This window comes from Esox lucius, chromosome 2 (genome assembly GCF_011004845.1).
Source record: "Esox lucius isolate fEsoLuc1 chromosome 2, fEsoLuc1.pri, whole genome shotgun sequence".
Lineage (NCBI taxonomy): Eukaryota > Metazoa > Chordata > Actinopteri > Esociformes > Esocidae > Esox > Esox lucius.
Window position 1 is genome coordinate 33,369,589 of NC_047570.1, and position 71,541 is coordinate 33,441,129.

General features: G+C 41.6%; 4 protein-coding genes across 10 annotated transcripts; 3 read left to right on the top strand and 1 right to left on the bottom strand.

The window, feature by feature from the left end:
• Positions 1–4,841: 4,841 nt before the first annotated feature.
• On the top strand, positions 4,842–12,820 carry si:ch211-102l7.3 (inactive serine protease PAMR1). The gene is made up of 11 exons (XM_010895951.3): positions 4,842–4,998; positions 5,856–6,035; positions 6,308–6,433; positions 6,608–6,722; positions 6,969–7,186; positions 7,485–7,685; positions 7,890–8,117; positions 8,235–8,295; positions 8,524–8,750; positions 9,475–9,791; positions 11,164–12,820. The coding sequence occupies exons 1-11, from the start codon at positions 4,872–4,874 to the stop codon at positions 11,722–11,724; spliced, it is 2,361 nt and encodes a 786-aa protein (XP_010894253.3). The 5' UTR covers positions 4,842–4,871; the 3' UTR covers positions 11,725–12,820.
• Positions 12,821–13,065: 245 nt separating this feature from the next.
• LOC105025304 (excitatory amino acid transporter 2-like) lies at positions 13,066–29,221 on the top strand. 6 transcript variants are annotated; one of them, XM_034287308.1, is made up of 12 exons: positions 17,407–17,836; positions 18,187–18,283; positions 18,598–18,716; positions 19,652–19,791; positions 20,760–20,912; positions 21,364–21,723; positions 22,152–22,278; positions 22,487–22,720; positions 23,196–23,390; positions 23,497–23,631; positions 24,899–25,127; positions 26,115–29,221. In XM_034287308.1, exons 4-12 carry the CDS (start codon positions 19,662–19,664, stop codon positions 26,205–26,207), a joined length of 1,656 nt encoding a protein of 551 aa, XP_034143199.1. In that variant the 5' UTR covers positions 17,407–17,836; positions 18,187–18,283; positions 18,598–18,716; positions 19,652–19,661; the 3' UTR covers positions 26,208–29,221. The 6 variants fall into 6 exon arrangements, with proteins under 6 accessions (XP_010894202.1, XP_034143199.1, XP_034143204.1 ...); XM_034287313.1 differs by lacking the exon at positions 18,598–18,716; XM_034287312.1 differs by lacking the exon at positions 18,187–18,283.
• A 2,047-nt stretch (positions 29,222–31,268) lies between these two features.
• LOC105025305 lies at positions 31,269–36,266 on the bottom strand. Its single transcript, XM_010895902.4, has 5 exons — positions 36,094–36,266; positions 33,145–33,756; positions 32,784–32,846; positions 32,541–32,619; positions 31,269–32,434 (listed from the first exon to the last, which is right to left on the bottom strand). Exons 1-5 carry the CDS (start codon positions 36,158–36,160, stop codon positions 32,263–32,265), a joined length of 993 nt encoding a protein of 330 aa, XP_010894204.2. The 5' UTR covers positions 36,161–36,266; the 3' UTR covers positions 31,269–32,262.
• Positions 36,267–40,070: 3,804 nt separating this feature from the next.
• On the top strand, positions 40,071–48,455 carry apip (APAF1 interacting protein). Of its 2 annotated transcripts, none has more exons than XM_034287831.1 (9): positions 40,071–40,210; positions 40,695–40,799; positions 41,185–41,781; positions 42,191–42,291; positions 42,708–42,756; positions 42,847–42,964; positions 46,889–47,024; positions 47,348–47,515; positions 47,665–48,455. In XM_034287831.1, the coding sequence occupies exons 3-9, from the start codon at positions 41,266–41,268 to the stop codon at positions 47,777–47,779; spliced, it is 1,203 nt and encodes a 400-aa protein (XP_034143722.1). In that variant the 5' UTR covers positions 40,071–40,210; positions 40,695–40,799; positions 41,185–41,265; the 3' UTR covers positions 47,780–48,455. The 2 variants fall into 2 exon arrangements, with proteins under 2 accessions (XP_034143722.1, XP_034143723.1); XM_034287832.1 differs by having other exon boundaries at positions 40,071–40,206.
• The last annotated feature ends 23,086 nt before the right edge of the window (positions 48,456–71,541 follow it).

Below are 71,541 nucleotides of genomic sequence, written 5' to 3' on the forward strand. Positions count from 1 at the left end.
GGAGTAGAAGATCTAACCCTACTCCCCAGCACAATAATATTGCTGTGTAAGACTTTGGGGCTGAGACAGGGGGGTCCGGTGACACTTTGGGAGAGGCCCCGGACAGGGCCCAACAGGCAGGAAATCAATCCACCCAAATTGCCAAGCATTAAATAAAGGGACACCCACCAACCGCAACCACCCTGAATAATGGCCCAGTATTGCCAGCAGAGTACAGACAACAACAAGCCAGTGACTCCGCCCCCGAAAAGCATTGGACGGAGGGCATCCCAAGACCGCAAGGGTGGACCGTATCAAGCCTTTCTGGTCACCTTCACGCCCCCGGGCCAGGCTACACTTAATCATAGACCGTGCTGTAGAGATGAGGCTTTAGTAGTCACTTGAAAGTTTGCACTGAGTTTGCATTTCTAACCTTAATTGGCAAATCATTCCACAGTTGTGGAGCTCTGAGAAAACCTCATGCCTCTGGCAGTTTGTTTAGAAATTCTAGGTACAATTAAAAGGCCTGCATCATGGGATCTAAGGTTACGTGTAGGTATGTATGGCTTGATCATTTCAGCAAGGGAAGTAGGAGCAAGTCCATGTATTGATTTATAGGTTAATAAAACCTTAAAATCAGCCGTAACTCTAACAGGCAGCAAGTGTAAAGAGGCTAGTACCGGAGTAATGTGTTCACATTTTTTTTGTTCTAGTTAGCATTCTAGCTGCAGTGTGCAACACTAATTTAAGTTTATGTGGCATCAGGGGGCATTTGGCTGGTGTGTGAGGCTTGGTCAGGGGTTCCCAAACTTTAGACTCACAGAATTGTTCCACGATGCCTCAGAAGGCTTTGATGCTTGACATATGTATACTTTTTTTTGTATTGAAGTTTGACTTGTTACATTTTTGTCATGAAATCTAAGCAATTGAGTCATAAATAAACTGGCAACTTTCAGTTTCTGGTTGTCCCACAAAAAAAACCGGTGATGTTCTCACCCATGCTTCTTGAGGACAAAAGTTCAGGGAACACCTGATTAGGGGCATATAACCGTTCTCCTGTATGTTTTTTTTTTTATTATTTATTTTTGTTTAAACCTCCCATCTTGCTAATACTTTTCCCGGTTCTCCCAAATATTTTCAGAATTTGAGTGGCAAATATTGGACTGGCTTGAATAGATTACGGAAGCCATGTCAAAAGGAACTAGACTCTTTCTGTATCCTTTTTTCCCTTTAGCGTTTCATTGGTTCTCTGATAGTACTAAAACAACATTCCAGACCCATATGGTTAAGTGGCATTAATTCATGATGTTTATGTGGCTAGTTATCACATTTGGCAGGTTTGACTTCAAAGTAAAAGCCAAAGTTTAACTGGGGAGTAGTGGAGCATTGCATTGTCCAGTGCTGATCTCTTGGTAAGCCTGTGTATGATGGACAAGCGTATTCAACTCTCCTCTTTTGATATTGATAAATTAGTGTGATTTTATGACCGTTGCGCAAATCGGTGAACGGTCATTTTCAAGCTTTAGTGGTCTTCCTCCCTGACACAAGTATGTGACAGACCAGACTGAACAAACTGCTTTCCACAAATCATATTGACAAACCTGAAACGGGCTCTTTAACATTGAAAGGAATAGCTACAACTTCTTAAACACACATTTTAAACTGTTTGAATTTTTAATCAGTTCATTATGTTTATTTATAACATGTTTGGCTTATTGTTTTCTGTTTGAGTGGCAGCTTTTGAATGTGCACATTTGCGCTGGAGAAAGTGAATGTGTGTATGCAGCGGTGGATCTGGATTGACACTGCTGTGATGTCTCACCCTAGAAATCACATTTTATTTCAGACCTTTTTGTACTTCAGTGACATTGACAGTGGTGCTAGACAATTGGGATATTTTTAATGACCGTGTGTGGGCAAAAATGGGCTTGGGCGGGTCGGTATAAAGATAGGGTTGTACAGAAAAGGGTACGTTTGGGCTGTTTTTGATGTTGTTGAGTCAGCGGGATTTCGTCTGTGATTGACTGCGTACGGCCCTATGAAATATGGCAGCCCTGTAAGTTGAGCATGCCAAATTCAATACATCTGTCTTTTGGAGAAATCCTGCTGCAAGGAAGAAAATAACAGTACAAAATTACAAATGAATTGGAACAATTAAAACTGCCATGTCCACATTAAAATGAGGGTGAACTATCACTAAGTATGCACACAGGACTATTTAATGAACAGAGAAAACCTAGCTGGTATAAATGCCTGTATGACGAGATGATTTGCACCAGACCTCGACAGGAATTATTAGTACGCAAATACCGTTTTCACACACTGGCTCACCCCTTACAAACTCTACTGAATTATATTTTGAACACAGTTCTAAGAGATGTGGTGGATTTGAGCACAGCCATCTCGAGCACAGCCGTCTCGCACTTGGTTCATTTTGGCACATTTTATAACCTGTTTAAATGAAAGCATGTTAGAGTGCTCTTATTCCCTTTCGGATATAGGGACAATAGACACTTGAACTTGGATCCAGGCCCATCAGAATCAATGCCATATATACCTCTGCTCGAATACAAGCTATATCCGTCAGTTTTGTACCAGCTACAACACTGAACATCAATTAATTATAACGTAACATTCTTTGACAAAGGTAAAAAAAAAAATCAAGTGTGATTCATAAAGATGCACCAGGTACAAAGAACATAAATGATTGCATCTACATTTGTATAGAGTTTAGTTTCACCATGAAACACGTTCAGTGTGTTGTTATTCAGTAGAAACCTGACATTTTACCCATGTCCTTCACCTTACAGTGGCGATGTTGGTTTTGTAAAAATGAATGTAATCTAAATCATATTTAGTTTTTACTTCATTTGTAAAAGTGTAAAATAATGTTTGTTTCCTAATTAAATCCTGCTTCTTCATATATACCCACTGACTGGTCTCGTCTTTCAACTGTTTGACGCTAAAATCAAAGGAAATCCTATACCTTGTTGCTTAAAACAATATAGAGAACTCAAAAGACAATACAAATGTTCCAATGAACCTGCACTAGTCGATTCCTCCAAGACAAGCTTTGGATATGCTTTTTTGCTTACTGAGGCATTTGATTAGCCTGTATTCCTCAGATGTTTTAACTATGGGATGATTACAGCACATAATTAGCTACAGGCTTTTCCTTTCTATCAGAATCATGTAACGTTCTACTAAACCGGAAAATCCAGCCGAATCAACTTTTCTCCCCCTTACATGCACTCACATATCAGAATGAACGCGAGGATCAGGCATCGAGAATTGAACCTTGACCTTGATTCGTGGAGCTTGGACGCTGCCATTGGACGTCACGCAACTTGAATAGTATTAGCAACTGTCATTTATATCAGAGGTGAACCTGAGTGGCTGATGACAACCATGTACGATAGGTGGCTAGTTTAGCTGTAGAGGCTCTGGTTTTTAAATTAGAGTCAATGTTCCTAGTGTATGATGACCAGAGTTACTTGCTTACTCAATACACAAACACTAGATCCTTCTAATACCTCACGCCCACTCCTGCTAGTTGATTTGGAAAGGATTTGTTTGCTCCGTGGACCTTCTGGTGTTCCCCTAGGCTTGGTTCTAGGCGTTCTCTCTATAGATCAAGTCACTTGTCTTTGGCATTATTCTCACATGGCCTCTTCGATCATTGCTATGTGGATGACACTCCACTACTACTATCTCTGCTTGGATTTCAGACCACCACCTCAAGCTTGGTGCTGAGGAGACAGAGTAACACTTCCACAGAGAAGGCCAGTCTATTCCAAGACCTGTCCATCGTGGTTGATGAACCTTTATGGTTCTCTTTCCCAGTGTGCAAAGAAACCCTGCATAACCTAGGACAGCCAGGCGGTAACTTGCTCCAGCAGGTTTGTGTTGTTCTCCCACCTTCTCTTCTTAAAACCTACCAGTAAGTCGCCCAGAACTGCAATGTTTCCTAAATGCCCTAAAGGTAAAAATGAACAGTGTGTATCGGAGAGGGTGATTTTGTTCATACATATGGTGGGTTCTTGTAAACCTTGTCATAAAGTAGGCGAATGGGCGCATAATCTGAAGTGCTCAGTCCCTGTGGTCGGATTAAAAACTAAACTCACGAGTTCCATCTGGACGCAATTTCTATTAGAAGGAGAAAAGGAACATGGACGACGTGTCCAAGCCACGTAATGGAACTCAAACTGTATTTGCAATTAGCTGTGAAGCGCCTGTCCACCCCTTTGCCTGCGGCCACTTGGTAGAGAATACACTGTCATTATGATGTACGCCTTGCCCCAGTCAAGCCCCACTGGTGTAGCCTTGTGAACAGGAATATAATGAATGTCATTAGAGCTGCTTTTACTACACTTTTTTGTGGGCAGTTCCTCCCATAGGATCTTGCAGGTCAGAACATGAGGTGACAGTAAACCGCTACCTGATCCAAGATTCCACTGAATGCAATTTCCATAAACACAGACGGAAAAACAGCTGTCTTTGGCATTGTATGTCTCAGAACCTTCATCTGTTTACTGCATTAAACAGCGTGTCTGCTGAGAGTGTCTGCTGAGAGTGTCTGCTGACAGACAAACCTGTCCAGTTACAGAATTCATGTCAGAGTTGTCGGTGGAGACCAATACTGAAGGGACTAGGTACATCGCAAGTATTCGTTGATGCTTGGACATGAGAAAAGAAAATGGGCAGGATGCCAGATAGACTGATGGTGAAAGAAAGGGTTAAAATATTTTCCTCATGTGCGGTGAATGTTTCCTCAATGGCTGCGTCACACTCTTCGGAGAAACAAGTGGAAAAGTGGGGTAGATGTGGACGGTTCAAACCAGGAGGCAACAGGAGATCAGAACTCTTGTCACTCCTCAGCGACATCTGTGGCTATGGTAAGCCAGTGGGCACTGGCGACAGTTAAGACACCGGCGATGCCCTCTCATCTGGGACCCAGACACCTCCTCCCACTTCTCCCCATCTTTCTTTCATGCCTCCAGGGAACGGCTTGGCCACATGGTAAGAGCTGAGGCAACGATTTCATCATACTGACTAATCCTGAGTACGCATTTAACTTTGATTCCCTACGTAGGGGGAAAGACTGCTGTAAGTAGTGTTTGTCTCCCTATTCTGAAGTGTTTCCGGAACGTTCATTGTCAAAGTCATAGACTCGTCCTCACAGTGAGTAAATAATTGCTCCTCTGAGTCATATGGTCGTATTGCCACAGTGTCCGTCTGGGTTTTAAATTACCGTGAGAAAGCAGAGAGATTGTCTCTACACTGCCATGCTCATTTTGACAGAACAAGGAGAAGTATGTATGAATGTCAAAAACTACTTATGGTTGAATTGGCTCAATTCAGAGTCGATTTTTCAGGGGTTGGAAGATGTTTATGCTATGGCGGGGACCCCTGGGTGAATAAGATGTGAACTGCAACGATGAGCCTACAAGTTAAGCACATTTTTATTCCAGCTGTAGCTAAGAATCAATATTTTGTTGGATACATGTCATTGATCTAAATGTGGGTTCTTGTAAACTACAGAGTATGGTATGTGATTTATTTTTTGAAAACAGTAATTATTTTAAGAACATGACTCAATGTTTTTTTTCCCGCCATTCCATTCCCTTTATTGGTGAGACTTGAGTTCTCTTTTTGCAGTGGTAACTGAGTAACCCAAATCTAAACTGACGCTTACCCCAAACCTAAAACATTACCTTAAACCCAGGAGTTCATTTCAAACATCCCTGGCATGAGAAGGGGTTATTGTGAGTCATAGTGACACCACTGGGCCCCTTTCAGTCCAGCCTTCTGAAATGAAATTCCGATTCACGAGTCCGTCCAAGTTTTTTGGTCTCTCCCATGTGACCTTGCTTCAGATTCCGGACGTGCTGCGGATGACAAGTGTCCCAGCGCTGAGTGGAACCACATGTGTCGGGGCTGTTGTGAGTACCACCTGATACAGTGTAGATGTCCCTCTCGGGGGGCACTGGTGGGCTATTCAGTTCCCTGCTGCCGCAACGAACTGGATCAGTGTGACCCCTGCATCATCCACCCTGGTAAACAGCCTATCAAACCTCTACCGCTTACCTGGTGCTCCCATTATTCTGTTATTCATTTGCCCAATACAACTGTTTCTGCGCCAAACTGTTTTTCCATGTTGTTTCCATGCTGTTCATGCTCCACCACTGAAATATACCTTTAAGGATTTGTTCAGGTTACGCGTAGTTCATTCACCGCTGTTTCTGGGTGCGTTACACACGTTTATGAATCTGAACGGGGAGAACATATGTTCTCCCAAGCATCGGACTTACGTGAGGCCTCTTCCTAGGATGCAGTCTGTTTGAGAACTGTAAGACCTGCCACAATGGCACCTGGGAAGCTCAGGACGATTTCTTCCTCCGAGGGAGATTCTGTACGGACTGTCGTCAGGGCTGGGCAGGTGGTGACTGCAGAAGTGAGTCAGTGTTTCAGTGCTAGTCTGAGTTGTGTGTGTGTGTGTGTGTGTGGGGGGGGGGGGGGTCACAATGGCTTTGTTCAATGCCTATTTTCTCTCCTGTTTTGACATGGTGGTATGTGGTAATGCCGTGCTGCATCATGGGAGCTCAGAGCGTTGCGTTCTTGTCCCTAGCATGTGGAGGGGTGATTCACAGAGCCCAGGGTCACGTGACGCTGGATAGTTACCCCATCAATGCCCGCTGTGAGTGGAGACTGCAGGTGGAGGGAGGCCAGAACGTAGAGCTCAGGTGGGTCACACGGCTTTGATGGCCATGTCTTCTAAACTCTCACTGATCTCCATCAAGTTCAATGGTAGGCCTGACTTATATAACTGTCCATCAAAAGCCAGTTGCAGCTCTATTATTGATTTATAGTGTCAAACGGGTGAGTCAGAAACTGTCATAATATAGACGCCCGTTAGATTCATATCTCACTCCTATCTTACTGCTCTTACCACATGATAATAAATGAGACCTGCTTTTTGGTTCTCCCAGGTTCTCCATGCTCGATCTAGAGCCGGACCACAACTGTCGCTACGACTACGTGGAGCTGCGCGACGGGGACCACCTGAGCTCCCCTGTCATTGGACGGTTTTGTGGGAATGAACTGCCTCCACCAATTACAACATCTGGAAGCAAGCTACACGTCCTATTTGTCTCAGACGGCTACAACAACTTCGATGGCTTCTTTGCAACTTTTCAGGAGAGCTCAGGTAGCTACAGGCAAGTTCCGTTACCATTATGACCACTAGAATTTGTGGCTGAAGTTAGTGGTGTTTAACTTAGGAATGTATCCGGGCGCTCTGGGTTGCACCATGCATAAGAACAGCCCATTGCCATGGTATATCAACTATGTACTACACACCCTCATACCATTACCTAAATAGCCAGTCTGTCGTTTGGCCAGTCTGTCTATTTAATAGTTATTTTTAACTCACATTGTTAGCACCCTGCTTGGCAGCCTGTAACACTTCTACCCAGGACAGTAGGTACGCTCTCTCTGCCTTCCAGTTGCCAAGACTCAGAAGTGTGTGTTGCCGGCGAGGCCCATGAACGGGAACCTCCTCCCGAAATATGGGACGGAGGGGGAGCTCCTGGCCGTCCAGTACCTGTGCCACCCCCCCTACTCACTAATTGGCTCCCTGCAGAGGACCTGCCTCCCCAACGCCACCTGGAGTGGCACCGCGCCAGCCTGTGGAACGGCAGGCCGAGGTAGAGTTGAATGCATCCACTTTATTGATCCCAGACAGAGACGGGAGCAGACGGGATGGCTGGTGGAAAAGGTCGATCACATCTGACGCCCCAGACGAGTGTCAATAAAATGCAAAGTGAGAAAAAGGGGGAAGGTGTAAAGGCACGGCAGACCGACCATTGAGCGCCCAAGACTTCACCTCACCTGCCCTTTCCCGTCCCTAGGACCTGTCGGAACCGGTCAGAGGGGTGCTGGGTCAGACCCGGTCAGCAGGGCGTGCCCACCCCCACCCAGGCTTCACCACGGCTACGTCCGTCTAGCCGTGGGTTCTGGTGGAGGTCCGGACACTGTGGAGTACTTCTGTGACACCTCCTATGTCCTGAGGGGAGGCTCCAGGAGCACGTGTCTCCTGAACGGCTCATGGAGTGGCCCACGCCCGCTTTGCGTGAGAGGTAAACCCGTCGCAACACAAGGCCTGCGCGTAACATCAGGCTTTACATTGCCTAAAGTGCCCTTCTTCAGGTTTCTGGATAACAATGTGGTATTGGCTCTTCTGTGCGTCTCCACAGCCTGTCGAGAGCCTAAGGTATCTGAGCTGGTGAGACAAAAGGTTGTGAAAGCCCCAGCCAGGTAGGAACCGCCCTGACAACAACCTCTACTACCAGCGGTCAAATTTCAACCGTTTCATGTTAGTCTGTACCTTGCCGGGCACATTTGGTTAATTTCTTCTTATTTTTAAGTGTGCATCTTTAGGCAAAACCTAGTCCAATACCAATGTATTCTACACATATTCCAAGTGTGTCCTTTGTTAAGTGGTCAAGGGTTTTCCGCTTGTGTACAGACTTGTTCTTCCTTCAGGCCCAAGGTCGACAACCCCATCAAGCCTGGCCTGGAACCATCACCCTCAGGGCCTCCGCCCAGCAGAGGAAACCCCGCCACGGGCGAATTGCCCCACGGTTTCCACCACCTTTCCACCACCATTGAGTATGAGTGTATCTCGCCCCTTTACCAGCACTATGGCAGCCCACGGCGCACCTGTCTAAAGACGGGCAAGTGGAGTGGGCGTCATGTCTCCTGCTCACCAGGTGAGGGCATCACGGACTGCAAAGTCAAGGAGGATTTACTCAAACGTGGTCAAACGGATCTTTTTAGGAAACAGATTTGTTTAGACTGTGAGTGATTAACTGATTGCGTATCATTTTGAACACAGGCATCTGGGTATGTTGCGCGGGAAGCTGAGCGCTGTGTTCTACTGGAGTGGTTTCTGTTGACTTAGTAAAGCATTGTACAGCAGAGGAGGCAACGTGTTGTATTCGAGGGCGCTGATAACAAATAAGGAAGTCATGGGTTGTAAATGAAGAGATTGGAGGCTCAAGGAGGCGTACGTTCATGGCGATGGGGGTAATGGTGCGGTGTGGCGTACTGCCGCTGGGGGAGAACAAGGTGCTGCAGTCACGTTGGTGTGGCATGTTTGGTCATGCGTTCAGCCCGTCGTGGTGTCATGCTGTCGCCGTCCCTGTGACTGCATGATCCTGATATGTTTGGAAATCAAAGCGACGGCGCGCGCTGAATAAAACGCTATTGTGACCTGGACAGTCTGCGTAACGATGTGCTGAAAGATGCCAACACCATCTCACTGAAAAAGTCTCATCAGACAAACAAAATGTGAATACAGAATCTTGTTGAATGAATTCATTCCGTTTTTTATATTTTCTAGTAAGTCACATTTAAGGTTTCGTGTGGACTGAGTTCGGGCTGAAGACGATGGAGAGAGAAAAAAAATCCCCTCATCCTTTCTTTTGGTTACAGTGTGTGGTCGACTCCCAGCAGCCTTCAGCCCGGGGAACATCACTGACATCTTCTGGCCCTGGCACACAGCTGTCTACCTGCGCTCCACCAGCACCCGCCGTCCCGGCCCCGGCCTACAGGGGGCACCATCTGAGGCCCCTGCTCCCTGGCAGCTGATGTGCAGCGGAGCTCTTGTCACCCAGCTCCACGTGGTGGTGGCAGCACACTGCCTGCTGGCGTCAGAAGGTGGCGAGCCGCGACGCCTGGATCCGGCCGACATCAGAGTGGTGACGGGAGCGGCCAACTCGGGCCAAGTAAAGGCACTGCAGCGTCTGCGGGTATGAGTAATGCCGGGGGTGGGGGGGTGGTGGGGGGGTAGGAGCAGAGTGTGTGAGGGGCACGAAGGGAACGTGCTTGGCCGTGTTCCAGAACCGGGACTGCAGGGGGTCAAAACCATTCGTTTGACACTTGTGAGCAAAGTCATTTTACTTTGTAGTTTTTACACTTGTGATCTGCACTTTAAGGAATGATTTTGACCCTGTGGTCCAAATTCAGGAACGCAGCCAATTTCTTTTACTTTGTACTTCTCTCACCTCTGGTTAGAGGTGTGGGCATAAAATATCTCGAAAATAGTCAGTGCTTTAACATTGTGAAGCCCACTGGAACCTTCCATGGTGATAGACAATACCTTAGTTTTAACGGAGTAGCCCAGGGGTTGATACATATCTCCTTGCAACAGAAACCGTTCATGAAACCAAATGGGTGCAATTCGATCTTATCGGGGACCTACCTGCATTTGTCCAATAGAAACTTGTCTTTGTTGCGAAAAGACGAAATGTTTTAAAACCGATTTGATTGAATGAATGCATTCCATATCCGATGTCCAAACCTTTCTGTTGTTTCTCTGACATTTTCACGGTGAAACTATAAAATGCCTATAAAATGCGCAACTATAAATTGTCCCTATGTCATCAGAATCATGATTTCTAAGATAATATGTAATATTTCTGTAACAACAGGAAGCGGAGACTCACACATGTTGGTCAGCCTGGTTATATACAGTAAATCTTCTTTCACTAGGCGTCTTCATATTTTTATTCAAATCCCAATCCAACACATTGGTATTCATTATGCTCTGGCATCTCACTAGCATCGTGTGTCAATAAATGCAGGGTTAGAAATGTTTTGAAAACTCTGTCGCTACTTCGTGGCTTCTTGATTGATCTGGCCTTTAATATGAGCTTTTAATACAGTTCAGATTGTTTCAATTATAAGGTGACCTGTCATTTTATGTTTAATGTATGTTCTGAATGTATGTTTATGTGTTTGTATGTCGGTGTTTGACAATCTCCCTGTGTTTTCAACATGAGATGAGCATGCATACTGACATATGTACATACATACATACATACATGCATACAGTGCATACGTGCATATTAACTAAGGTTAGGAGATTGTCCTAAACAATTACACATCCCTGCATTCTGAACACTTACTTCTTGTCACCTCCAGAGAACAGATTGTAAGACTGTTGTAGCCAACAGCCAAATCTCCCTGCACATGGCAAGTCAATAAGCTCTGCTAAGGCCCTGCCAAGATGCATGCTGGGGAACTTAGGTGTGTAGACCGAGCCAAGCAGGCTGCTGCTCCAACTTTCTACATGGCGTCCATTTTGGATCAACCTGTCTCGTGTTTCTTCTGATCCGACAGGTTTCCTCTGTCCTGGCCCATCCAGACTTTGATCCTGTGACACTGGATTCAGACCTGGCTGTTGTGAGGTTGCAGGACAAGGCCAAGATCAGCGAATGGGTGCTGCCCGTGTGTCTGCCCAGAATGCAAGGCGGCGAGCTGACCACTCTGCAAGGTTACACCACTGGCTGGCTCCTTGCACCAGACCCACCACCCAGATCCAAACCGGGCACAGATCCTGTGAGATCCTGGACCAGGATGCTCGATGTTGGGGACGTGATGCAGTGTGAGAGGCAGTTTGCTCAGAGCGGGGTCCACGTCACCCTTACTGATAATATGCTCTGTGCATTGCGCCACCCTCTCAATCCTGTCAGGCATTGTGCAGACATCGCAGTCGCCCAGTCTCCCGCCACTAAACCTTTGCCGGGTTCCGCGGGGGGACAGAGGGACAATGGAGTTGTCTGGGAGCTTCTGGGTTTAGCGAGTTTCGGCCGTGAGAAGTGGAACTGCGGGCCAGGGCATCACACGGTTCACACGCGGGTGGACAACTTCAGGGACTGGATCCAGGAGAACATCCGGTAGATCTCTGGAGACGTGGACTCGCGTTTCCCCCACTTGTCAGCCACCGTCATTGACAATCAGTTTCATCAACTCGCAACTCACTTGCCATGCAGGTTACCAAAAATAGATAACAAGGCTAAGTGCTTGGCAGCGTATTCAGCTGAGCCGATTTCAGTCTACCTAAGACGAGATGTGAGGAAGACATTTGTCATCCCTTGGTTGCTGGGTGTCTTGCAGAATATTTGTAGAATAATAACCAAGCACTATTGTAAATTAGTTTTTATCTACCACCCGTCCACGGGAAAAGTTGTGACCTCTACATTTCTTTTGTCATTTGTTAGGTAAACTTAAATAATATTTCACTCTGATTTTATTACTTAATTCAAACACGTCGTATTTCATTAGACACAGGGCCAGAATAATAATTACGCCCATGCCATAACCACGTCCTGGACTCATCTGGGCTCAAGTATCAGCTTTTTGTACGGTTTAACCATTTCAGTAACAGAACGATACATTTTGCTCTTCAATCTCATGTATGTATAGTATGTTTCCACGCATGCACCGCCATATGTGTCACACATGGAGCCCCTTGTAGGCAGTAGCCCCTGAAGAAGAATGGGTGTGGCCCTGATCGTCCGCGGTTCCGTGTGTGGGCCTGCGTGAGCCGCCGTGCAGGGTGTCAAACACATGCTGTCGGTCATTCAGAAACGCTTAGAGGATTTGCCGTCCTGATCCCCGGTTGCCTCAGAGCCAGACACCTCTGCTCGCCCCCGGCTTCTCGGGACAGCGCGCCCGAACAATACTGCGTTAAACCGTTGCAATTGTAATCCATTGGCTTTTCATGACCCCTCTCTCCTCGCCTCCTTCTCGAAACCCCAACGGAGGATGTTTGAAGGGTCCAACCTCTGTCTCATCCAATTGGTGTTCAGATGGAAGCGAGGGGCGATGCCGGGAACGAATTAAATTGAGATTCTTCCCGTGTATGTTACCCAGCAGCTTGTGGAGACGCCGCCATACCTACTGTGGATAGAAAGAAAACGTGTGGTTGAGACGATAGGTTTAACATGTGCATTATCAGTGATTCACATAATACAAAATAAATAAATAAAAATCCCAATGACGTGGTTTTATGTCTGGGTTGGTGGTGTTGTTTGTTGATATCTGGACGCAGCACTTGGGGAGACTGGGGAGAATGTCATGATACTGTAAATAGGAAAAGTGAAAGCCTGATCATCCGTTGCTTGGAGTACAACCTCACCTCATACCTATCACTCATAGTGCATACTGCATAATCACACCTGAATGTGTGTGTGTGTGTGTGTGTGTGTGTGTGCATGAGTCTGAGCTGGAGAGAGGGACATTCAAGGTTTTCACGCACCAGAGCAACAGTTGGAGATGTGGGGAAGGACCTGATTCCTGCCCATGAATGAATCTAATCACTTGCATCATTGAACACAGATTTGAGAGGATTTCATTTGTCTGAGAAGATTTATTGTCAAAGGACACTTTCTTTCCATTAGCGAGACAACTTGAAGCAACACGATTGACATTTCCACAGGTGAGTTGTATTGGATTATGTGCCTAATGTTATCGAAATTGAGAATACCATTAATATATTACCTACTACTACCAGTGGGTAGCAAAAAATCTGGTGTTTGGCTCTTGAAGAATTTTTATTGTTGAGAATTTTTTTTCAACTTTTGCAAATTCTGATTAACACACTTAAAGCTAGACTTAAAACCAGAGTGAAGTTTATTTATGATATTTATGATTGTAATTACTACACCTAATGTACTACATCATAGTTTAGTGTTTTTACTAAATGAGATGCTTGGGACAACCCTACTCTGACTTGACCTCTTTAAAGTTGACATTGAAAACTGTTAGGTAAGGTTATGATAAGGTTCAGATTAGGTTAATCTAAGGGATAGGTTTAGATAAGGTTAGGGTTGAAGTAAGGTTAAGGTTAGTGTTAGGTTTTGGTAAGCTTTGTTAGGGAAAGGATAAGATAAAGGTTAGGTTGGGGTCAGGGTTAGGTCTGGGTATGGTTAGGGAAATGGTTTGGATAAGGTTACAGGTAGGGTAAGGTTATGGTTATGTAAGGTTAGGGTCAGAGTTAGGCAAGGGTATGATTAAGGTTAGTGTAAGGTCAATGGTAGGGCCATGGTAATGTAGGGCTATGAAAGGTTAGGGTTAGGTAAGTCACCAATTGATGTAAGTGTGAGGTCAATCGTAGTGTCAGTGTAATAGTTAGTGTTGTTTAAGTTATAGGTTAGGGTCACGGTTAGCGCAAGGTCAATGGTAAGGTCAGTGTAAGGTTAGGGTATGATTAAGGTTAGTGTACGTTCAGTGGTAGGGTCAGGGTTTAAGGTCCTATAGACGTAATTTAGAATCACCCAAATAGCAACTAGTGGAACAATAAAAATAGCAGATGCTGTAAAGTATTTTGTTCCAGTCTATAAGATCATAGTGGCTCCTGTAGAGTCTTTGGACACTCTGTCACAGGGTAGTAAGCTGTATTCCTTTTACTCTGATCTGAAATACTTCCCATTGCCAGTGAACAACCTTGACCAATGGATAAACTTTCATTAGCAGACGTTTACCTTGTTAGCTTTGCAGCTTGCTCAGAGTAGCTCCAATGATAACCAGCGGGAGCATCATTTCAGTGGTGATGGTGGTGCACATGGTTGTTAATGCTCAGATATGAGCATTCCTCCTTGAGCAAGAGTTAACAATAACAGAGGAAAATAACAGAGGACATGAATGTCCTCTGCTTTGGCAAGGACATTGATGGAAAACTCAGAAATTTGGGATTGGTCTTTATCATTATGGATACGGTAGGGATTACGTTATTTATTTTAAATGTTAAAAGTTTCAGAAACATGCACCAAACCAAAAATAATTGTTATTAAGTATTATGAAAAAATACCTATCAAGGTGTTCTTGGACGAGCAAGCAGCAACTCCTAACCTACTCTTTTATTCTCTTTCGTATGTAGCCCCATTTTTTAAGCTAGCTTCAACTAGCTTCAGAATTCAACTGTTTAGTCAGTTGTTCTCTACATTTTTCATTCGGACACACTTGTTCCATTGCAGTTGTAATCAAGAGTTGAATTATCTAACCAACTGGAGTACAAATACAAAGGGGCATTTTCTACTTTTTGTATGTCCTGTCTCTGGCTCGACCCAATTTGTTCAATATAATTCATGCTAAGGGATGGCGAAGAAGTGGTCTCTGCTTGAACAAATTTAGCAACTTCGGTGTCCATGACAGTATGGGCAAGTAGGAGAGGCTCAACGTACAACAATGAAAAGACATACAAATGCATATTGGGAGTTGTATTTCCATTTGCACGCTATCATTCAAATTTCAACACTCAGGTGAATCATGAAAAACTTTCAGTCTTGGATTGTAATTTGTTTGTTCCAATTTCAAGACTAGGACAAAACGTATTAGATAAATCCATATACTAAACCTTTGCGTTGCTCCATGAGTGTTTATGTTTCTTTGTTGTCTTTACCTGTGTGTGTGTGTGTGTGTGCGTGTGTAAGATTAGGACAGCTCAGCACAGATTAGATAATTTTAGACTTGATGCCCTCTAACCATGGTGTGTGGTCAGGTGGAGTAACATGAGGAATGCGTACCTAAGGGTGTAGCTGAAGTCAGAGACGGGGGGACACCTTGAGGGTGTAGATGAAGTCAGAAACTGGGGATACACCCTGGGGATGTAGGTGAAGTCAGAGACGGGGGGACACCTTGAGGTTGTAGGTGAAGTCAGGTGTGGGGGGAGACCCTAAAGGTCTTGGGGAAGTCTGGAACTGGGGAGAAACCCTGAAGGTCTTGGGGAAGTCTGGAACTGGGGAGAAACCCTGAAGGTCTTGGGGAAGTCTGGAACTGGGTAGAAACCCTGAAGGTCTTGGGGAAGTCTGGAACTGGGGAGAAACCCTGAAGGTCTTGGGGAAGTCAGTTATGGGTAGAAACCCTGAAGGTCTTGGGGAAGTCTGGAACTGGGGGGGAGAAACCCTGAAGGTCTTGGGAAAGTCTGGAACTGGGGGGAGAAACCCTGAAGGTCTTGGGAAAGTCTGGAACTGGGGGAGAAAACCCTGAAGGTCTTGGGAAAGTCTGGAACTGGGGGAGAAAACCCTGAAGGTCTTGGGGAAGTCTGGAACTGGGGGAGAAACCCAGAGGGCGCACTGTAATCCTGTGTAGGATATTTTTGAATGTGGCTCAACTATGTGGTTCAAAATGTGAACACTGGCCATGTTTGGGGATTTACAACTCTCTATGAGCATGAGAGAACAGACTGAAGTGGTTTACTGGACCCATAAGTTCCAATTTCCACCACTTGACAAAACTGTTAATTCAGATCAGACCTAAAATAATCGGTCACCTGTGCCTGTAAAACATGAGTACCACTCTGCTTTAAAGAGTCTGAATTAAAACATTTATTCAAATAAGGCATACCATTAATCTCCTGAAGATACCGCTGAGCGGTAGATCTGCAGAGACGGAGATCTACTATCCTGTAGGTTTTCTCTCCAAGCCCAGTTGTGAGTACGCTGATTTAGCTTCAAATTCAGCTAAGCAGAACCAGCTTTGCACAGAGAACTTACAGTACAGCAGCTCTGAAGGAACAGAGAAGCCCTGATGTAGATACTATATACTGTAAGAGCACTTGGAGACACAGTCTTATTTTAATACACCCCACCAGGAACTGAACTCATAACCTTTGCCGTCAAACAGGGCATTATCAGTTTACTGAAGGGTGCCTATAAGGGACAATGGTTTTCATCTTTCTTGTTTTAGAACCTTTTCTCTGAGAGCGTCAGGTAACTTCTAATGTCGCCGGTCACTCTTGAGAGACGACATGTATGTTATTATCTTGTCCTAAGTTGCTCCATTTGTTTTTGATAACCTGGCGGCTGAGGCAAAACAAGTAGAAACACAGTACAGTGATCAGGATCTGAAGTGGCAGGATGTTAGTCATTTCCTTATAACTCACACAAAACATAAGCCGCTGTAGGTGTAGTTGATGTGAACATTGGTAAACCCACCTATGGAAGCCAAATCACACCAGAATAATGTGGTCAGAAGTGGGCCTAAATGTTTTGCTCTCTTTCAGTTAAATGAAATGCACTGCAACAAATTCCTGGAAACACTTTTTGGAGCTGTAGTTTTAAAAAAATGCATTGTTTTACAATGCACAATAGCAGTTGAAGGTCAGTTTCACTTCTTATCATTTTCGATCATTTTCATGTAGGTCCTAAAACGCCATGTGAAATGGTAAAATTCATCAAGGTATATCCATTTCAAAGCAGCTATACATGTTTGCTCAATACAAGCAAGTTTATTTATATAGTACAATTCTTACACAGAAGCAATTCAAACAGCAAATTAAGGGTGAGGAATAGCAAAGACTTCTGGAGAGTAAACAAATCATGTTGTCTGATTCATTACATCAGAAAGTTCCCTCTCCTCTTTGTATACATCTACGTTGGCCAAACAACACAGACGTCAGTCAAATGTAACCGGACAAATATTCCCACTCTTGAATATCCGACCTGCAGGCCTGCTTTGTTTGAGGATCCCGTGGGTGTTTATTCTGCCTCACATCTGAAGCATCTCTGGGTATTATTTTAGGATGGATTAGACAGGGAGAGAGAGAGCGAGAGAGAGAACAAAAAGGAGGTTGGCACCAAGGATTTCACTTGCATCTTACAATTAAGTTGAGCTCGCTGACTCCGCCCTTCTAACTCTGGGAGCCCAGATACCAGCCTTCATGTTGATTAGTTCAGGTCCACACACATGCTTGGATGAGTCGGCTTCAGTGACTGTGGATACCCTTTGTCCTACACGAGCATTGCTGGGGATTTGTTGTGCTTTGGATGCTGAGAAGGTGTGGTTGGGCTCCTTGTTGCGAACATCTCCTGACTAGCCTCCAGATCCAAATGCCCTTTGTTTGAGGGACAGGGCACCTTCTTACATTTGTGGATCTTCACTGAATCTCCAAGATGGATAGGCCGTGAATTTCCTGTACTTTCTTTAGCTACATTATTGCAGCTCATGACTGACTAAGTGGTAATTCTTTGCAACGTCATTTTCCATTCCAAATTACAGACAGCAAAAACAGGTAAGCACGATTTGAGGTTAAGGTTCATTCTTTTCTTCAAAATCCCCAAGAACGTGTACTCCCTATTAGAACTTTTAACAATAAATGTTTACTGCATATATAATTCTTATTGCATAACAATATTCAGGAGTTCTTTCAGTTGATCCCTTATCTGAGACCCAAACTCTAGATACAGACAGGTATATTGTGCACATTGTTGGTTTAAATATCTTTATTGGAGTGTTGTGCTACAGTAATGTGCTACAGTGTTAGGGTGGGTTTGTTTTGCAACTCAAGCATCAGTGCACTCAGGTATGGTGACAAACGCACAATCTCTCATCATTAATTTTTGCTTGACGTTTGGGAATCAGAGGTCATCCCATTGTCGACATAAGGCTGGAACACTCTGCCCTTTGACTTCCTGTGCATCGTCCAGGCAGCTCAAAGAGATGTAGCCTATGTTCTGAGGTACATAATGGCATTAGTGCATAATTAAATCAATTAAAATGTAATTGTGTTGGTTATATGCCTTGGATTCTGATTTGCGTGCTTCACCGTCACCACAGCCTGTCTCTAGTTGTCTGTATAATGTTCAGCTCGTGAGCATAAGCAGTGTGTTTTTTTGAACCGATGCATCGTGAAGCCGATATGCTCTGAGGATGGGTGAAGAGCTGTGAATCAAACAATAATCCTCTGCCCACCGATCGGTAATCAGGGCTTGACCCACCTTGCTAGGTAGCCCCTGTGAGGTTATGTAACTAAACTTCTGGTGTGCTTGACAGTCTAATTTCATCAGACTTAACTGGCTTAAGTCCTCGAGGGGCCACTATTTCAGACAGCCTCGGATGGGCATTGCAGTCACAACCTATTAACTGCCCTGTCGTCACATCTTCAGTTTTAGGTAGGTAAACACTGTGCAATGCAAACGCTGACTCCGACTCCAAATTCCATTTTAGATATAGGGAGTTTTTTCTCCTGTGCCCATTTAAAGCGATTTTTGAGGACAGTGCAGAACTCCATGAAACACGGGGGGTGCGCCAAGATGGTCTTCATATCGAAGACGGCTTAGACTGATGACCCTGTGACAGCGGGTGGGGGGTAGTTGCTTGACAGCACACACAGGTTATACTCCCCAGAGAACTTAAAGGACGCCAGAAGCGGGCAGGGGCGGAACCTTTAAGTCGAAGAGCTTTTAAAACACACAACAACAGGGCTAACAGACATGTGGCGGCGCTGACGTGATTGGTCGACTAGGTCGGAGGAGGGACAGGAGGACTGGCCCGCGTGCGAAGACTTCCATGTCAGCAGGACAAGATTATCAAAGAGCTCCTGCCAATGGAGAATCACTGTGTCCTCAGAGCAGCTTAGATCAGAGATCAAGGAGGTTAAGACAAAGTCAGCTGCCGACCGCAGACAGTACACGAGTGCACACAATGTACCTATTTACAAGTGATGGTGGGCCAAGATATCTAGTAGAAAGCATCGAGGTATTTAATATACAGTGAGGTTTTGAATTCACTTCGCGCATCATTAATCATTTGATCTGGCAGGGATCGCAGCCAGTTACAAAATACACAGTATGCATTTACACAGCACACATATACACACTACACATGCACACTACTAGTGCACACACCACATATAAACCATCCCTTTTTTCTCTCCCAGTCCCCGGGTGTGATCCTATCTGCACCCAGTCGCCCAGTGACCTCTCAACACTGCATAACAGAATTGTGAAAGCATTTTTACTAGACCCTTCAGTTGACCAGACGTTATTGAAAACGGGGAAATTAACAGACATCCCATCTCTCTGTCTTCACCTTGGTCCCCCTCCAGGGCCAACGCAATGCAAAAGCACGTGGAGGTCAGAATGCACGAAAGCCATTTGGAGCCGACTCTGGAAACTCCTCAGCCGATGTGCTGGGGAATATGTAGCAAGTTAAGGAATAACCTCGTTCTCTTCCTCACCATCCTTGGTAAGTGAGCCTCGGTGCCGACTGGACACCTAGCTTAACAGGCAAATGCCCAATGGGATGAGCCGCTATTTGTGGTGCCCGCTGGATTTGTATAAATGTGTGTTTTTCTTCATATTTTGTAATTGGAGGCCAGCGAGTACAGTGCTGTGCAGTGAGTGAAAGCATAATTCCCCCATGCCTAGAGCCTATGGGTTTCAGACTCCTTTCTAGAGCACCCGATTCCAATCCTGAGGACCCGGGTTCGAGTCCGAGTAGGACCTGTTACACTGGTGCCGTGACCCGGATGTGGGAGTAAGGTTTAGGGGGGGTGAGTGTAACGAAGGCCAGCAAGTGCTGTGCAATGAGTGAAAACCCCAATCCCCGACACCTTAAGAGGCGCTCTGGCGACAGACACTAGAGACCATGGGTTTTAGCCTCCTTGTTAGAGTGCCTGACTCCCACACTGAGGACCAGTGCTCAAGTCCGAGCACAACCAGTTACATATGCATAAATTGGTTTGATTAAAAATCAGCAGAATCCTATTATTATATCCTATTACTACTGTGTGCCCATCATTTCTGCTCCTATTCTTTCGCTGCACAGTTGTATAAGGGTACAATTATTACGTTTTTCTATATTTTTTTAGCATAAAATGTAGCTAATTATTGTGTCTTTGATACAGACCTTTTGCTCATCTATATCAAGGGTGTCAATGCTTTTTTTTAAATGTATGTAAGTCGTAGAAAGGATATCAAGAGATGAAGCTTGTTATGCTCAAGGACTGGCATTTGAATGATTAAAAACACTCCTTTTAAATTGAAGATTACAGCTGAAGTTCTCCATTTGTTCTCAGATTGAGAAATACAACCACTATGTGAAATAACTGAAGCATTTTAAATAGAGGAGAGGGCACCCCAAGAGCAAGCTTTGATTAATACATCAGAAATGTGAAGTCTAGTTGATGCAATGGCGGTGCTTTCGTTGTTCAGGTGTGATCGCCGGCTCAGTTACTGGGGTCCTACTGCGCCCAATGTCACCACTATCGCCCGATGTGGTCATGATCATCGCTTTCCCAGGAGACATTCTGATGAGGATGCTGAAGATGCTCATCTTGCCTCTCATAATTTCCAGTCTGATCACAGGTATACATGCACAACCCCATTACTGATTTCATACCACAACCCTCTCACTTGTGTTATACCACCCGGCCTGCCACTGGTGTTATACCACAGGCCTGTCACTGGTTATATACCATAACCCTGTTACTGGTGTTATACCACCCGGCTTGTCACTGGTGTTATACCACAGGCCTGTCACTGGTGTTATACCACAGGCCTGTCACTGGTGTCATACCACCGGCCTGTCACTGGTGTTATACCACAGGCCTGTCACTGGTGTCATACCACCGGCCGGTCACTGGTGTTATACCACAGGCCTGTCACTGGTGTTATACCACCGGCCTGTCACTGGTGTTATACCACAGGCCTGTCACAACACGTGCCGCCAGATGATGTGGACATCACTGCAGCGTTTTCTGAAGCTTTGCCTGACCAGCGGTCAAACCCCCCCTCTCTCACCTCCCTCCCACTACAGGACTGGCGGGGTTGGACGCCAAATCCAGCGGCCGCCTGGGAACCAGGGCAATGGTCTATTACATGTCCACAACCATCATCGCCGCGGTCCTCGGCGTCTTTCTGGTGCTGCTCATCCACCCGGGGAACCCGAAACTCAAGTCTAACCTTGGGCCAGGCAAGAAAAATGACGATGTCTCCAGTCTGGATGCCTTCTTCGACCTCATTCGGAACCTCTTCCCGGAAAACCTGGTCCAGGCCTGCTTCCAGCAGATCCAGACTACCGTCACCAAAGTGCCTGTGCCAACCAACAGAACAAGGGCACCACCGCAGTTCACCATCAAAAAGGGCCTCCAGTATAAAAGTGGCATGAACGTATTAGGTTAGTAGGGTCATTTTAAACCATGCTCAAATCAAGCTACCAGCACTTGTTATGTAGACTGATTATGAAATTTCTGATTCCCAAGAAAAGAAAAACAGCTAAAGTTCAGCTCATTGCTTAAATACAGACATCATCATGATGTGAATAATTTTGCGTTATGTCTCCAAAGAAACCGAGATTTAAATGAGGGTATTCTTTTTTAAACTACTGTAGGCAAATGTGACAGTTTTCGTTTGGTGTCAAAGGAATTGAATTGTTTAAGGGCATACAGACGATTTAAAGACTGTGTTAACTGAGAAAGTCCTAAGCATTGTAAAGAGTTGAATGGACTACAGAGGAGTTATGACCATGTGGTTTTCAGTACCAGCTTATTGTCTTACCAATCTAAATAACATATTGTCCACCTTGTGCCTCATTTGAATTTGTAGGTTTGATCGGCTTCTTTGTGGCTTTCGGGATAATCATGGGAAAGATGGGTGAAAAGGCCAAACTCATGCTGGAGTTTTTTAACGTTCTCAATGAGATTGTCATGAGGATAGTTGGCATGATTATGTGGTAAATATTCTCCCTTGAGTTATTCACCTCTTGAACACACACTAAAAAATATGTTTTATGGTAATCCATGGCAACCACTTTGTCCAAATGAGAAAAGTTCTATTTATTATAGTAAATATTCCTCCATCTTATTGTTTCCAAAATAGGCTTTTCCCTGTTGTTTATTTTTACCAAACTTCCAAACTAATCTCATTAAGGTCTCTTCCAGGTACTCCCCTTTTGGTATCGCCTGTCTCATCTGTGGGAAGATCATCTCAATCGATGATCTGGAAATGGTTGCCAGGCAACTAGGAATGTACATGGTGACGGTAATTGTGGGCCTCATTATCCATGGTGCAATATTTCTCCCGCTAATATACCTAGTCATCGTGAGGAAGAACCCGTATGTCTTCTTCATGGGTATCTTCCAGGCCTGGGTCACTGCTATTGGGACAGCATCCAGGTACAAAACAAAAAACAAATGTTTCCTTGTGTTACACTCACTTTCACTAGAAAAACATATAATTGTTTTCGCCAGAACACATTCTTTACCCAGCTTTTCTTTGTCTGCTTGCACTTTCCTCTGGCCTCCCTACACTGATTTGTATTGGGGCTCTGGCTCTGCATGTTTTCAACCAGACAGACAAAACAGCATGGCACCAGTTGTTTTTATCTTCAATCTACAGATACATTATACATTACAGATTGTACACAAGATACTATGTGATTCATGCCAAAGAGTGTTGAAAGTGTTGTTGGATTTCTTCACACACTATCAGGAGTGTTAATTCTCATAGACAAACTGCTTAACGTCAGACACTTTAAAAGTCACTATTCAAGGGAACATTATCCCTAATAAAAAACATATTATGTAAATGTGGTGTTTAATGAAGTTCCGAGTCTGGCCATGTCACGAACATTGTTCCCGTCTCTGTTAGTGCTGGCACCCTGCCTGTCACATTCCGCTGTCTGGAAGAGAACTTGGGCATCGACAAGCGAGTGACACGGTTCGTGCTCCCCGTGGGCGCCACTATCAACATGGATGGCACCGCACTTTACGAGGCCGTGGCGGCCATTTTTATCGCCCAGATGAACAACATCAACCTTGACTACAGCCAGATCGTCACTGTCAGGTAGACACTTTGGATTCCACTCGCAGAAAACTACAGTAGCTACAGTAAGGAGTTGATTTGAGAGGTTTTGAATATAATTTACTGAGCTATTTCGTCCCACCTGTAGCTTGACAGCAACCTTGGCAAGCGTGGGAGCGGCCAGCATCCCCAGTGCCGGGTTGGTGACCATGCTATTGATCCTGACCGCGGTTGGTCTACCCACACAAGACATCAGTCTGTTAGTGGCGGTTGATTGGCTGCTGTGAGTTGTCAATCCATTTTTTGTATCATCCATATACACACACATACACATTTGCTTATTGCGAAACCTTATATCCAACCTTGATCCTAACGCCTACCCTTACTCTAACCCTAATTTTAAAGAGATACTTCAGGATATTTTCCCATTCACACACAGGAACTGACAAAGACCATTTTTATGTCTCCACATGTAGTTTGAAGAAAGTTAAGGGTAGCATATCACTAACTTAGCACAATTGCCAGATGTCAATGATTAGGTAATAGCCAGCTCTTCTCAAAAGCAGGGACACCTAACTACACCAAAACTGACTGGTTAGTATTACAAAACCATACATGGTAAACTGCAAGATGAATAATGCTCACTGAGAATCAAAACAAATAGATTCAATCAGCCTCCTCATTTACAGCCTTTGGATTATGTTGGATGTTTGTGCTCTTTTCACATAACACTGGGTGTGGGTGTGTAAACATAACTACTGGGAAAGAATTTATTACTGCTAGGAAATCTTTGGGAAATCATTGTAGCATTTGGAAACCGTGGAATACGTCAGTGGTGGAGAGTCAAGTCTGAGGTGGAGGGAGTCAGTTCTGAGCTGGAGAGAGTCAGTTCTGAGGTGGTGTCAGTCCTGAGGTGGAGAGAGTCAGTTCTGAGGTGGAGTCAGTTCTGAGGTGGAGAGAGTCAGTTCTGAGGTGGAGTCAGTTCAGCAGTGGAGAGAGTCAGTTCTGAGGTGGAGTCAGTTCTGAGGTGGAGTCAGTCCTGAGGTGGAGTCAGTTCTGCAGTGGAGAGAGTCAGGTCTGATCTGGGCTGGTGGTGCAGCAGTAAGGGACTTGTAGTGCTATGGATTGAGGGGCTTTATATTTTGAGAAATAAAAGCAGAATTTCCCAGCTTTGGACAAGGGCTGGCTAGTATTTATTCACTGACATCTGGCAATTGCGCTAAGCTAACGAGATGCCAGCAACTTTCTTCAAACTGGACACAGCAACATACTAATGGTATCTATCCATTCATCTGACTCTAGGTAAGGGCATTTCCACAAATCACAAAATCCCGAAGTATCCATTTAACCCAACCCTAATCTTAACCTTAGCAACTTCAATGTCTATCCATAACGCCTCAACCTAACCTATGTGTACACATGTATACACACACCTGGATCACAAACACACATAAAATCTGTTTTTTTACCTCAAGGCGAAAGACTGTCCTAAAAATATAAATATATTTTTGTGTTTGTCTCTGTGTGTCTCTTTCTCCACGCTTATACAGGGACAGGTTCCGAACCTCTGTCAATGTGGTTGGGGATTCCTATGGGGCCGGTATCGTGTACCATCTATCCAAAGATGAGCTCGACGCATTCGATTTGAGCATAATGCGCTTGGCGTCGCAAAAAATCGACGCCTTCGAAATGACTAAATCCCAGTCCTACTACGAGAACAACGCCAACCAGAGTGTTTACGAAGCCCGTCACAGCACAGTCATGATAGATGACTGCAAGGTACACTTCATCTTTAAGGATATAGAGACGTGCATGTAGACTCCCATCGTAATCACAGCCATCTTGTTGACTTTTCTCTTGGTAGGTACACAAATATATTATACGGGATGAAAAATATTTTTTATACACATTTTTTTATTTGTATGAAAAAGCAGTTTTGTGATGCCTGTATATCTTTTTAACACTTGGAATATATTTGTAACAAAATCTCTCTTTGCTTTTCTTACTTTGTCTTTTATCATTATGTGACATGAGCAGTGTGTCTTTCTAAATATGGGCATGTATTTGTGGTAGCCCAGCTTACACAATCCTCCATAGTTTGAAGGCACATTTAAACCACAGCTAGTGGTATGCATGAAGACTGCTATTTCATTACATTTCATCTAGTGGCAGACTAATCATGGACCTGTTAAATTCTTTATTTGATTAGGGAACTGTAGGTATGGCAAAAAGTTGACAAAAGATCTGTGCCCTTTTTTTCCCAGAGCACTTTAATTATAAATTATTCATGAATCACAGTTCCATTGTGTTGCTTGCATGGGGCAACGACTGTTTGTCTGATTTACGCTGCTATCCGGTTGCTTTATACAATCAATTTATTCACCATTATTTTACTGGTATTTATGTTGGGCAGAGAATCCATAAAATACATGGCCACATTAGAGAAACAAAACTGACTCATAAATGTTTTGACATTCTCCTGTCAGTGAGAAAAAAAAAAAAACGAATTTGAATCTACCAAATGTATCTCCAGCATTCACAGAGTATACTTTGTGAATTTTTTTCCCTTTCTTACCATTTGGACCCAATTTGCGGGGGAGATTCTCAACCGATTCTACCCCAAAAAATTAAACCAATCAAACAAATTCAAGCAAATGGATGGCCTGCAAGTATTACCGTAGTGGTTTCTCTGCTCCAAAATGATTGACACCTTTAATGGCAGTGCCCTGGTCTTACAGTCAGATGTCCCCTGGTAACTGCTTGCAGGTATCCATGGGCAATGGAAACGGCCACCCCAACGGGCACACCAACACCGCCGATTTCTCCCTTGTTGAGGAGGAACCGTGGAAGCGCGAGTAGAACAGCATACAGATCCTGCTCCGCCTTCCCCTGGTTTCCAGAAGCTTCCCCCTTCTGCTGAAAAAAACAGAAAGTAACTAAATGTCAGAGCCACCAGAGCTCATGGTAGCTTTGTAATCTCTATCCTTGCTCTCTGCTGGTCTCATGTCGTGTGGTCTGACCATGGTAAATGCACTGACTATGGAATGAACATACCCCATCCCACAAAAAAAACAAACAATGTACAACTAACGTACAAGAAGTTACAAATGATACAAGACCTACATAGGTCTCAATTAGATCGCGACCTCCAAAAACCGATTACTAATGCTGAGCTGGTGCTTTCTGAGGCACAGTTTAGTGAGAAGGGCCCATTCTGGGTGCTGCGTTCTGAGCCTTACTGCATCCGGCCTGCTCTCTGATAAACACGACACAGAATGTTTGTCATGCTACATAAACTTTGGAGGTACATAAACTTTGGTCCTTTTGGTTTTTTTTTTGTAATCGAAATATGTAGGGGTTTTGTTAGCTTCAGAGGAAGCGCTGAGAATGTGTGCTCATGGGATGTGGCTTTGCCACTTGTGTACAACGTTCAGTTGAGCTGTATTATGGTGGAAGTTGGAAACCCTCTCTTTAGAAAACCATTTTGTCAGTCGTCACAATTGAATAATAATCACCAAGTTATTTAATTTTCATAAACACTTGAATGTCTTGTCTTTTTGGAGTGGTGGTCGATTCATTTTTACTAACTGGGGTTTCCAGAGTGTCTTTGACGCTTCCCAAAACCCGCTGCCTTCTGATACATAAGAATAAAATAACTTACACAGCCTTGGTGAATGACATCCCCCTTCCCACAAAATATAAATGCAAAAACCGCCAAGACAGACATCAAACTGAATAGCTTCTAGCAGGACCACTTTTTTCAAACTGTCAATGCAAAAAGAGTCCAAAAACAATTGGAAGTAGATTCACAATTATGCACGGCGCTGAAGGAGCTGCAGCACCTTTCACTGTTTTGACTTAGAGGATTTAACTCTGGCATCGGCACACATGATCAGCCCCTAAGCACTGGAGCTTACCTCTGGACTTAACATCACTAAATGCCTCCAAACTTGGCTGCTGGGTATTTATAGACAGCCAACAACGCAAATGGCCCATACGGACGGTGTTAGGAAGACATGTGCAGAAGCAGGCGGGTAGTGGATTTGATTTGTTCCCTCCCCTGGCTGGAAAAGCACACACACACACACACACACACCAACAATAAATATATTATATATGTTTTTGTGTGTGTGTGTGTGTGTGTGTCTGTATATATGTATGTCTGTGAATGAGTGTGTGTGTGTGTGTGTGCAGGAAGACGAGGTGGAGTAGCAAGGGTGCATTGTCTTGTGAGCTGAGTGCTTGTCTGCACGTGCACAGCGTGTTGCTATTTCTATGCTAAACGACAACCTTTTGCCTTGAAGATGTCAACTGCATGCCCTGCAGTCAGTCGGCGTGACGACTAGGACCATGGAAATTAGTCAAACCGTCCATATCCCTAGAGAATTTGTCCACGTCCAAATCCAGTGTCGCGCCGTGTGACACTGACCAAGGAAGGCAGGTCCTACCTTTTGTGAACTTTTATTTTAGGCACTCTCAAACCAAGTGTTCGCTATGTCAACACAGTAAATATAATTGCAGCTAATGTATATTGCAATTACTAATTAGATTACTATTTGGGGTTAGGCGTCATGTGCACGAACGTGCACTGTTACTTTCACTGGAACATGACTAATGATGTTCTGCAACGACAAGGATAGAACTCTGCAATGGATTCTGGGTAGTGTCACAACAGGGCACGCTAGTTTAAGCCAGTGCTCACCAAACCACTCTAGCCAAAATCTGATAAACAGCAATTAAATCTCCATGTTTAAAGTGCCTCCTTGCACTTTGTGTATATAACATGTAGATCCAGGTGTATATTTTGGTGAAAGTTGTATAGAACTCCAAACAAATACAATCCCCCGGGGTTTTTGCTCAGGGTTTCAATAATTATATAAAATGTATGTATATGCAGATATAAAAATGTGAACAACTTTGTTTGCATTTTTCTTTGGCTAAGAGTCAAATAGTTTCATATAGGTAATTACTTGTTAATATACATATCCAATTGTTTGGTCTTTTTCAGGGTGATAGCTGTTGTTTAAACTCTTTATGCATACACAGAATGTTCCAGAATACAAGACTGGAAAGAAAGAAAATTATGAGATAAAATATGTATTTTTCAGATGCTATTATGGACTGGGCGGTGTTATTTCATGGTTGCTTTTAAAGTGTTATTATTCATTTTATTATTAGGATGACAAGATAAGAGGGAAGAGGCAAATTAATGGGTGTTGTTTTCTCAGAGCTGTATCAAGAAGACAGGGCAGGCATCAAAAGAGCGTTGGTGCTGGCAGCAATGTCTGTTTTGTTAGCTGAACATCATATCCATCCCACCTTTGCAAAATGTTGTCAAGGCATAGCTTACCATGGTAAACAATCAGTGCTTCGTGAATTCCTTTTTATTTTTAGTCACACCTTTTGTCTCAGTTTGGCTTTTTCCTCTTGTAATTTTTCTATGTTGAAATGTAAAATTAGATAATTCTGTCTATTTTCTATCATTGATTTTGATTTAATGCACATATGGGTCAAATATCATATTGAATTTTTTTTTTCTTTTTCTCACTGTTGTTTGACTTATTTCATTTCAGTCTGCTTATGTACCATGTCTGTGGTTGACAGTGAGATTGTGTGAGAAGGTGTAGGAGGTGGTGATAAATGTTCAGTCTTTGTGACCGAACAATAATTGGTCAAAACTCCAAATGACTACCAATCTACCTGATCACATCTGACCCCATAATTTGTCTGTACCACATGTGTCTACCATGTCTGGTTTGCTTTGGCACAGGATGGCTGCCCTTGACAGCATGGTTCGGGCATTGTAACATACGTATGTTCTGGAATTACAAGCAATTATGAATAATGAAATAAACTGTTGATCCTGGCAAATATCAAAGTCTGTAATTCTTTTTATTGTGTAACACTACCGGAAGCCAGGATGTCTAGTTTGACAGCGAACAAAATGTGTATTAGGTTACACTGAAATGGATTGCACTAATACGTTACTAATTTATTTACTTTATTACTGTTTAGCAATAAAGTTAGATTTCATCACACTGAGTGCATAACAGACATCAAGTTTTACATACCAAGCACAAACCAGCAGATACCTGTAGTCCAATCTAATGTAAAATGCTCAGCTAAGGCACGCTCACAAACAAGAGGCCAAGACTTCTAGTTACAGAACATCCGAAACACTTTATTGGCCTGGCTATTTAAGGGTGAAAAGAAGAGGTGAAAGCAATAATATATGATCAGAACAATTGTTATGACACTACCCTGTTGGTCTCTCTACTGATACTCTGTTTTGTAAAAGCGATTGTTCCCATGGATCCATGTAATTAAACTGAAATAACCAACTGTTATAAGAATTACTCTCGGGTCTCTTTTCTAAATAAATTGCAAAAATAAAATCCATCTTCCACACCTTGCTGATAGTTTCACCTTGACCAACACAACAGATCAAAAGACTGTCTCTTACGCATTTGAGTGAATGCAATTGGCTCAATGTCTAGACATTTGGTCTTGTTTCTCTGTAGTCATCACGCGGACATTTAACACTAGAATACAACCAATTACATGTACAATATAATGACCTCCAAAGAGATGTTTTTATTATTGCAGGAATTAGAGTGAAATAAAGAAATTGTGAATTGATTTTTATATATAGTTCTGTCTTTCAGACAAAGGGACTAAAAGTGTCTCATTACTCCTTGTATGCATGTAATTATAAAACCAATAAATGCTGAAAATTAAACAAATGTGTTTATTATGTCTTTCATGTCAGTTGAAATAAATGGCAGGCAGTCAAACCCCTTGAGCTGGCAGCTTGGAGCAATTTGCACCAATATTTTCCCAGTCCAGTTCAAAGGAAGTACAGAGTCATGAATAACAGACTGGTCAACCTAACTCCCTCACAAAGCTGGTGAGCTGAAGAATACAGTGGAGTAGTGGTCCAGACATTTAAAGCAGGAGATTGGGATTCTTGTTCTATCTGAGGTCCCAGTGTGTCCACCATATTAAATATAAGTTGTTTTGAAAAGACAAGCCATTCAACACAGTCATGGTAGTTATTTTTTGCAGCAGTGACTTGCCTCACAAAGAAGGCAAAATGGACAACAAAGGCTGCAATAAATATGTACGTGTTTGTAATGCTGTGAAGAAGCAATAAAATACAATTATCCAGCTAAAGCAGTAAGCCAACATGAGATGTGCTCATTGTTCTTAAAATACTATTTGGTAAGAAAATAACTTTAGTTTATAGCTATAGGTGGGAACCCGTACTTAATTTCTCTCGTGCCACACACATAAGTAACTCAAAATAAATAGCTAAAATTACTGCCGCATTTGCTGGTTAGTAGTATGATGCACACGATCCATAGTCTGGAGCTGAAACCTACTGTACGTCATACTTCTATTTCATACTGTATTTACAGTTTCAGTTTGATAAAAAAATAAAAAAGACCTATTATTTTATTAAAACAGCACAAAGTCCACTCAAGAGCTTTTAAAGCACATTACTTGTGTTGTAGTTTGTTAATAATTTAAAATGACCCTAAGTGACTTAGTATGAGTAAATGTAGGAATGGAAAAGAGAAACATAATTGGTAGCAATTTTGTGTGGGCAACGTGACGTACAGCAATAGTTTATGAATTCCTCCATGGTGCAGTTATCAGTTGGGGAATATAGAATTGTGCCTCACAAACAAACACAGGTAAGTATGTTTACTGTAACTCTCAATACTGGCCATTAGAAGAAGAATACTGAATGCCATATGTAAGCAAGGACACACCCATTGAACATATTGTGAAAAGCTGGTACTCAAATATGTTTGTATCAAGTCTTTGTTGAATATCTGTGTAAGCATTTGTAACACGAATGTGAGTCCCTGAGTAGACCAAGCATGTAGCTATGAAAGATCTACAGAGGCATTCGGCTATATTCAGCAGTTTACTTTTTTTTTACAGGATTTGGTGAAAACAGTGCAATATCACGAGAACAACCTCAACAACAATGTCAATAACAAGAACAACAACAAAAATCAACAACACAAACAACAGCAACAACATGACACAAACAAGACAAAAGAAAAACTCACTGTTGGGTGCTGGGAACATGAACTATGTGAACACTAACATGTAACAGTATTTGGAACATTGATGTTATAAATATGGATGTTGTAAATGGCTGTAGTGCAATTTCTTTTAGGTTACGCATAATGACTTCATCAGTTCTCAGTAAAAGATTGTACTGAGTAGGCTATCGAAAGATGTGGTCTATTGAACAGCCCCATAATATAACGTCTGTAACATCTATAATGTCTGCTTCGCCCGCACCCAGCCCATTGTCACAAGATGAAAACAAAAAAAATTACCCTAAAATATCAAATTGGATTCTTCACTTTTTACATGTGAATATCCAAACAGAATTGATTCTGTAGGCCCTTAGGACTGGGCAACATACTGATGAACCATTTTGGTGAGTGTTATGGAAGATTCTGTTGCGCCAACAGGCCTTTAAACGATCACCTTTGTGTGAAGTGATTATCTTCAATTGAAAGTAAATGTTCCTTTATAAATAAATGGACAGTGTTAGACTGAGCCACGACACTCAATATAAACAGAAATGTGTCTTTCCATAACCCCTCAGCCAAGGTGTTTATAAAACACTTTTTTTGGACTACCAAAGGTCGAATTTCCATGGTTTAAGCACATATTAGATACGCCCAGCATACAATCTATGTCTCAATTCACAGAAATAAAATCTAGTATCACTAGATTTTACTTCCTGCTGCGCTGTTATGGGTACACTCAAAATGTCTCTCCGCTATGTGGCCATTGACTTGGAAAGGGAAAGCCTGTTCAATGAATGATTTTTCTTTGGTCTCAATTGTTCTTATTTTGGCCCGGGCTTGCGTCTTCTCTATCCGTCTCAGTCCAATGGTTCTTTCTCTGGGATTTCCTTCAGGGGGATTATGCTGTATTGTCCTATGCAGCTGTTCTCCTTGGGCCTCCCGTTGGACAGAAACCTCTTCTTTTCATGCTCATCTCCTGATGTGGCTTTGGCCATTTCATTTTTCTCAGTCTGGGCCTTTCGAGTCCAACTGCAACAGGGTTTTACAAGGTTAAATTGGACAACTGTGACTAAGTGTAAACATTATTCAATACCATTGATGCATATTGAAAGTCGGATCAAGCGGTGGGTTTTACCTTTTACTGATAACTATAACAATACAGATTGAAAACATGATGACGATGCCAAGGACAAAAACAGGGATGATCCACCAACCTGAAGAAAAAGAAGACAAGAGGGCGAATGAAAGTGATCATCCCTACTGGTGCCTGTTATGTTCACCAAACAGCGTCTTAAAATAAACAATGAAACAGGAAGATATTGCCTCGTACAACAGCAGTGCTGCTTGTTAGCTGGGATGGTACTATTCAACAACTCACCTGCTGTAAATGCATCACTTCGTGCTGATGGGGTTGGTTTTAGATCAGGTGCTTGATGTGGAACTGCATGAACATACACATACAGAGTTAACTGCAAGGTATCTACACCACAGAGATATTTCCAAGCCTTACCAAACCATAAATGCCCCAATCAGAGCACGTAAGAGACCCTAGTCCTTAGCCCTATCTGCCAATACATACAATGGACCCTATTCAAGCTGGTGACCTGCTGCGGCTCATCAGAATCTCTGAGCAAGTTGTGACCTCTCACAATCAACGAATGATTCGCACAAGTGGATGGATCTTGAGTGTAAATACCGCTTCAAATGAACATAATAACTCCAAAGATGAACTAGCATACCTTCAAGGATGTCGGCTGACACTTTTGTATGTTTTCCATCTTTTCTTTCAATGGGTTCCTCGTTGACAGGGGAACCGAGTATCTGGTCAGTGGAATCTGTAACCGTGGTACCAGTCGTGTGCACGACTCCTGACCCTGACTCGTCCATGTCAGTGTGAGTCCAGACAGTTGTGGCTGAGGCAGAGCTGCCGGTTGAGGTGAAGGGCTGTTCTGTGGTTGGACGCTCTGTGTCCATCTTTGCTGCCCGGGCTCTCTGCAACCCTGCCATGCTGGTTAGGGTAGAACTTGCCACGTGGCTGAGCCCTTGGGTTTGGCTTGGGCCAGTGGGACTGAAACGTGGAAGAGGACTAAGGGAGATCAGGCCTTCTTCTTCCAACTCTGAGATGGGAGTTTGGCTTGGGTTGCCCGCCCCAGTACTGGCCTGCTCAGTGCTGCCCTCCATCTCATCTGTGCTGCCCTCAGGGTCAGAGGTTGACGACCAGGCTTCCAGGTCAGATATTATCCAGCTAGTGGTCTCTAGATGACCAAAGCCTGGTGCGTTTTCATTACTGCTGGATGTCGCATTGGTTGCATCTAGGGGACCCGCAGTAAGACTTGGGTCGGACTTGAAAACTGCGACGAAAGAGAAGAAAGAAAAAACAGATAATTTGACTGTTAATTACAATACAACTGTTAAATGAGGTACTCAATGCCCTGACCATTATCCACGGAGGAACATGATTGATATCTTTACAACAGAAAAGACCCGGAGGCTCCCACATTAACCACCTGTGTGTTGAACTGACAGGCCGGTACATCTCAGAGACGAGATGACTAATCTCACCCTGCCTTGATGCGTAACAGAAGAAAGGCAGTCATTTGGCAAATCATTTGGTTTCATTAAAACCACAATGTGAACACATCCAGCTAGAATAAATAATGCCTTGGCGCCTTTCTTTTTCTTTGTTATGTTGCAATATTGATTCAACAAGGTGCTACTTCAAAGGATTCTGGGGAAACTTTGTATAGGTGCCCAAATGTTCCGCCCTAAAAGAGGCATTCACATTAATAATGTGTTCTGGTTTCCTGTGGCCCAACTGCCAATAAAGCTGTGACCCACTTTGCAAGTAACTAGGTGAATCTCCTAATGGATCTTATCTGTTATCTGTTATCTCATTATAATGTCGGGTGTCATCGACAAAATCTTTTTCTTTGAACAAAAGGACATTTCTCTTCAAATTAGAACTTTTTCATATTAATGTTGTACTGGCCTTTGCCACTTGTTTGCTTTGCTCCACTTTTGGTCCTTATTCCCAGCTGGTGTCATTTTGTGTTTTTTTATCTTTCCATTCACTTTCACTGGACACACCCACGTATCCTTTTCAGAACCCATTTTTCTACTTTTCTTCTCTTGAGTTTTGATCCCCTGCAACCCTTTGTTAGTTACCTATTCCTCTGACCAACCTATTAGGGAACGTAAGCCGGTGTGCCAAGCAATTCATCTCGGGTCTCGAATTCAAACACATTTGGCAACAGATTTACTATTCACCAAGGTTTCTCCCTGCCTGTGCTTGTCTCGAGCTCTCCGAAGCACTTTGGTGTCACATTCAGGATATGCAGTAATGCACCCGCTGGAATAGCTCAGCAGATTCTACAAAGGCTGCTGTGTGTCTACGTGGGGTGGGGGTGGGGTGGGGGCGGGCTGGGCTGCACTAAACATGTAATGAATAGATTCCACCAGAATCACTGAGCTAGAGTACAGGTAGCGCCTGAAACACGATGAGGAAGCCCAGAAAGAAGCCCAGAAATGTGCAGACTCACCTGAAGAGCAACAGGAAACCTCGCTGGAAAGGTTACCTGAAGTCTATAAGCTTGTGCTCAGGAAACAACAAGGAGGTTGTTTAAACAATGACCCATTTTACCCGGTTGAACTGCCAATGGTCAGTTGGGGAAGCCCTTGATTGGATGGATGTCTCTTGGAGTTCATGATATATAATACAGTATCTGTCCGTCTGTCTCTTGGACTAAACACATACATCCATTTGACCTGGACCTAAGCATACATACATGTGAGTCGGCACCTACAGTCCTTTGCGGAAAGTTAAAAATGTTCCTAAACTAAAATGATTTACTGCAACATATCTAAACACAGATAATTTCTTTGTGTACCTTTATAGCACTTTTTTTGTACTATTCCATTATTTCATATTCATATTATTTTGGATGTATCTAGCATACATAAATGCTAATACAATTTTGTTTTTGTTTCCAGTCAAAATTGAATTATAATGACGGAAAATAGAATTATGGGTCACACATTCTCATGATGTTCTACCCACATGGACTATAAAGAATGTAAAACACTGCTAAATCTTCTCTCCCAGGAGCAGTGGCATATCACATCAGGGCACCCAAAAGACCTGACATATCCAGAATTATTTCAGACCCTATCCCATTCCTGATTTAAAACAATGTTTTGCATATTCAAAATACATGTTAAAGCCACAATCCACATATTACTGGCCATTCCTTAATTTTGGTAGAGCCTAATCGAACGATGAGCAGCTGTCAGTCCAAACCTGGTCCCTCTTCAATAGTGAATTCTCTTCTTCAATAGCGTACCAAATTCATATTTGATGCATACTGTAGAAAATTCTTATTGGACTTAAAGTGCCTTGCTCCTCTATTGCAAAACAATATCCCATGTACCTACTGAAATCCCATTCCACAGGTCAGCTATATCAGATCTTGGGGAATGTGAAGAAAATGCCACAAAAATGCAATGCAACGCCAAGTTCAAGTTCAACAGTTTAATAATTACATTTTCTCTCTGTCAGAAACATAAAATAAAATCGTTCACAGAAACTTTATTTCAAACAGAAGGTCAAACTCTCATCAGGCATTTAAAACATTATTTGGCATAACTGGGGAAAAAACATGCAGAAATATGGTAACAAAATTGTCACTCACCAGGGACTGGGTGAGAGTGTACAGGTGCCAAAAGTCCCAGAATGAGTCCGAGCAGTAGGGTCCACATGTTGAAGATGTCCAAGACAATGTAGAACTGTGCTCTCAGGTCCTTCTGTTCCCAGCAGGGCTAATGGCTGTTTCGTAAGAATGTGACTAAGGTGGTTTGAAAGTTGTAGCTCATTTTATACTGGGATGTATCACTACATCATCAACGGCTAGAGGCACAATCAATGGCTGGAAGCAGGTGACGCTAAGAACACACCCTCTTAAACACTAACATACCCTCTTTCTTTTTTTCTTTTTGCAAGACTTTCTCTGTCTCTGTCATACACATGAACACAAGCACACACTCATTCTGTTTTCTTATGGGGACCACAGGTATCATTCCCATTTAATGTTTTATTTCCCTTAACCCCTAAAATCTACCTCTAAACCTCACACCCAAAACCTAACCTGAACCCTAAACTCACCTTAACCGCTCAATCGGATTCCGTTTTAAATTCTAACCCTGGCATTAACTCTTACCATAAAGCTAAAATTACCTAAACGTAACCTAGCCCTAACACATAACCCTAAACGTAACCAGTAGTGACCTACCCCCCAAAAAAGTTAGGTTCCCCATAGGTACATATAGAGGTGGTTTACCCACACACACACACACACACACACAAATTGTTTTACATTCTGAATGTCTCTGTCTCATGTTACCGGTGCTAATGTGTTCAACATGAAACAGCTGGGTGTGTATTCAGCCACAAGTAACTGTGATTGATGGGGAGACCCTGCGGGTCTTTGACAGATCTGCCTGAACCAGACCAGGAACATGGTGCAATGACTCAGCGTCATTTCTGACGTCAACATTTATTTTTACACGTGGGAAGAAGGTGCTGTCTTGTCTTGCCCACCACACCTCCGGGTGTCACTTCCTGTCCAGGCACTTGTGGCCTTTTAGGGTTTTAGGGAGCCTGAAAATTAGCATGCTCTTACATGCAAGTGCACCCACACACACACACACACACACGCAGTAGGAAAAGCAGTTCATGTTGGGTCATGGTAGTCTCCCAAACGTGTCTATATTTGTGGTTTCCACACATTCTCAGTGACTTTACACAAGCTGCAGTATGTACTTGTCCTACCGATATGGAGGACTACATTTGCCCTTTATGAAACCTTTGTTCATTTTCATTCAGGAAATTACAATAAATGGCACAAAGAAAATGTATTTGGCAACCAGCACCTAAATGTGTTGGACATCCTTTGGCATGCTTTAACGGCAGTTAAACAGTTCTTGTAAACACCAGGGAGCTTCCTTCCACTTCTCTGTTGGCAACTTTGGCCCCACATTTCAGCTGTAAACCACTCCAGTTCTGATACAGTGGGTATCAAATGTCTTCAAGCCCTTCTTGAAAATCCATCTATTGTTTATGTGACAAATCATGTCAGACTACATTACGTTCTTGTAACCAACCATATTCAATTGAAAAACCAACAGATCATTTATCTGGAAAAACACTGTCAAAAACACCCAACCTAGACCTAGACAACATTGACTGCCACTGCAGTGATTACCTTTTAACAGAAACTAATGTATGTCCAACTATCTACAGTACATGAGAGGTTTTTCGCTGAAGAAAATACCTAATACACTCCCCTGGCTGAGAGGAAGAAATCTCTTTCTGTCTGTTGGCATTGGGTTCATTTTAAACACGTATGGTTGAATTCTCAAATCACCTACTTTGTTTCTATTGTTTTCTGTTTTTGCTGTAAGTCCTGTAAACATATTGTATTATGGTGTGATTATTATAGGCACACTTTTAGTTTCTGGTGCCTTCCTGTTTGAGGAGGTCTGGTTTTCTTTGCCCAGTCTCTTGTCAAATTAGTATGTAGGCACAAATGAGCCTGTAGGGCACAAATGAGCGTGTAGGGCATAAATGAGGATGTAGGGCAAAAATGAGCGTGTAGGGCAGTGATCTTGAATCAAGTGTGTGCTTGTGTGTTGCTACTGGACACGACAAAGCAGCTTGGTAGCAATGTTGCAGCTGCAGTTGATTGTTAAGGAAGCATTCGGTCAAAGATGGATGGCAATTCTTGATGCTGTTGGCTTTGATGTAACAGTTCCAATTGCTAGATGAATGGAGAGCAATTTCGTGTTATTTTAAAAATTGATGCCATAATGTAAAGGGAAATGTGTTTATTTTGTCTAATATTACATCTATATACTGTTGGAATAAAACATAACAGGGCCAAATGTGGTTTAAAAACATTAAAATCACATTTGAAACAATCATTGAACTTCCGCTGACCATCCTTCCCCACCGATGGTCCCCATCCTTGTCCATCACATCCTTGTCCATCACATCCTTGTCCATTACATCCTTGTCCATTACATCCTTGTCCATCACATCCTTGTCCATCACATCCTTGTCCATTACATCCTTGTCCATTACATCCTTGTCCATTACATCCTTGTCCATCACGCTCAATCACGCCTCGGGGCTAGTCCTCCTCTGGCCGTGGTGGGCGGAGATTACCGAAGTACACCTTTTAAAAAACGTGATAAAACACCTATTCCTCTGTAGTAAATGAAAATATCTATTAGTTTCTCATAACAACAATAATCCTATTCACATAGGGGGCTTCAAATAAAATCTGCAGGATAAAATGTAAACATCTTTTGGCTTTTCATAGGCAAGTGTGGAGGTTGAGACAAAGATGGCAATGAATCCAAATGGGCTGTGGGCAGTGACAGCAGGAGTCATCAGACAGAATCTAGATCAACAACAAGACCAGATGGAATTTGACAGGGACAGCTTGGAGTCGTCTGGCCACTGAGGAGGAGGAGTATGTTAAATAACATGGTGCATGCCTAAGATCAACAGAATACCAAATAAGACAGGAGAATTTTCACCCAACAGGACTGACTGACTTTAGCCCCCCTACATCAATTACTGCAACATTCAACAGATATTAGGGATTGACGGATGTCGACCGGCACATAGTTGACCTATCTTAAAGATTCCTCTGGACAATGCCAACCATGCAGTATATGCCCCACTAACCAGAGAAACATCAAAAGACCACAAACTACTCCGAGACAAGGTTGAGGCACGGAAACAAGGTGGGGCGCAGAAACAGACAGGACTAAAACAATCCTGAAGTATTGTCTTTTCTGAAACACAGGTGGGTGGGGCTGGAGGCGGGGATAAGGATTATTATACGTTAGACTGAAAAGAAGGATGCATTGGCAGAAAGGAACCTGAAAGCTACTGTATGATGTAGTCAAATTTGTAATGTTATGGGGCTGGTTATGCTTCTATTGGTCAGTGGACCATTGCTACGGTCAACAGAATCATGAACTAGACCAGATACCAGGACATTTTAGCAAAAAACCTAGTTACCACCACCAGAAAGCCTGAAACTTGGCATCACATGTATCCACCAGGAAGACAATGATACGAAGCACATATTGATCCATTCGTGGATCATGTTGTGTGTCTTTTCAGACTTGTGGATCTTTCCAGAATTGTGCCACTGTGTTTCTATGGAGTAACAACCCATGAATGGAATTTGGCAGATCTACTTTAACTGCAATATCTTGGTGTCTTCCAGCCAATCATGTAAAGGCAAAGTGATGACTCTTCGCTTGGCAACTTTCTTTGATGGGGAAAGTTTTATTTACAGCATTTGGACTATTTTGTATGGCACTGTAATCCAGCATTTTTTATTTGAAAAGACATACCATGACTAATTTATCCAAGGTTTAAAGTGCTGACTCTTTCTGTTTGCTCTTAGTCACGGTTTTGTGTACTGTGCCCAGATGGAGCAAGTATAAAAATGAATAAAACATTGAGGTCAAATTCCATTGATTACCATTAGGGGTGAGAGTGTTTAAACCTCATAACTTTTGAAACGGCCGTGATATCCCTAACGTTAAGGAAAATAACTAATCGAAAAAAAAACTTGCTACAATGTAAATAACAGTACAGTTACCACCACCTGATTTAATAGAATAGGGAAATAGATCAAACTATCTAACGCAACAATGCTGTTATGTTGGAAGGAGAAAATATGTCCTTACTAACTAAAGCACCGTAATTACCTGGAGCTGTATACGTGAGTACGTGATGTGAGAAACAGGGAGAGAGAAAACATGGAACGTATTGTTTTATCGTCTTTGATGGAAGTTGTCACTATGAAAGCATGTTGGCTAACTGAGAAAACCAAATGTGAAGCTAAACAAAGAGTTCACTTTCCGTTACGCGATTGTTTGGATGAAACGTATTGTAGTTCAAGTGGATCTGCCAACTCGCATTTGTGGATTGTTTCTTCATGGAATGTGTGTGCCACTGTTCTGTGCACAAGTGGCAAAAAATCCACGAAAACAACTTCCACACATGCAGATTCAACACAAAAAATATTTTAGCGTTAGTAAAAATATTGGATTAAAAATTCAAGCAGTCTTTATTCATGTTAGTGAATTACATGTTCATATTTTTTTCAGGATGAGCGTTTGCAAGTTTAGTGCGGTGTATTTACAGATCATATATTTGAAGTCCGTCGATTGTCAAAAACCGGAGCGACTGTTTGTTCATTTCGTTCAGGCAAAACGAGAAACTGCACGCTCTAGAGGTCCTGACGAAATCCTGTCGCACCTGTATGATGAACTCCCTCCGCCTTCAAACGAACACGCAAAGAAACTCGGAAAGGTATTTAAAAGTTAGATTTGTTTAAAACGATGCGCTGTCATGTGTGGATTCGTTAAGGGGTATAACAACATTAACGTCACGTGTTTCTTTTCTGTTTACATACTAGTTAGTGCTGCAAGTCAGCAAGCTAGCGCATCACTATCCAAAGGTTGTCTTTGTTTTTTTATGTTGTCTTGGTGGGCTCTACAATTACCTTTTATTTTTGTCCTAGCTGTTTAGAACCCAAATACAGTTGCCGACACTTGCATGTTGTGAAAGTTGAAACTAAGGGGTTAAAGAAAAGACGTTTGGTTTGGCACAGGAGCCAAATCCGGAATTCATTTGATGGAGGTAATTCTCGTTTACTGTACTACTGTGTAGGCTAATGTATCTGTCCTATGGTAAGTTTCAGGATCCAGGAGTCAAGAACAGCAGTTCAACCAGGTTTGAAAAGACAGCAGAACAATCTTGCTCTACGACCGTAAACATGGTGAAGGGAAAAGAACTGTCTGAGGATCTAAGAAATTTGATTGTATCCAAACATGGACTTAAGCAAGGGTACAAATCCATCGCCCGTGATGTTGGAATTGCTGTCTCCACAGTTCGTAATATTATCAGGAAACATGCTATATATGGAATTGTAGTCAACCTCCCTGGACGTGGTCGCAAGAAGAATTTGCTTCGAGCAGTTGAAAAAGAGAAAACTTGCAAGAAGGAACTGATTGAAATGGCTGATGAAGAAAATACTATCTCAAAGAAACTGGTTGGAATGGCTGACAAAGAAAAAACTCTCAAGAAGAAACTAGTCAGAAATGTTGCTAAAGAAAAAACTCTGAAGAACGAACTGGTTGAAAATGTTTGTAAAGAAAAAACACACAAGAAGGGAATAGTTAGAAAGGTTAACAAGTCATCGTTTATGGTGTCTAGCCAAGAGAAAATGGCGTCTATATCTGACATAATCCAAAAGGACGAGGACTCTGGTTCAGAGAAAACTGAGTCTCAGGTATGTTAGAGAAACTGCCAACATTGCTAACATAATCTGACACATGCAGATGCATCCAGCACGCTACACACTAAAAAGTAGAAGCAACCGGAGATGGCGAGAGGAGTGAAAAGTGAGAAACAGTCAATGAGAGAAGTCAACTGATTTAGGCAGCTAGACAACAGCAGAGATTGGACAGGGAGAAGGAGTGTTAGAAAGTGGGAGAGGACATTCGCACTGCTCTGGAGTGAGGAGAGGGAGTGTTAGAAAGTGGGAGAGGACATTCACACTGCTCTGGAGTGAGGAGAGGATAGCGAAGTTGACTCCATCCAGACCCTCGTTATTTGCACAACCCTGTTTGAGCAACTGGTGGGTCAACATGGTAATCATCCACTGGGACTCGTAACGTTCTGATACCATCTTGTTTTAGGACAAGGAACATCCCCGGGTTCTCATCCCAGAACTGTGCCGGCTCTTCTACAAACTTGGTTGGGTTACTGGGACAGGCGGAGGGATAAGTTTACGTCATGGGTATGTCACTGATATAACATGGTTTTAATTCAAAATGTTCTTTAGTTAAACATGGCAGCCTATCATGAAATGAATGAATCTACCAAAAAGTGCTTTGTATTTGTAGGGTAATTGGCCTATCAATAACACCTGCCACTTCCTGAAGTGTTTACACTGCAGGGCTAGCTCTTTGTGACTACAGTCAAATACATAATCTGCAATGGATGACACTGACTTTTTGTAGTTGTGTAGCTCAACGGCAATCCTTTAGTGTTATTTTGATGAGAAATATTAGGCTGGTAAAAATTTGTTTGGTGGATGTATATATATTTTTTAAAATTAATTTAGCTTCCAAAATGACCGGTGGACCCATCAATTATTTTTGAGGCCATACTTGACAAACTGATGAATAATGTGCCCTTCTTCATTTAACCCAGAGACCAGATTTACATTGCCCCGTCTGGAGTCCAGAAGGAGAGACTACAGGTGAGTATATCGTATACAGATCCTAGACCACTATGTTGGAGAGTTTTCAGGGGACACCTCTTAAGTGTTTGTTTCTGCTGTGCCCGTTAGCCGGAGGACATGTTTGTGTGTGATGTAGAGGAGAGGGACATCTGTGTCCCACCAGCATGGAAGAATCTGAAGAAGAGCCAGTGCACCCCCCTGTTTATGAATGCCTACACCATGAGAGGTGAGGTCTCTGTCCTTCTGGTCTGTTTATGAATGCATACACCATGAGTGGTGAGGTCTCTGTCCTTCTGGTCTGTTTATGAATGCCTACACCATGAGTGGTGAGGTCTCTGTCCTTCTGGTCTGTTTATGAATGCCTACACCATGAGTGGTGAGGTCTCTGTCCTTCTGGTCTGTTTATGAATGCCTACACCATGAGTGGTGAGGTCTCTGTCCTTCTGGTCTGTTTATGAATGCCTACACCATGAGAGGTGAGGTCTCTGTCCTTCTGGTCTGTTTATGAATGCATACACCATGAGAGGTGAGGTCTCTGTCCTTCTGGTCTGTTTATGAATGCCTACACCATGAGTGGTGAGGTCTCTGTCCTTCTGGTCTGTTTATGAATGCATACACCATGAGTGGTGAGGTCTCTGTCCTTCTGGTCTGTTTATGAATGCATACACCATGAGTGGTGAGGCCAGCTTGCTTACATAAACCTAGCCTTACTACAACACACTGTGCCCCTACTTTAAATGGAAACAGAACGGGGAGGGACAGGCCTGAATTGGTACCGTATAAACTCTAATTTTAATTGCATCCAAAATGTTTCAGAACAGAGTTGGTGCAATCAATATAGACCCAGGTCTCAGGAGTTGTCATCACTGCCTAATGGTAGAATGTTCGCTAGCTAATTTAAAACCAGTCAATCACGAGCGAACACTTCCTAGCCAAATTATTATTAATTGTTGCAATGTCCATGTGTTCTTCAGTAAGTTGTGACCTACGGTGGTCCAGGTCTAGGCAGACGTTTTTTAGTGTAAAATGTCTTAGTCCTAGTCGTCGTAGTTGTCCTAGTAGTCCATTTTACATTTTTGTCATTTAGCTGTAAAAATATTCAAAGAAACAATACAAAAATAACTCGAAGCAAAATATGAAAATGTAATATGAGCCAAATCTAATGGAAGTATCTTCCCAAACATATACAAAGACTTTCTGTGTTTTGACCACTGACCAATTCTTTAGTTTTACCGAATTACATATGGTACATTGACATTTTATTTTTATGTTGGGAGATATTAAAATAGAAACGGGTGAAAAATTTAAGGATAACTTTACATGAACTGTCTCATTATGGTGTTGGGCCATCTATGAGTCTCTGGAACGCTACAGGAGGGATGGAACAACATTCCCCAAATGGATATTTCCTCATTTTGTGTTTGGATGGTGGGGAGCGCTGTCAAACACGTAGGTCCACAATATCCCATTGGTGCCACGTAGCATGATTGGATATTAATTGCTTCATTATCGTGCAGTATCTGTATGGAAGCATCTGCATGAGCTATGTTCCTCTACTAATTTATTCAGTTTTTTCCTTTGATTTGTCACCCTCCTGTATGTGGCTTGCATAAGTATTCAACGTCTACATATTTATTTTTGTAGAACCGCCTTTCAAAGCAATTCATCTTTTACTTATTTGGGGAGTTTTGCACACAGACTTGGAGTGATTTTGGCCTATTTGTCTTGGGAGATTTTCACCAAGTTGTTCAGGTTGGGTGCATGATGCATGCAGGATTTTATTTTAAAATGGTGACACAGTATTTTTGCTTCATCCATTCTTCAGTTTTTGTGCTTGGGGTTATTGTCCTGCTGAATGTTAAATTCCTTTCCAAGAATTTGTTTTCCAGCAGACAAAGCAGGTTTTTCTTGCAGTATTTCCAGGTATTTTTGCTTCATCCATTTTTCAGTTTTTTATCAAGGTGCCCAGTCCCTGCTGATGAAAAGCATCACCACAACATGATGCTGCCGCCACTATACTTCAAACAAAGCAAAATTGCAATGTACCATTTGCAATTCAGCAAAATAAAAGATTTGTTCACGGTTTGATTACTTGAATTTATTGGTAAATTCCTCGGTAAAATAAGTATTTGGTCACCTACAAACAAGCAAGATATCTGTCTCTCACAGACCTGTAACTTCTTCTTTAAGAGGCTTCTCTGTCCTCCACTCATTACCTGTATTAATGGCACCTGTTTGCACTTATCAGTATAAAAGACACCTGTCCACAACCTCAAAGAGTCACACTCCAAACTCCACTATGGCCAAGACCAAAGTGCTGTCAAAGGACACCAGAAATAAAATTGTAGACCTGCACCAGGCTGGGAAGACTGAATCTGCAATTATAAGAAAATGGAAGACATACAAGACCACTGATAATCTCCCTCGATCCGGGGCTCCATGTAAGATCTCACCCCAAAATTATCACAAGAATGGTGAGCAAAAATCCCAGACCCACACGGGGGGACCTAGTTAATGACCTGCAGAGAGCTGGGACCAAAGTAACAAAGGCTACCATCAGTAACACACTACGCCGCCAGGGACTCGAATCCTGCAGTGCCAGACGTGTCCTCCTGCTTAAGCCAGTACATGTCCAGGCCCGTCTGAGATTTGCTAGAGAGCCTTTGGATGGTCCAGAAGAGGATTGGGAGAATGTCAGATGAAACCAAAATAGAACCTTTTGGTAAAAACTCAACTCGTCGTGTTTGGAGGAGAAAGAATGCTGAGTTGCATCCAAAGAACACCATACCTACTGTGAAGCATTGGAGTGGAAACGTCATGCTTTGGGGCTGTTTTTCTGCAAAGGGACCAGGATGACTGATCCATCTAAAGGAAAGAATACATGGGGCCATATATCGTAAGATTTTGAGTGAAAACCTCCTTCCATCAGCAAGGGCATTGAAGATGAAACGTGGCTGGGTCTTTCAGCATGACAATGATCCCAAACACACCATCCGGGCAATGAAGGAGTGGCTTCGTAAGAAGCATTTCAAGGTCCTGGAGTGGCCTAGCCAGTCACCAGATCTCAACCCAATAGAAAATCTTTTGAGGCAGTTGAAAGTCCGTGTTGCAAAGCGACAGCCCCAAAACATCAGTGCTGTAGAGGAGTTCTGCATGGAGGAATGGGCCAAAATACCAGCTACAGTGTGTGAAAACCTTGTGAAGACTTACAGAAAACGTTTGACGTCTGTCATTGCCAACAAAGGGTATATAACAAAGTATTGAGATGAACTTTTGTTATTGACCAAATACTTATTTTCCACCATAATTTACCAATAAATTCATAAATAATACTACAATATGATTTTCTAGATTTTTTTTCTGTCATTTTGTCTCTCATAGTTGAAGTGTACCTATGATGAAAATTACAGGCCCCTTTCATCTTTTTAAGTGGGAGAACTTGCACAATTGGTGGCTGACTAAATACCTTTTTGCCCCACTGTATGATATTGTGGGGCTTGTTTGCTTCCAAAGGCCCTGGGAACCTTGTTCGGATACATGGCAATATGGACTCCGTCAAGTACCTGGAGATTTTAAAGAGGGCTTAGACTGGGTCATTGTTGGATCCTGCAGGAGAGCAATGACTCATTCCTTCAGATCCAAACAGAAATCAGTGCTAATAATTGACATATAATTGAGAATAATATTTTTCTCATGACATAAATCAATTGTTCAACTATTTTTGTTTTAAAACGTCAAAGAATTGGTTACTCTTGTTTTGAGTGTAAGATCAAGCAGGATAAATGATAGTGCCTTTTTGATGTTTTGCTCAACACCACAGAGTTGTTATCTTGGCAAAGATACAACTCTGATAAAAAAAAGGTACAAAGTGCTAAATGCAGGGGTGCCAATAATTGTCAAGCGTGTTTTTGTATAAAATAATTATTTCTTGATTATATTTTTTATTTCTGGTATTGATTTCTGGAGTGTCAAAAATCTAGCTGATAAACAAAATTGCCATTTTGTCTTTGCCTTTTTTGCTCATCTTTACCAAGGATGCCAGTAGTTCCAGAGAACACTGTATTGGGGCATGGAATGAGGCTGTATTGACTCACGTAGCTCATGTAAGCACAACAAGCTAAATGCTAACCGTTTTCCACCTGTTCCTCAGCGGCACAGGCAGTCATACACACCCACTCCAAAGCTGCTGTCATGGCAACACTGTTTTATCCTGGCAAGGAGTTTCGGATAACTCACCAGGAGATGATCAAGGGAATTCGCAAGTGCACATCCGGCACCAACTACAGGTGGGTTTGTGGTTATGTGCAGAAGGTGTGTTTTAATACACACACTTCAGGTGCGAAAACCAATCCTACTGGCTTAATGTTCTCTTGCGTGAAGCGGGTGGAGAGCAAGGCTGTGAAAAATGTGTGAACTCAGTCCTGTGAGTTGCTGTGGAAACGAGCGTCTGCTAAATTGACTAAATTGGAAAATATCAAAATTCATGTTTTGCAACCCCAATCAATGTTGGCCCAATTTCATTGATTTGAAAAATGTTTCTTTTCTTTTTTGTCAACACACACACACACACACACACACACACACTGATGTTTTCCTTCTTTGCTGGCAGATATGACGAAACACTGGTGGTGCCCATCATTGAGAACACCCCAGAGGAGCAAGACCTGAAGGAGCGCATGGCGCTGGCCATGGAGCAGTACCCAGAATCCTGTGCGGTCCTCGTCCGGCGCCATGGGGTCTACGTGTGGGGGGAGTCCTGGGAGAAAGCCAAGACCATGTGAGCTCTGAACTAATAGTCATGAGCTAGCAGTGTTTTCATGTATAAGATGTGACTTTCTATAGACCAAAGTTATTCACTGCTAATAGTAGGTCATTGGTGCTTCCTGAGGTCTGTGTGGTAATGTTGTGTCTTCCGGTCTGTTCCAGGTGTGAATGTTACGACTACCTTTTCGACATCGCTGTCAAAATGAAGCAGTGTGGACTGGATCCTTCGGCTCAGCCCGTCGAAGAGAACCTGTACTATTATGTCCAACAAGCCTAATAAATGTCACTGACATTCATTTAAAATCAATATATGGATAGAGATGTAATTACTATTTCACTGACCACAAACATACATGAAGGGATTGATACTTGTGATAGTTAAAAGGAGTTTTTCCCCCTGTTGGAAAGCTTTTTCCATTTGACAGCAGAAGTCTACATTTTATGGTACGCTTTTGTTTTACGGCCAAAATCTTTTTTGGAATGAATACATATTTTGAAACCCTGTCAATCCACTATTGTTGCAGATACATCATACATATTGTCTGGAAATAATTCTGTATGTTTCTCCTAGAAGCATGTTTTTTTTGTGGGAGATTAGGCCATTGTGTCAAAGAAACATTTTGAGCGGTGTACGTCTGACCTGACTGTGTACATCAGTACCATCTAAAGCATCACAGTATTGTTGAGTGTGTTTTTGATTCTTCACCAATTAGATTAGCTCTGAAAAAGACATGATGTGAAATAATCTGAATTTAGCCCAATGAGCACAATACATCCTTTTGGTGAATATTGGAAATGGGCCATCTGTAAACATTTCCAAAACATTTCTAGGTTTACAAATCTGTAGCATTTCAAAATTTATGATATCTAAATTTCCACAATTCAATCAGCCTGACATGTGGATTGGAAAGTTGACATTTCATGCCTGATCAATAAAGATGGGAATAAATGTGTTTTGTCAACATGCAGTCTGTAATACAGTATAATTTTATTGTATCAATTTAGATAATATTTGCAATTGGTAAGTAATATCCGAAGGCACTGATGGTGTAGTTTCAGAGTCATCAAACAAGATGTCCTGTATTTCTTATGGAAATGTGCTGTGTGGGAGGCTTCCTGTTCATGCACATCTCCTTTTGGTTCTGTTTTTCTATTTTTGTCCCCATTTGTTTTACTGCTGCTTTAACATGGACTACCCAATTCTGATCTGTATTCTGGCTAATTGGTATTTTGAGCAATCACAAGGGATCCCAATTTGGCTGTGTAAACACAGACTAGCTGTTATTCAATCGTTGCTGTTTACTCTCATAGTGCTAAACCTTGTATTCCAGGGTTCATGTGTCCTATTGTTAAATCTTAGATTACTGCTGACTCAGATACACCCCAGTTTCCAAAAAAGTTGGGACACTGCAAAAAATGCAAAAAGAATGCAATGATGTGTAAATAATTTATCCCTGTGTTTAATTGAAAATAGTACAAAGACAACATAACATTTTGCAACTGAGAAATGTTATTGTTTTTGGGAAAGTACATGCGAGTTTTGAATTTGATGCCAGCAACACGTTTCAAAAAAGTTGGAGACCAATTGCTGGAGTTTTGAAAGTGAAAACTTTTCCCATTCTTGCTTGAATTAGGATTTCAGCTGCTCAACAGTTCTGGGTCTCCTTTGTCCTATTTTTCGTAATGCGCCAAATGTTTTCAATGGGTGACAGGTCTGGACTGGAGGGAGGCCAGTTTACCACCCGGACTCTTACTATGGAGCCATGCTGTTGTAATACGTGCAGAATGTGGTTTGGCATTGTCTTGCTGAAATAAGCAAGGCCTTCCCTGAAAATGACGTTGGCTGGGTGGCAGTATATGTTGCTCCAAAACCTGTATCGTTCAGCATTAATGTTGCCTTCAGAGATGTGCAAGTCACCCATGCCATGTGCACTAATGCACCCCACACTATAATGGATGCTCGCTTTTGAACTGCGCACTGATACGCCGGATGGTCCCTTTCCTCTTTAGCCCGGAGGATGTGGCGTCCATGATTCCCAAAACTAATTTAAAATGTTGATATGTCAGAACACAAGACAGTTTTCCACTCTGCCTCAGTCCATCTTAAATAAGCTTGGGCTCAGAAGGATAAGGTGTTTCTGGATCTTGTTAATATCTGGTTTCTTCTTTGCATGGTAGCGTTTAACTTGCATTTGTGGATGTAGTGATGTACTGTGTTCACAGACAATGGTTTTCAGAAGTGTTCCTGAGCCCATGCAGTGATGTCCACTACAGAATCGTGTCTATTTTTAATGCAGTGCCGTCTGAGGGCCCGAAGATCACAGCCATCCAATATTGGTTTTTGGCCTTGTCCCTTGCGTACAGAGAATTCTCCGGATTCTCTGAATCTTTTGATTATATTATGTACTGTAGATAATGAGATCCCCAAACTCTGCAATTTTACGATAAGAAACGTTATTCTCAAATTGTTGCACTATTTGCCTGCACAGTCTTTCACAGAGTGGTGAACACATCCCCATCTTTACTTCTGAAATACTTTTTATACCCAATCATGTTACTGACCAGTTGCCAATTAGCCTAATTTGTTGTATGATTTTCCACCAGGTAATTTTTTTTAGCATGACACAACCTTTCCAGTCTTTTGTTGCCCCTGTCCCAGCTTTTTTGAAACAGCTGATCAATAGGTAGTGAGTAGATTGATAGATAGTGAGTACTAGGAACTATTGAGATACTACATAATCAAACTGCTTCACTTTCTCTACCACAGGCTAAACAGATGGTTTACCTGAATTGGTAGTTCCATACGCCCACAGTTTTACTTGCATGAATCAATCAATATTCTGGCTTGCATCACGTGCCACAAGTGTTGCAACTCTACCAAAAATGTATATCCCTCTAGATATCAAATAAATATTTTGCATGCTTACATGATTTTAAGAAGCATATAATACCATTCTGTGGAGAATTGTTGCCAAAAGTGTTTCTTAGGATCTCTTGAAGACAGTGGTTTCCTTTAATGTATTGACTACAGACACTGTACCAGGTGTTTAAAGACTGACATAGACACCATGTCACATGGGCTTTAAACTGTAACATTATTCAGGTCTTAGTTTGTTCTGTGGAACATTTAGATCAGGACTGTTTTGATGTGCGTTCACTGATCTCCCAGGAGATCTCTCGTGTGGTAAATGAAACATTACACGAGCGGACACCTGAAAGGCCTGACTGTCCATCAAGTTCACAGCCAGTTGTCTCCAGACGACGTTCCCCTGTGTAGTGGCAAATGGAAGTCCCAGTCCTCCTACAGACGCTGCTTTCTTTCATTGGCGTTATTGAAATCCACCCTGGCCAGCATTTGCCCCGATTCCTGCAGTAACATCAGACTGCGCCTGTGGATCCCACCTCAGCATGGGCCTCCACTCCCTCGCTCTCATCCCTGTCCTCCTCTCACACCGTAGTGGGCTTCCTACAAGACGCTCCTCTGTACACCATTGCACCTCCCCTTCATCCGCTATGGGAGCTGAAAGCACATAGTGTGGGTTAACTTAATGTACTCAGTTATACGACTGGATCTGTAATCTGTGTTGCAAAGCCAGTGTTTTTTTTCTGAGATATTATACATTTCTCCACTTAAATATTACAAGATCCTATTAAAGGTGAAAAAGGTTTGACATGATTTGTCTTGATTCCAGCAATAACATAAAGAAAACCTGTATTCTCATTAAGGTTTGGTAGGCTTTTAGTATCCTGTGTATTATCACCAAACCAAAGTACAGCCGGATCCAGCACCTCTCAGAATTTGCTCTGTTTGCTCCAGCACTTATTTTCCATGGATCCACTATCAGTGCAATGTTTGTTTTAATCACTGTGGGTTTGGCACTGTAAACATCCTACAGAAAGCGGTCAGAGTTAATAATGTTGCCTATATCTACTGCCTATTGCTGTAGCCTCGGCACCACCTGACAAGATTGTGAAAGTCTGAACAAACAATTTGCTTTCCCATGTACTTCATTCACGTTGATTTGCTTGCTTCGCTCAGTCAAGCTGCTGGAGCTAGCAGGTGAAAAGGAATGCTCCTTCACTACTCTGTAGCCTAATTCATCAGATCGATGGTAAGTTTCAGGATTGTGCAAGTCAAAAACAGACATTCAACCAGTTTTGAAAAGACAACAGAACAATCTGGCCCTACCACTATAAACCTGATGAAGGGAAAAGAACTGTCTGAGGATGTCAGAAATGTGATTGTGTCCAAATATGTACTTAAGAAAGGTAACAAATCCATTGCACGAGATACTGAAATTTCTGCCTCCACAGTTTGCATGTAATCAAGAAGTATGCTGTCTATGGAATTAATGAATTGTAGTCAATCACCCTGGACATGGTCGCAAGAATAATTTGCTTTGAGTGGTTGAAACAACCAGATACTTATTGGAATGGCTAAAGAAACAACTTTTATTAATAGAATGGTTGCAATGTTAATTAAAAATGAAACTAAAAAGAGAACAGTTTTTAAAAGAAAATGGCAACTATTTCTGACATGAGTAACAAGGATGAGGACTTGGGATAAGAGACAACTGAGTCTCATGTACGTTAGAGAAACTGCTAACATAATCTGACATTGCAGACACATCTAGCACTCTACACACAATTTTTTTTTACAAACACGAGAGATTGTGTGGGAAGAGTGAAGAGGGAAAATGGATTGTAGAAAAGAGAAGCATTGAGGGAAATCAGAAGATGTTAAATTCAAAAATGAGTTAGGTAGCTAGACAACAGCATAGAAAGAACACGAAGGGGGAGTGTTAGAATGTGGGAGAGGACATTTGCGCCGCTCGGATGTGAGGAGAGGAAAGTGGAGGAGACTCCATCCAAACCGTTATTATTTACACAACCCTATTTGAGTAGCCTGACTTCATTTGCCAATGACTTGACTTCATTTGCCAGCCCCTCGACTTCATTTGTCAATGATAGAATTTTCTTTAGACATTTTGTGGAAAGCATTTAGACATTTTGTTATGTTACTGCCTTATTTTAAATTGATTAAAAATATTTTTTCCCTCATCAATCTACCCTCAGTACCCAATGATAAAAAAGCAAAAAAAAGGTTTTAATACATTTTATCAAATTCATAAAAAAATTAAATAAAAAATAGAACATTTACATAAGTAGTGCATTCAGTTTCCATTGATCATCCTTGAGATTTTTTACAACTTTGAGTTCATGTGTGATTAATTCAATAGATTGGACATGATTTGGAAAGGCTAACACTGGTCTATACAAGGGACCCACAGTTGACCGTGCATGTCACAGCAAACACCAAGCAATGAGGTCGTAGGAATTGTCCATAGAGCTCAGAGAAAGGATTGCGTTGAGCCACAGGTTTTTTTTTACCAAGAAGATATTTGCAGCATTGAAGGTTACCAAGAACACAGTGGCCTCCATCCTTCTTAAATTGAAGAAAATTGGAACCACCAACACTGATGAATGCCAAGCTTCCCATTTGGAGGAAACCAGGCACCGCCCATCACCTGGCCAATACCTCCTAAATAGTGCATCATGGTGGTGGCAGCATAATGCTGTGGGGAGGTTTTTCAGTGCCAGGCACTGGGAGACTAGTCAGTAGTAAAGGAAAGATAAACAAAGCAATGTACAGACCAATCCTTGATGAAAACCTGCTGCAGAGTACTTACAGTGAGGGAAAAAATATTTGATTTGATTTTGTAAGTATGCCCACTGACAAAGACATTTTCAGTCTATAATTTGAATGGTATGTTTTTTTGAACAGTGAGAGACAGAATAACAACAAAAACATCCTGAAAAAAGCAGGTCAAAAATGTTATAAATTGATTGACTGGGGCAAAGTTTCACCTTCCAACTGCACAACAACCAAAAAGTACACAGCCAACACAATGCAGGACTGGCTTTGGGACTGCTGATGTCCTCGAGTGGTCCTGCCATAGCTTGGACTTGTACAGCAATGTTCTCCATCTAACTGAACAGACCTTGAAAGGATCTGCAGAAAGTAACGTGAGAAACTTTCCAAAAACAGGATTGCCAAGCTTGTGTATTGTTATACCCAAGAATAATAGAGGCTGTAATCACTGCCGAAAGTGCATCAACAAATTACTGACGGAAGGGGTCTGAATACTTTATTTCTAAAAACCTGTTTTTGCTTGTCATTTCTGTTTATTTGCTAATTTAAAATGATATATTAGTTCTGAATAAAAAACCAAGACTTAGTATTAAGAGTTTCTTTCATCCGTCTGATTCAAAAATATGACTGATTTCCTCTGTCTGATTCAAAAATAAATATCATGTGAACAATTCAATTTAAAAACAAATGGAAATCTTTGAGGGGGAAAAATGAATAGCAAAAACCTTACAATAACCTGGTTGCATAAGTGTGCACACCCTCTTATAACTGTGAATGTGGCTGTGTTCAGAATTAACCTATAACATTAATACTCATGTTAAATAGAAGTCATTACACATTTGCCATCATTTAAAGTGACTCTGATTAATCACAAATAAAGTTCAGCTGTTCCCATTCATACCATCCAGATAGATAATCCAAGAGTCTCTGGATCTTTCACTGCGACACATATGACGAAATGGAATCAGAAGTTTCAACTCAATACTGTGTTGCTTAGGATGTTCCTATTTATGTTTGATAGGTGGTGACAAATACTAATTTCACAGAAAATATGTCATGTGTCCGTTTTCTGTTCTCTATTGACATGAAACAAAATACATGATATAGCCTGTATCAAGCCATCACTTGGTCAAACCAGTCGCTCACCTTTTCTACAAACCAGGCTGTTGTGTCTGCCTCTCATGGTACTAGGAGGTTGATAAGGAAGTGCATAGCAGCAACCATTTGGAGAAGACCTTGCATGCGAGCAAGATCTTCAGTGGATAGGACATAAAATATGAATTTAACCCTCCCTGGCAGCCCTTTAACTTTGTATAATGGAAGCAGTTCTGAGTGATCTAATCTATTCACTGTTGTTAACATCAGTTTTCAGTGGAAATATACCTTTTTGTCCCTGGGTCATGCTACAGGGTTTTTTATGTCCATTTCATCTATTATTGAGAAAGAAGAAATAAAACAAAATGTTAAACTAAAAGTCTTTAGCTGAGACATGGCTGTCTTCCTCTAAGTAGGCTTGCCAACTTGATTGCCATCAAATCCAAGATGTTGTACTGAATGCCTTAGAGTTATTTTAGTTTCCTTGTTATCCTGTTACTACAGTGGGGAGAAAAAGTATTTAATACACTGCCGATTTTGCAGGTTTTCCTACTTACAAAGCATGTAAAGGTCTGTATTTTTATCATAGGTACACTTCAACTGTGAGAGACGGAATCTAAAACAAAAATCCAGAAAATCACATTGTATGATTTTCAAATAATTAATTTGCATTTTATTGCATGACATAAGTATTTGATCGCCAACAAGTAAGAATTCTGTCTCTCACAGACCTGTTAGTTTATCTTTAAGAAGCCCTCCTGTTCTCCACTCATTACCTGTATTAACTGCACCTGTTTGAACTCGTTACCTGTATAAAAGACACTTGTCCACACACTCAATCAAACAGACTCCAACCTCTCCACAATGGCCAAGACCAGAGACCTGTGTAAGGACATCAGGGATAAAATTGTAGACCTGCACAAGGCTGGGATGGGCTACAGGACAATAGGCAAGCAGCTTGGTAAGAAGGCAACAACTGTTGGCGCAATTATTCGAAAATGGAAGAAGTTCAAGATGACGGTCAATCTCCCACGGTCTGGGGCTCCTTGCAAGATCTCACCTCGTGGGGCATCAATGATCACGAGGAAGGTGAGGGATCAGCCCAGAACTACATGGGAGGACCTGGTCAATGACCTGAAGAGAGCTGGGACCACAGTCTCAAAGAAAACCGTTGGTAACACACTACGCTGTCATGGATTAAAATCCTGCAGCGCACACAAGGGTCGTGGCTGGGTCTTCCAGCATGACAAAGATCCAAAACACACAGCCAGGGCAACTAAGGAGTGGCTCTGTAAGAAGCATCTCAAGGTCCTGGAGTGGCCTAGCCAGTCTCCAGACCTGAACCCAATAGAAAATCTTTGGAGGGAGCTGAAAGTCTGTATTGCCCAGCTACAGCCCCGAAACCTGAAGGATCTGGAGAAGGTCTGTATGGAGGAGTGGGCCAAAATCCCTGCTGAAGTGTGTGCAAACCTTGTCAAGAACTACAGGAAACGTATGATCTCTGTAATTGCAAACAAAGGTTCTGTACCAAATATTAAGTTCTGCTTTTCTGATGTATCAAATACTTATGTCATGCAATAAAATGCTAATTCATTATTTAAAAATCATACAATGTGATTTTATGTTCATGGTTTTTGTTTTAGATTCCGTCACTCACAGTTGAAGAGTACCTATGATAAAAATGACAGACTTCTACATGCTTTGTAAGTGGGAAAACCTGCAAAATCGGCAATGTATCAAATACTTGTTCTCCCCACTGTAGATCCATGCTTGCTGGTTAAGGCAGATCCATTAATCTCAGGTGCACTAGCACATATTTTTTAATCTAACATTAACAACTGGTGTTGTTCCAAGGATCTGGAAACCTGCACTTGCTGTCACTTCACAAGGGTGGCGATATTAATATCCTTGATATTATGACCTCTATGCTGTCCTGTCTGGCTAAAATACTGGCTTCACTAGTAAATTATCAGTTGCGTTGTTTTTTTCAAAGGAAATAACATATTGAACACATTCCAGTCGGGTTTTAGACCAAAGCATGATACTATTACTGCGACCACAGTGGTTGTAGACTATATCATTAAAGCCTTAGATGGGAAACTAAGTTGTGTAGCTCTATTTATTAACCTGGCAAATGCCTTATTAACCTGGCAAATGTTTTATGCTTGTTATACTGTACATGTTTTATATATTTTTTAATGTATTTTGTTTATTTCAATTTCAATATAGGGCACCACTGTAAATGAGACCATGGTATCAGTTGGTTTTTCCTGTATAAATATAAAAAGTATTGTTGCCTTCATTACCATGGTAACACTGTGTCCTTGAAGGGGGAGCTAACAATATTCCGCTCATCTGTATGACATTGGCTTTAGACTCGCTCTATTTCCTCAGCCAAAACGCGTATGTTGGTTACAATTTGAGTGTACGACCCCATTGTGGCTACCAAACAATCACAATAATAGATCTAAATTTAGTCCCACTGACATCTAGTGGCTGACTCTGGTAGTATTAGTCCCAGCAGACAGTAGTAGTCGAGTGTTTGTTGCACATAATGATTAGCCAATGGTGTATCAGATACCCCCCAGGTAGTTTAGACAGTCTTCTATGTATAATACGATGAGGAAAATGGGGAAATGTCACACAGGGAAAATAGGAAATAGATCAATGATTAAACTGTGCTAGGTCTGAGAAAATAGTGAAGTGAGGAAGTGTGGTGTTGAAAAATATAAAGGGTGAAAATGAAGGAGTAATATACATGTATTTATTTTGTTGGTAAATAGTAGGCAAAATAAATGATTATACATTTTTCTATATTTCACTAAGCTAAATAATTTAATCATCACATAACAATTTAGTGACATTTGTCATTCCTGGGGTTCCATAGAAACCCCTGATTAAATAGCTTGTGGCACCTGTATTAGCAGCAATAACTTGTAGTAAACTTCTCCTTTAGACACTAATCGTCTCAGACATCTTCAGGTCCTGCCACAGCATCTCGATTGATTTAATGTCAGGACTTTGACTTGGCCAATCCAAAACACAATAATTTGTCTCCTGAGCCATTCACTGGCAGATTTGCTTGAATGCCTTGGGTCATCGTCTTGTTGGAAGACCCATTTTTGGCCTGGCTTTAGCTCCTTGCCTTATGGACTGATGTTCTTTTCAAGAATCTCCTGGTATACCTTAGAATTCACTGATCCCTTAATTAAGTGAAGTCAACCAGATCCAGAGAATAAAAAGAAGCCTCAGATCATGGCATTCTCACCACCATACTTGACTGTTGGGATAAGGTTATTTTGGTGGTGGGAAGTGTTGGGTTTTTGCCTAACAAGCCATTTTGATTGTGTCTAAATTGGACCATTTTGGAAACATCTGTCCAGAGAATGGACAGAAACTCAGATTTGTCCAGGTGGTCTTTCTAGCAATCCTCCCAAGAATGCCATTTTGATTCAGTGTTTTTATTGTTGAAGCATGCCCCATAACCTGAGATTGGGAAACTGCAAATCTCCAGATGTTATGTTTGGGTTGGTATTTACCTGATTTATTATTTGTCTTGTGCCATTTGGGGATATTTTGCAAGAATGTCCACTTCTAGGCCAAGTTGCAGTCATGTTAATGCCCTCAATTTGCCTCCCAGGGGACATATGGAGAACACATCTTTGAGTTTGCTGTATTGCCTTCACCAGACTGATGTCCTCTGAGATCTCCTTTCCTCTCGGGCATGGTATGTTTTGCATTCACATGGGTTTCACCAATACTGACCGGGTTTCTGGTCTCTGTCAGAGTCCTGCTCAAACTAAAGATCCCTCCTTTGATTGGTTCATTTTGTGCTCAATAATTTACCCACCTGATCCAATGCATTTGGGGTTTAATTATCGGTACACCTTTTTAATTTGTCTGTTCTACTACACGCATGATTTCCTCTAAACCAACAAATGAAATTAGTAACCACGCACCTGTTGTCAGATAAAAAAACAAACAAAAAAAAAAACGGTTCTGATTAAATAAAGATCTATTGGTGAACATGCATATATTGACATACATATTTGTTTGTAACACGGAGAGACACAGCAAACAGTGTGTTTAAGGCTCTGTTTTATTAACTGAATATTGGGAGGGGTAGGTGGTGAGGGTATAATCAAACTCAAACCATTTTGGTGAGGAGGTGGCGGCGTCTCCAGGGGTGGCCCCCCAGTGACCATGTGGCAGAAATGCACTCGGGTGGTCACCTCTCCAGTGGCCCCTTCCCCTTCTTCTGTCCGGTCTTCTTTCTCTCCCTTCCTTGGCTCCCATGCCATTGGGGCCGTGCCAAGGCAATGGCCCCACTGTGTATATTCCTTAGCCATCATCCTGAGCTGCTCCTCTGAAGTCCTTGTATACCCCTGTGGATCAGGTTCCAATCGGGGGCAGCGGCTCCCGGGAGGTTTTAAAACCCGCCAGCCTTCTTCCTTGGTGCAACGGCGATGTAGCAGGCAGTAGCTGGTTCCCGTTACTAAATAGATGTAAATATATGCAAAAACAACTATAGGTGTGAAGAACCTACCGGGGAGAGGATGTGTTTGGCTTGTGGTGTATTTTGCCTTTACTGTGATGGATGGTTCAAGTAGCAACAAAACAAGGAACACAAGGAACACAGTTGGAGGAGTACATGAGTTGGCTGTTACAACCTAACAAGTTTTCAAATCTATAATTAGACACCACCTCCATGCCCACAAATTATTTGAGGGTTGCCAGAAGAAGGCTAGTGCTGTCGACAAACCATTAACATAAGCATCTGGAGTTTGCTAAATGTCATTTGAACAGCGACTGAACCCAGGGTTTATGGTCAAATTATACTAAAATGTAGCTTTTTGGCAACAAGTTGTTTGGAATGGAGTAAAAAAAGCCATGATCATGCAGAAATGAATGTAATACTCACTGTGACATTTTGGTGGTAGATCTGTGATGTTGTGGGGCTGTTTTACTTCCACAACCCTGGTAACTTTGTTAGGATACATGACAACATAGACTCCAAGTACCTAGAGATTCCAGTAACTTAAATAGGAGTCACCTATTAGAGACAAAAAGGTGCAGCTGCCTCTAATTGGGGAGAACAGAAAACAGTAACGCAGAAATGCCTAGTGGCACCTCCGCGGTCAGGTACTGACTGTGGCCTCCAGGCACAGAGAGATGCCTAGAGGCCCCCAGCCAGGACCTGACACTCTGCCTCTGCCAGGAGCCTAAAACTGAGTCGTCCTTGGATCTTCCAGCAGGACAACAATACAAAGCATACTGCCAAATCCACACAAAAATTTCATTGAAAACGTGGGTGATCTGAAGAGGAGTCCACAGGCCAGGACTAGGAACTCTGAAGAAACGGGAGAGTTTCTGTGTGGAATGGTCTCACATCCCTTCCTACGCGTTCTCCTCCCTCATCAAAACATATTGGAGAAAACAAAGAGTTGTTATCTTGGCAAAGATACAACTCTCATACAGAAGATACAAAGTACAAAATGCAGAGGTATCAATAACTGTCACACATGTTTTTATAAATAAAATCATTATTTCTTGATGGCAATATTTATTTATTTTTACCTCAATTATATTTTAGATTGATCTGATATTGTGAGTGTAAAATCTAGCATGACAACCAACAGTGCCATTTTGCTGCCTTTTATGCTCATCTTTAACAGGGGTTCTGGAGAACACTGTATTTGGGGCATGGAATGAGGTTATATTGACCCACGTAGCTCATGAAAGCAAAACAAGCTACATGCTAACAGTTTTCCACCTGTTCCTCAGCGTCACAGGCCGTCATACACACCCACTCCAAAGCTGCTGTCATGGCAACACTGTTTTATCCTGCCAAGGAGTTTCGGATAACTCACCAGGAGATGATCAAAGGAATTTGTCCAGCACCAGAAAGTGCACGTCCGGCACCAACTACAGGTGGGTGTCAGCTGAGTCCGGGGTACCTTAATTGAGGGGAATTGGCTCTTATTAATGTCTGGACTGAAGTAAATGGAAACAAGTCAAACACATTAAATCCAGTGTGAGATACCATTCCATTTCGTCCATTTCAACCATTATAATGAGCCCATTCTCCTCAATTCAGTTTCTCCGGCCTACACTGGTGGATATGTGGTTATGTGCAATAGGTCCAATTTCACACCTGAACTCCAGGTGTGAAAATCCATCCAGACAGCCGGTACTGATAACCCATATCTACTGGCTAAATGTCCTCTTGTGTGAATGCACCACTAGTAGACAGTTTGTGGAAATGGGTCCTCTATAGCTCAACTGGTGGAATACGAGTCTGGTGGAAAAATATAAAAATGCATTAGCCGAGTCCTGTAAGTTCCTCTGGATAAGAGCCAAATTACTAAAATGGAAATATCAAAATCCAAATGTGACCCTGTGTTATCTTATAACTCCTATTAATGTTTGCACAATTTCATCAAAGGCATACTGACATTTGGTTTAAATGTAGTTTCCCAATGACTGCATTTTTGTCAACACACGCACGCTAATGTTTTCCTTCTTTGCTGGCAGATATGACGAAAAACACTGGTGGTGCCCATCATTGAGAACAACCCGGAGGAGCAAGACCTGAAGGAGCGCATGGCGCTGGCCATGGAGCAGTACCCAGACTCCTGTGCGGTCCTCGTCCGGCGCCATGGGGTCTACGTGTGGGGGGAGTCCTGGGAGATAGTAGACCGCCGTAAATCACTGTTAATGTCAGATCGTTGGCGCTTCCTGAGGTCTGTGAGGTAATGAACAGAACCTTTGCTACTATGTCCAATAATCCTAACAAATGTTGGAAATCAATTAAAATTAATCAATGCATGGACCTAAATGGAAATGCGGTTTCGTTGGCCACAAAACTATGTCAAGATAACCTGATTTGTTTTTATTTTGTGTCGGAGAGCAATATTGGCCATTGGGTCAAATTGAAAGTGTTAGCTGTGACCGGTGTTTGTCTGGTATGATGCAAATAAAACAACCAGACAAATCTGGATTGAACACTGTCAATCATGGACAGAAGAAAACGTAAGTAGAAGAAAGGTTTAGCTGCCGGTTGTAGAACTGTCAGTCCAAAACAAGACCTGTAAGTTGTATACTCTGTCATGTATGTTAAAAATTGTCATCAACGCTCTTCATCCTGAAATGTCATGGCTAACTGAGATAAGATCATGCTCTCTTTCATCCTGAAATGTCATGGCTAACTGAGATACGATCAAAGCTCTCTTTCATCCTGAAATGTCATGGCTAATTGAGATAAGATCAACACTCTCTTTCATCCTGAAATGTCATGGCTAACTGAGATACGATCAACACTCTCTTTCATCCTGAAATGTCATGGCTAACTGAGATACGATCAAAGCTCTCTTTCATCCTGAAATGTCATGGCTAACTGAGATACGATCAAAGCTCTCTTTCATCCTGAAATGTCATGGCTAACTGAGATACGATCAAAGCTCTCTTTCATCCTGAAATGTCATGGCTAACTGAGATACGAACAACGCTCTCTTTCATCCTGAAATGTCATGGCTAACTGAGATATGATAGTGATTTCGCTTGTAGATTATTTACACATAAATAAAATAAATCCATCCCAAAAAGGGGGGGTTTAAAAAAGTGTGTGTGTGTGTGTGTGGGGGGGGGGGGGTTAAATGGGGGGTTTAAAAAAAGGTTTGCCATTCCCACAATTCCTGGAATGCATCTTTAAACTTAATAAATCATATTAAATATTATCTCTAGGACTAGATCATATTTGGACTCAAGAAACAAAATCTGAACGAACTGATGTAGTTTCAAGGGCTCATATGTGAAAACCTGGTTCTCCTATTGTGACATCCTGCACTGTGTATGAGGTTCTTCAGTGTCATGCATGTCTCCTTCTGGTTGTGTTTCTAATTTTATCCCCATTGATTTTACTGCTGCATTTAAACAAGCTGCCTAATTGGGATGTTTATTCCACTAATTGGTATTTTGACCAATGACAATGGATTTTAATCAGGCTGCTTCAGTAAACACTTACTGGCTGTTATTAGATGGTCGCCTGTCCACATTCAAGGTGCTGGAACCTTGTGTTCTACAGTTCAGGTTTTGCTGCTGAATCTCAGATTACTACTGTGTCCTAGATGTATTTTTGTTAATTGATTTTACAGTGTGACTAGGTAAACAGACTCTACCTCAGTCCTCTCCAAAAAAGGCTGAATGGATGGTTTTCCTGAATTTGTGGTGCCTGACGCTCTCCCTTTTGTTTGTTTTCTGTGGTTCATGGCCATCAGTTGTTTATCTGACTTTCAGACTAGGTTTTGTATTAACCAGGGATCTTGCATTTGTCTGAACTGACATTTAGATGAAATACATTATTCAGGCCTTTTATTCTCCTAAATCTAAACGATAACCACAAAAGTGATGTAACTTTGCTAAAAATAAACATGCTGCAGTCTCTGGACATCTCTGACAATACTGCTTAAATTGAGTCTCAGAAAAGTCACATTTGTCATGGCATATGATACCATTCACTAGCCTAGAATCGGCGCCAGCTGTTTTAAAGACTGACAACCTATAACACCCAGGCTTTAAACTGTGAAATTATTTAAGCCTTGGTTTGCTCTGAACATTTAGATCAGGACTATTTCGATCCGCGTTCACTGATCTCCCAGGAGATCTCTCATGTGGTAAATTAAACATTACACAAGCGGCCACCTGAAAGGCCTGACTGTCCATCAAGCTCACAGCCGGTTGTCTCCAGACGACGTTCCCCTGTGTAGTGGCAAATGGAAGTCCCAGTCCTCCTACAGATGCTGTTTTCTTTCATTGGCGTTATTGAAATCCACCCTGGCCCGCATTTGCCCCGCTGCCTCCAGTAACATCAGACGGTGCCTGTGGATCCCACCTCAGCATGGGCCTCCACTCCCTCGCTCTCATCCCTGTCCTCCTCTCACACCGTAGTGGGCTTCCTACAAGACGCTCCTCTGTACACCATTGCACCTCCCCTTCATCCGCTATGTGAGCTGAAAGCATGTAGTGTGGGTTAATAGTTAATGACTTAATGCACTCAATGATACTATCCTGGAGGGCTGAAACACGTTCGTTTTCTGTTTCAATCTGCTAATTGCACTCCCCTGGTATCCTAGACCTGAATGTGTCTCTAAGTAGCGGAGGAGCAACTTTTGCTTCAACCTTTTGTCTGAAATGGCTATCTGCTGGGCCAATCTGGCACAAATCGTGAAAACAGAGAAACCGAGCATCATATCCAGAAAGGGAATCCTTATGAGCCTATTCAAATCATTTATGTTGGACGTGAATCCAGCAGTTTCTCATTGAAGCATCCTTACATAAGACTTCCAGAGGATCCTTATAATCAAATGAGCATCCTCACCCCTGTACAGTAGTTACCCCCATCCCTCACCCCTGTACAGTAGTTACCCCCATCCCTCACCCCTGTACAGTAGTTACCCCCATCCCTCACCCCTGTACAGTAGTTACCCCCATCCCTCACCCCTGTACAGTAGTTACCCCCATCCCTCATCTAGGGTGATACTTTTTTCTTTGATATGTGGACTTCAGATGGTGTATTGTGAAGAAAATGTGTACACTCTATGCCAATTAAAAAATAAATGTTAATTTGAAATGAATCGTGCAACTATTCTATTGTTGAATAAAAGTTTAAATAGTTGATTATAAAATAAAAATGGCTAATTAAAAATATGATTAAAGAATAGATTTCAATTTCCTCTCACCTCCCTTTACCAGCCATTTTCCGTTTTTACGTCTTCATAAGCTAAAACAATTTTGTATTTTCTCTCATAGGGGTGGACCAGTAGGATGATTAAACACACCCAAAGGAAATTATTTACAACAGCCAGTCCCCACGTCAAGCTTGACACTTTGACTAATCTCACTTGGTATTGAATCGGAACAATCAAGGGTTGCTACATCGGTAGCCAACAACTAATTATGTGTAGCAAATGTAATGGGTGTCAATTCTGCAATTGAATTATTTCAATTGGATTACTCTCAAATATTTTAACATACATTTTATACTGGTTTTCTGATAATAAAAAAAAACATAATATTTTTAAACAAACCACCATGTCAATTTTTCTTTAAACATTATAGGGCCCTAATCAACTTTCAACAAACAAAAATTATGATCATACCTGTTCAGATCATACTGATGAACAAATTAGGCCAAGAAGTCATGCATGACTGATGCTAGATGTCTATAAAAATATGTTATGAACGTAGTAACGATTCAGCCTACATATTATATTATGCGGACCACTCTGTGAGGCCTATAGAAACATGTTTTGGACCAGGATATTCAAAGGTATTGCTATTTCAGACTGCTTGAGGGTCAATTACAGTGGCTCTCAGAATTATTCAACCACCTAAGACGTCTCCACATTTTGTGGTACAACATTAAACGAAAATTGATTTAATCAGGTGTATTTGCCATCGACCAACACAGAAGGTCTGCAATGTCAAAGTGAAAAATGGAATCGTCAAAATGTTCTAAATTAATTACAAATATAAAACCGAAAATAATCAATTGCTTTAAGTATTCTACCCCCCCCCCCCCCCCTTTGCCATAACATGATGTGACGACAATGGGCTGTGGTTCAACCAACTGTCTATAGAAGTCACATCCTTTGCTGATTAGAGAACAGCTGTTTATAGACTCATGCTATAATTTCGGCCAAAGGTGCCTCTCCCAAATAATTACTTAAGGGGGTGAATTATCATGCAATCAATGGTTTTCTGTTTTCTAATGCATTTGAAATCTGAGAAAATAAATGTTTAACAGCATTTGAGAAACTGTTAATAAAATATTCGACACAACGCATTGGGTGCATTTTGGCTCGGGCTACCTTTGAAAGATGGTACACATGCCTCCCAAAGAGTTTAAAAGTACAGTTTAAAATAAAAAGATTTAACAGTTAACTAGCTAAAAACATTGTGAGTGAATTGGTCCACCGTGGTGTGTGCGTTGCTCAACAAGATCTGGCCTTTTCCTTCCAAAATGTAATCTGACCGAAATATGCGTTCAGTATGTTGACAGCAACAGCTGCTAGATGTTAACGTTAATTATCCCACATTACATCTGTCGTACACAACTCTTCAGGGGGATTTGTTTTTTTTTGTATTTTAAATTGTTTGGGGCTTAGTCCCAACCCCAGTACATTTCTAACTGTCCCCAAGTTGATTGACAATACATTTTATTTTACTGCCACGACATGGAGAGCAATTAGCTCTAACTGCCTTGCTCTGTGACATAATGACAGATTTCCCCCCCTTCCCTGCACGGTATTCAATGTTGCCAACTGTCTGTTTACTGTATTGTGTCGTTCTCACATTGGCCTAGACATTCAGAATAAAACAACCATGTGAAAAAAAAGTGTTGAAACAGATTAAATGCATATAGGCAAATGTCGCATGCATTCACACCATATATATGTCCTCTATTATTATGTATGAATTCATAAGGGACTATACCAGTCTAATAGCGAGGTACCAATAGGAAAATGATGGAAATTATACTTTCCCAATGTATCATTAAACTGGTTTTGCTAGCATTTCTGTAAAAAATATGTATACATGATTGCTCTTGTTGTAAGAGGGTCACCCTGACATTGGAAGGCAGGGAATTGGATCCCTGGCCTTGACATAACAAATTCTGTGAATAAGGGACCAGATGTGTTTCTGATTTGCCCTCCATATTAAGGACATTGATTGCGGTTAAGGCCCTGTGATAGATGCGGGTAGTTTCAAAGGGGATTTACTTTTACATCAGACAACATCACGCTACAGAAACAGTGCTCCCCCGAGTCGTTCTGGCCAAGGCGTCTGTAAGGAAACGTCTCAAACACACATGACATTGAAACATTGAACAGGTTCGGGTAACTTAAAATATAATGGAGTAAATTAATACTTTAGCATAGATATGGTATATGGAAAGGGGCTGATTTGCTAAACACGCCACAGATATCTCAGTCACCTGATAAACACAAATGGCAAACTTGTTTGCAAACTAGAAAAGAGCCTTGCAAGCAAATTATTAGTTTAGAAGACATAACATCTGATTTTTATCCTGTTAAAAGACAGAGTAGAATCAGCAAACAACCTGCTGCACACCTGAACCTCATTTTGATTGGGAGAATAGCTTGAATGGTGGGTAGATATCTGAGGAAGAGTTAGGTCACAAAATAAGACACTTTCTTTTTAAACTGGAGGAGATTTGCAATTTCAATTGGTTCATCACATGACCTAAGTGCTCCTTTGAAATTAACACATTTTTGTAACGTAAAATAATAATAGGTTTAAATACATTGCTCAAAAAAACACTTAATCACACATCAGGTATCGATTAAATAAATATATTTAAGATCAAATCTTTACTGTACATTGTGTAATTTGTTGAGAACAAAATGACGTAACAACGGTCAATGGAAACCAAAATCACCAAGTGGTTCACAATTGCTTATGCTTACTAACTGGGCAGATTAATAACCCTGAGGTTTAACTGGCTTGGTGTTATACTGTGATGATTACGTGTTCCCTTCATTTGACCAGTTTATATTTGAATAAGCACCGGAGTACATTTTAAAAGTAAACTAGTTTAAAAATATATATATTTATCAGGTCAGTTTGGTTTGATAATAAACAACAACAGATGATTTGAAAATCCAACAGATGGAGGCGGGTGAGGTGTATGTAAAGTCATTGTAAGGAAATCTTAGTTAAATTAGCTGTTTGGAAAAACGCTGAATTTCCCTGGTGTCTTGAAGGACGCCTGTGCTGACCTTCGACTTTTCCAAGCCCTTTGGGAGTTTCTGCAATTAGACAATGTCATTAAGCATCACAAAATTATCTGAAAAATGTTGGTCCAATTGGATAAATAAATAATTTAAAACCATTTATTTATTTATTTTTTACAAAAAACAGCAGTAGTATGAATTTAAGAACAAAAATTGCTGAGCCAGACAACAAACAAGTTTTCTTTGGCAATCTCTGTGAAGCATTTTTCTTTTAGACCTAAGTGCACAAGGAGGCATAAGATATAAGTCACCTTCTACAAAAAGGTACTTCCTCTGCCATCTATTCCCCAGTGTTATCGGCCTCCATCCTTCTCACAGACAAAAGAGAATGGCGGGGATGAATGCGCTGACCTAATAAATATGCAGAATAAGCAGTACGGCCTCTTGTGGAGTACGCACCAGCATAACAACGAAGACCATCAAGCCCTCTTTTTACGAGCTGTCTGCATCAATCGTCCAAATCAAAGTCAAAGTGTGTTTGCCACGTGCACAGAATCTAGCAGATGTAAATGGTGTAGTTAAACACTTGCATTTTTCTCAAAAGTGTAGTATCAATATTTAAAATATATATATTTTTTAAAAGGCAGCTCCCTTTGCAAATGATGAGCAGAGTGCACTTTACGCCCTGTATTTTATCAGTGTTATTATTTGTGGTGTTAGTGAATGATGAGTAATATCCTCCCAACTGCATGTATTTCATCAATGTTATTACTAGTAGTGTTAGTAAATGATGGGCAGAATCCTACTAACAGCATGTATTTCATCAGTATTATTACTAGTAGTGTCAGTAAATGATGGGCAGAATCCTACTAACAGCATGTATTTCATCAGTATTATTACTAGTAGTGTCAGTAAATGATGGGCAGAATCCTTTTAACAGCATGTATTTCATCAGTATTATTACTAGTAGTGTTAGTAAATGATGGGCAGAATCCTACTAACAGCATGTATTTCATCAGTATTATTACTAGTAGTGTTAGTAAATGATGGGCAGAATCCTACTAACAGCATGTATTTCATCAGTATTATTACTAGTAGTGTCAGTAAATGATGGGCAGAATCCTTTTAACAGCATGTATTTCATCAGTATTATTACTAGTAGTGTTAGTAAATGATGAGTAATATCCTCCCAACTGCATGTATTTCATCAGTATTATTACTAGTAGTGTCAGTAAATGATGGGCAGAATCCTTTTAACTGCACGTATTTCATCAGTATTAATACTAGTAGTGTCAGTAAATGATGGGCAGAATCCTTTTAACAGCATGTATTTCATCAGTATTATTACTAGTAGTGTTAGTAAATGATGGGCAGAATCCTACTAACAGCATGTATTTCATCAGTATTATTACTAGTAGTGTCAGTAAATGATGGGCAGAATCCTTTTAACTGCATGTATTTCATCAATGTTATTACTAGTAGTGTTAGTAAATGATGGGCATAATCCTACTAACAGCATGTATTTCATCAGTATCATTACTAGTAGTGTCAGTAAATGATGGGCAGAATCCTACTAACAGCATGTATTTCATCAGTATTATTACTAGTAGTGTCAGTAAATGATGGACAGAATCCTTTTAACAGCATGTATTTCATCAGTATTATTACTAGTAGTGTTAGTAAATGATGGGCAGAATCCTACTAACAGCATGTATTTCATCAGTATTATTAATAGTAGTGTCAGTAAATGATGGGCAGAATCCTTTTAACTGCATGTATTTCATCAGTATTATTACTAGTAGTGTCAGTAAATGATGGGCAGAATCCTTTTAACAGCATGTATTTCATCAGTATTATTACTAGTAGTGTCAGTAAATGATGGGCAGAATCCTTTTAACTGCATGTATTTCATCAGTATTATTACTAGTAGGGTTAGTAAATGATGGGCAGAATCCTACTAACAGCATGTATTTCATCAGTATTATTACTAGTAGTGTCAGTAAATGATGGACAGAATCCTTTTAACAGCATGTATTTCATCAGTATTATTATTAGTAGTGTTAGTAAATGATGGGCAGAATCCTACTAACAGCATGTATTTCATCAGTATTATTAATAGTAGTGTCAGTAAATGATGGGCAGAATCCTTTTAACTGCATGTATTTCATCAGTATTATTACTAGTAGTGTCAGTAAATGATGGGCAGAATCCTTTTAACTGCATGTATTTCATCAGTATTATTACTAGTAGTGTCAGTAAATGATGGGCAGAATCCTTTTAACTGCATGTATTTCATCAGTATTATTACTAGTAGGGTTAGTAAATGATGGGCAGAATCCTACTAATGGAATGCATTTTATCAGTTTTATTACTAGTATTGTCAGTAAATGATGAACAGAATCCTAATAATAGCATGTATTTTATCAGTATTCTTGCTAATTGTGTTAGCAGTGGTGTAGATCTGTATTTTGTATCTACTGTCATCAGTTTGTGGCTTGATACCTAACACATGGCCGGAATTAGACTTAAGATGAAACTGTGTTTTCGTCAGCCTCTTCCCCTTTTTTTCTCATTCCACAGATAGGCCCCTCTTCTCTGTCATCTGGGATTGAGTTAAAAGGAATTTTTAAAATTGCTACTCAATTGTGGTGTCATGCGCCTGGGGTTTTATGGTGTCACGTCAGAGTGCATTACCGTGGTAACGCTGAAAGCATGCTAAACGTTAAAGGCCCAATCCACATTTTATACCACCCCAGTACGTGGCTGGGAAATGTAATCAAGAATTCACCATTCAATACTAAAAAAGATATAACTCAAACCATATTAAAAGATAATAGAGGGTTTTCAATTAAATAATTTACAAATAATGGAGTTTTAAAGCTTTTATTCTTGGTGCCAATTAAATGTGACAGTGGGTATATCAAAGTAAAAAATCTACAATATCATTGAATCAGTGGTTGTTGTTTTAAGGTGGGGTTTGAATCAGAATACAGCCAGGCATTCTTCCTGCAAACCTTGGCCGGCTGTATGTACTATAGGCCAAAGGAGCAGCACATCTCGTGAGACTTTACAATGCCACACCTCATTGCTTTTTCATGAGTGAAAACTTGAAAAGACTCTCAGACTCTAACCTCTACAAAGTGCTTGAATAACACCCAGGCTATAATGGATCAAGAATGAACTGGAGATTTGGAGCAATACAGCTTTGCTGGTATTTTGCCAAGTCCTTACCAATTGGATGACACAGTTCGAGGACAAGTTCACATCTTACTATTCTTTCACAGCATATATATGTTCACTATATGAAAGTTCCATAAGGGCTCTACATTCTACTTTTACACAATTATTGTCTCTAATTTCATGAAATCCAATGCAGGATTAAAGCCCTGTTTCATCCCAGAAACTGCCAGTGAACTGAGGACAGCTCATCTTGCCATTATGTCACTTCCAATGCCATTCTAGTTCTTATCACACTGGTTTCTAAATCAGGAAGTATAAAGCAGAATCATTGCTGGAAGGAACACACTCTCCGCCTAAGTCACCACAAGGAATCGCAAGAGTGCGATGAGGTAAAGCAACACTACTGCATTTCAAGCCCCTCCCAAACCCGGACAACACCGGCCAATTACAACGCTTCTGTGAAAATCGGTGAGCAGATTTTAGACACTAGTTGGGGAATGACGCGGTGACAGTTGTTTTCTTACGTGTTTGTCCATTTGCTCTGTCCTGCTCTAAGCGAAGTTCCTACTTTCGTTTAAATTTCTATTACTATTTAGGAATGTATTTGAAGTCCTAGTAAGTCTAAACCTGTCAGTCATTTTAGCAAAAACAGAAACATTATACTCTTGAACATAACAAATCTTCAGTCTATGTGCTAAGCCCCCATGCAAGTATATCAGAATCTCAGCAATGTCTGATTGTAGGCTACCTAGTACCAATTTTTTTGTCAAGGTTGTCATACCATAGTAACTTGTTTTTTTCCTCCCCAGAGCTGCCACTTTTGTGCAGTGCATCATGCACTTTCATGTACTGTCATCACATTCCCCTCTGAGAGGATCCGTGCCAGCGTTCATCTGAAAGAGGCCCATGAACATCATTTTCAATCAGACCTTCTGCAGTTACAGTGGCTGGCAAAAGTAATCACCCCCTCCAACTTTTCAATCTTTTGTTGTGTTACAGCATGAACTCAAAATGTATTTAATTGGGTTTTTGTTACAAATGCAAAAAACTCCATAATGTCCTACATTTCAAATACAAAAAGTATAATTGATTGCATTCACCCCCTTTTAGCCAATATTTGAAAGAGGCACCATAGACAGCAACTGCAGTCCATACCAGCTTTGTAAGTCTTGACAGCAGTTGTTAGCCCATTCTTCTGTAAAAAATGGCTCAAGATCCGTGAAGTTGCATTGAGACCTATGACGAACGGCAATTTCTTCCACATACTCTCCATTGGATTGAGGTTGGGTCACTCCAGGACATTGACCCTTTTTCTTTTAAAGCCACTCCAGGGTGGCTTTGGCAGTATGTTTGGGG

Coding starts and splice junctions, on each gene's coding strand:
- si:ch211-102l7.3 (XM_010895951.3), top strand. CDS start 4,872: ATGGTAAGCCAGTGGGCACTGGCGACAGTTAAGACACCGGCGATGCCC. Junction 4,999..5,855: donor GGGAACGGCTTGGCCACATG/GTAAGAGCTGAG, acceptor ACCTTGCTTCAG/ATTCCGGACGTGCTGCGGAT. Junction 8,751..9,474: donor TCATGTCTCCTGCTCACCAG/GTGAGGGCATCA, acceptor TTTTGGTTACAG/TGTGTGGTCGACTCCCAGCA.
- LOC105025304 (XM_010895900.5), top strand. CDS start 19,662: ATGCAAAAGCACGTGGAGGTCAGAATGCACGAAAGCCATTTGGAGCCG. Junction 22,721..23,195: donor GCTATTGGGACAGCATCCAG/GTACAAAACAAA, acceptor CGTCTCTGTTAG/TGCTGGCACCCTGCCTGTCA. Junction 25,128..26,114: donor TCATGATAGATGACTGCAAG/GTACACTTCATC, acceptor AACTGCTTGCAG/GTATCCATGGGCAATGGAAA.
- LOC105025305 (XM_010895902.4), bottom strand. CDS start 36,160: ATGTGGACCCTACTGCTCGGACTCATTCTGGGACTTTTGGCACCTGTA. Junction 32,847..33,144: donor GTCAGCCGACATCCTTGAAG/GTATGCTAGTTC, acceptor ATGTTCATGCAG/TTCCACATCAAGCACCTGAT. Junction 32,620..32,783: donor AAGTGATGCATTTACAGCAG/GTGAGTTGTTGA, acceptor CTTTTTCTTCAG/GTTGGTGGATCATCCCTGTT.
- apip (XM_034287831.1), top strand. CDS start 41,266: ATGGTGAAGGGAAAAGAACTGTCTGAGGATCTAAGAAATTTGATTGTA. Junction 42,757..42,846: donor TCCAGAAGGAGAGACTACAG/GTGAGTATATCG, acceptor TGTGCCCGTTAG/CCGGAGGACATGTTTGTGTG. Junction 42,965..46,888: donor GAATGCCTACACCATGAGAG/GTGAGGTCTCTG, acceptor CCTGTTCCTCAG/CGGCACAGGCAGTCATACAC.